Source organism: Apium graveolens, chromosome 10 (genome assembly GCF_009905375.1).
Source record: "Apium graveolens cultivar Ventura chromosome 10, ASM990537v1, whole genome shotgun sequence".
Taxonomy (NCBI): domain Eukaryota; kingdom Viridiplantae; phylum Streptophyta; class Magnoliopsida; order Apiales; family Apiaceae; genus Apium; species Apium graveolens.
In genome coordinates this window covers 117,179,279-117,251,367 of record NC_133656.1, presented here as the reverse complement: position 1 = coordinate 117,251,367, position 72,089 = coordinate 117,179,279, and the positions used below count along the sequence as shown (strand labels likewise).

At 36.1% G+C, this 72,089-nt stretch overlaps 1 protein-coding gene and 2 long non-coding RNA genes across 6 annotated transcripts; 2 read left to right on the top strand and 1 right to left on the bottom strand.

Annotated features, from left to right (window-relative positions):
- Positions 1-12,969: 12,969 nt before the first annotated feature.
- Positions 12,970-21,942, bottom strand: LOC141690038 (serine/threonine-protein kinase GRIK1-like). 4 transcript variants are annotated; one of them, XM_074494612.1, is made up of 13 exons: positions 21,727-21,941; positions 21,403-21,602; positions 20,048-20,467; positions 18,956-19,030; positions 18,833-18,877; positions 18,383-18,457; positions 17,987-18,074; positions 17,641-17,765; positions 16,724-16,819; positions 14,575-14,641; positions 14,369-14,484; positions 14,116-14,194; positions 12,970-13,656 (listed from the first exon to the last, which is right to left on the bottom strand). In XM_074494612.1, exons 3-13 carry the CDS (start codon positions 20,405-20,407, stop codon positions 13,526-13,528), a joined length of 1,257 nt encoding a protein of 418 aa, XP_074350713.1. In that variant the 5' UTR covers positions 20,408-20,467; positions 21,403-21,602; positions 21,727-21,941; the 3' UTR covers positions 12,970-13,525. The 4 variants fall into 4 exon arrangements, with proteins under 4 accessions (XP_074350713.1, XP_074350715.1, XP_074350714.1 ...); XM_074494614.1 differs by having other exon boundaries at positions 20,048-20,382; XM_074494613.1 differs by lacking the exon at positions 21,403-21,602 and having other exon boundaries at positions 21,727-21,942.
- Positions 21,943-42,763: 20,821 nt separating this feature from the next.
- LOC141693872 (uncharacterized) lies at positions 42,764-46,453 on the top strand. The gene is made up of 4 exons (XR_012563296.1): positions 42,764-43,041; positions 43,163-43,240; positions 44,102-44,146; positions 45,898-46,453. It is a non-coding gene; the product is annotated as an uncharacterized LOC141693872 (long non-coding RNA).
- Positions 46,454-52,279: 5,826 nt separating this feature from the next.
- On the top strand, positions 52,280-55,663 carry LOC141693776 (uncharacterized). The gene is made up of 4 exons (XR_012563244.1): positions 52,280-52,557; positions 52,679-52,756; positions 53,618-53,662; positions 55,414-55,663. It is a non-coding gene; the product is annotated as an uncharacterized LOC141693776 (long non-coding RNA).
- The last annotated feature ends 16,426 nt before the right edge of the window (positions 55,664-72,089 follow it).

Sequence of the window (72,089 nt, the reverse complement as noted above, 5' to 3'; positions counted from 1 at the left end):
AAAAATAAAGAATACTCTTAAAATAAATTTTAAAAATATTTTTGAATTTCAAATTTTCGAATGAGTGATAGCCCTTATATTACAATTTCGGAGAAAATGAACAAAAACTTACTTATACTGAAATATGACCTTTTTTATAATTCAAAAACGTAAAAGAAAATATATGTTTCCCATCAGAACAAAAAACACAAGTTAACAATAATCTCCTGTAAGAAGGTACAAGAGATCCATCATTGCACGAACACTTGTGGGCGAAATGCAAGTTTTTCTTGTGTTAAAAAAATGAATTTTTTTGGGAACAAATAAATGTGTTTCTATACAATTTTAACGGTCCAATACCTAGGCTCATTATTATATACACTTATTTTTAAAATTCTATATAAAGACATGTTTATTTTGCATTTATGAGTAATATAAAAGATCATTTTTCCTCTAATATTTTGGATATTTTTTCAAAAAAATTGAGATTGAAAGCAATTTTACAAATATGATCTACACCTACTAAATAAATTTTCGGTTTCTGTTCAAATTAATTTTGAAGTTGATGACTAATAACATGTTTATTAATTCTTAACTTTTCAATATACTAAAATTTTGAACCTTAATAATTATATTGTATAAATTTTAAATTATCTGTTATGGATTAAAACTAATATATATAATTGTTGTATCTAATAATAAGGAACGTGAGTTTCAAGACTCGATTTTGACTGCTCTTGTGTTTCGTGACTCAATCTGCCTTAACAAGATGCCTACGTACCTTGCTGATTGCTAAGGATCAAGTCAAAAAACGTAGTTCTGATCTATGGGGTGAGGCCCATTATATAGATGTGGGAGTCCTTGAATTGGACTTGGTATAGGAGACTTGGTGGTCAAGTCTCTGAATTAGGATAGACTTAGGAGTCCTAGGGAGTAGGAAGCTGATTCCTTATCCCATGAGGTTCCTTGGAGGCCAATCTACAAGGATTTATATCCTCACTAGGATTTATCTTAATAGCTGTTTTTCTCCCTTATTTATTAATTACGAAATTAATAAATAATCAGGGTTTTTGGGCCTTCTTTGTTCCATTAGGCCTGATCTGTTCCATCAGGCCTGATCGACATGTTAACCTTTCTGGTCTGAATGTCATACATCTTCTTATTGGGCCTAGGAGCCCATACCTTGTACAATTAATGCAATTTATACAATAAGGATTTATTTATCCCTATCATTTGCCCCCCAACTTTTGGGAAACATTGATTAGGTTTCGCAGAAGTTAAGTCTATTCATTCCCTTACAGGGTTTCATTTTTGCGTAAAGTGTGGAGCGACCTACACGTTTACAACGATTGTTCCTTTTATTCAGGAATTATCTTAATTTCCAGGAATTTTTCCCTTAATTCTGGGATTTTCCCTTAATTTCTGATTTTTTCCCTAATTTTCTGGGATTTATCCTTAATTTCTGGATTTTTGCCTAATTTTCTGGGATTTATCCTTAATTTTCTGGATTCTTCCCTAATTTTTTGGGATTTATCCTTAATTTTCTGGATTTTTCCCTAATTTTCTGGGATTTATCCTTAATTTTCTGGATTTTTCCCTAATTTTCTGGGATTTATCCTTAATTTTCTGGATTTATTCCTTATTTCTGAAAATATTAGCATTTTTCAGAAAATATTTTAAGGAATTTCCTTATTTTCCTGTAATTTTCCAAGAATTTTTCTTTCTTTTTCCTTTTTTTTAATACAGATTTCGACCAGGAATCCATTCGACCAGGATCCTGGTCGAATTAACCTTCAGTATGCCTTGGTCGACTGGATTTCGAGCAGGGTACATTCGATCAGGAATCCTGGTCGAATTTCGGCCAGGTTTTCCTCCCCCCAACTTTTTTTTTAACTAGGATTTTCTTCCCTTTCGGTCAGGATTCTTGTTTTTTGACCGAATTAACCATCTTTGGTTGTTCAGGTCGACAGGATTTCGATCTTGATGTTTTCGATCAGGAATTCTTTGTGTTTCTTGGTCGAATGGATCTAAATCCTGATCGAATTAAGTCTGTTTTTGAGCCTTGATCGAATTTTATTCGACCTCAAGCATTTCGATCAGGAATTCTTATGATTTCTGGTCGAGCTGGGTCAAGAAGCAGGGTTAAAAACTATTCCGGTATTTTCGACCAAGAATTTTGGTCAGAATTCTTTTCTTGACCGAATTAGCCCCTTTTTCAGCCTTGGTCGAAGGAAATTCGACCTCAATGCATTTGGCTAGGATCTTGGTGCAAGTCCTGATCGAATGTGGTCAAGAGTTCAGAATATTTATTTTGACCTGGGCCCTTAATTTGGGCTGAATTTTCTGGGACCAACCCTTCAATGGGTTTTTAGCTAATCGGGCCCCTCCCTTATTGAGCTAACTTTTATTTTTAACTGGGCTTTTTAAACACTTGGGCCCTTAACTGGGCTTGATTTTTTCAAGGTTTTTCTAGAATTGGGCCTCATTTCTGAGCCCAAATTCCAAACTCTTCTAATATCTTTCTGGATTCTTCCAGAATCTTGAAAAAATCAAGTTTTTCTTTTGATTTTTACTAGAATTTCCTGGATAATTCCAAAACCTTCTTATTTTTGGGCCCAAATGGGCTTTTTAACGCCCATTACCCCCTTCCTTGGCTATATAAAGGTGGGATGAGAGTGTGATTTCCTCACACCTCTCATTTCACCTCTCTACTACTTCCTCAAACTTTCTAACCTTCTCCTCTCTCAAATCCCCTCCTTTAGCTTTCCAACCTCTCCTTCAGGCTTTTTCCAGCTTGCTAATGGCTGATAAGAATTCCGAGAGGGCGGCCAAAATAGCCTCGGCTTCAAAACGAGGTAAGGATATCGAGATCCGTTCTTCGTATATGTCTTTAATCGATATGATTAACACTAGGGGGGATGAATATCCCTCCACTGCACATCTCGATTCTTTTAATCATTGTAATACCTGGCACAACATAGATTTCGATAAACTAAATGCACGTTATAACTTCCTTCCTCCTCTTAGATTAGTTCCAGTCTCTGGTGGTGACCGTACTTGCCACTGGAGACCCGACACTCTCTTTATTTACACTGATGCCCTTAATGCTGGGCTTAGGTTTCCTTTCCACCCTTTTATTCCTCATCTTTTAGCTGATTTACAAATCAACCTGTGTCAGCTTCCTCCAAACGCTTGGAGGAACATTTTATGTTTTATGTTCTGCTGCCTTAGGGAGGGCTTTCCTCTTTCTGTAGCTGTTTTAGGAAGGTCTTTCAGTGTTATAATAGCTCTTCCAGCATTTGTGGTTGGGTCTATGTTAAGCAAAGGCCCAAAAGTAAATATATCTTTAACAGCGCCTCCATTCCTGATAACAATCAAAATTGGAGGAATTGTTTCGTTGGGTTACGTTGGGAGAATGGCGACTGGGGCACACTCTTCCGATCTTCCTTCGGGAAGGTTAGCGATGGTAGCCTCAAATCCATTCACTTAACTCCCGAGGAAACTATTATTTATAATGGGCTTACTCAGGACGATGGCACTACTACCAGCTGGACTCTCTTAGAGGAGTTCTCCCTCATTCACGTGGGACTATCCTCTGTTTCTCAACAGGGTATTTTTCTTCCCTTCTCAACTTTATTTCATTTCATGCATTATTAATACCACTTATTTTGTTTTTTGCTTTGTTTTGCAGCTGCTAAGGAGATCAACGAGGACAATGTACCTCTCGTTGAAGAGACTGCTAGGATGAAAAAAGTTCGCCTTGCAGGCCTGGACACCCGAGGGAAGGCCACGGAGCCTAGCTTCTTGAGAAAATACAAGGAGCCTATGGGGGAGGCTTCAACTGAAGTATCTGAGGGCCACAACGCTCCCATCACTGCTGCTGTTCCTGCTGCTGCTGCTACTACAGGCGCCTTCCAGCCTCTCTGGGGATTTCGCCGAGGGGATACCGTGGTTGGATCCACGAAGCATGCTTGGGATTGGTCCTACCATAGCGTGACTCCCAAGGACTTTACTGATGTGGTGGCCACCCCTGACCTTGAGAGGATTAAGCTCATGGGAGCTCAGTCTCTGGCTTCAGTATGCCTTCTCTCTTTTAAACTTATCTTTCGTTCTTGTAGCATTTTCTTGCCTTATACTTTGTTGATTGATTTGTTTCAGTCTAACGCTTATTTTCAAGGCGCTGTGAGGCAAGCCGAGTCATGGAAGCGGGCTTCTGATAAGGCCGATAATGCCCTTAGGAGGCAACAGAAGAAGTATTATACCCTGGAGAAGAAGCTCAAGCGCAATGAGGGGGAACTCGGAGAGTCTAACGCCGAGCTGGTGGTACTTCGGGCGGAAAAGAATAAAGCTATAGACAACTATCTGGATTTGCCCAATCCATGAGGATTAGGGATGATTCAGTCTTTCCCGGGTTTTTTAAGACTGGTTGGGACACGACCCTTGGGACCGTGAACGAGGCTTGTCCTGATATTAACCCGACGGACTATGTCTGCCCTGATGACGAGGCTTTGCTACAGAGGTTTCGTACCCGAGTAGTTGTCTCGGATCATGTTCCTCAGGATCCACTCCTTCCTCTTCCCGAGTCTTCTTCCAGACCTGCTGAGGATGATAGCTCTTCCTCCTCCTCCGAGACGACAGAGACATTCAGCGAGAGCGGAGAGGACGATGATATGGATGCCGAGGGTACCTCAGCTCCTTAGAGCTTTTTCAGCCCTGCGTGGCTTGTCTTATTTTCGAGACTTTATTTATCGAACTTCTTGTAATATTTATCCGATCTATTTTGTTTATCACCTTTTATGCTTGCATCCATGCATTTGGTTTTTATTTGTTAGGCCACAAACATACTTTGAAGAACTCATGAATTTCATAAAATTGTCTGGGATTCGTCCCTTACACAAGTCTTAATAAACTTCGTAATAAAACTAAAACATATAAATCCTAAGCAAGCAAAGCTTCAAGGTGCTTTTCAACCTACTCGCCATCCTGACGAGTGAGAATCGTATCCAGCTGCCCTACACATAGTAAACCTTCAGGTTTTGTGCATGCCAAGTTCTCGGGACTTCAAAACCATCCATAGTCTCTAGCTTGTAGGTTCCTCTACCTTGAACACTCTTGACTTTGTACGGCCCTTCCCAATTTGGGGCAAGCTTCCCTTTTTGTCCTACACCAGATGCTTCTATCTTCCTCAAGACTAGATCACCTTGTTTGAAAAACCTTTCTTTAACCCTTAGGTTGTAGTAGAATGAAGCCTTTTTCTGATATTCTACTATCTTTGCATGTGCCTTATCTCGCACTTCATCAATTAGATCCAGGGCTAACCTCTGCCCTTCTTCATTTTCTTCTGTATTGAAAGCCTGAATCCTTGGAGAGGAATGTGATATCTCCACTGAAACTACTGCTTCTGCCCCATATGCCAACATGAAGGGAGTCGCTCCTGTCGTGACTCTACAGGTAGTCCTATAGGCCCATAATATGGGAAGTATCTCATCCACCCAATTATTTCTTGACTTCTCGATCCTCTTCTTTAGTCCATCCAGGATTATTCGATTTGCTACTTCCGCTTGCCCATTGGCTTGTGGGTGAGACACAGAGGTGAACCGTAACTCAATTTCATTTTCTTCACAATACTTCTTGAATTCCTCGTTGTTGAATTGTGTTCCATTGTCAGTGACTAGGATACGGGGAATTCCATATCGGCACATAATGTTTTTCCACAGGAATTGTGCAACCTGCTTAGTTGTGATTTTAGCCAAGGGTTTGGCTTCAATCCACTTGGTGAAATAATCAATGGCTACAATCAGAAACTTCCTTTGTGCCGTGGCCATAGGGAAAGGCCCCAGGATATCCATCCCCCACATAGCAAAGGGAATGGGCGAGTTGATAGATGTCAGCATCTCGGGAGGTTGTCTAACAACAGGTGCATGCTTCTGACAGCAGTCACACTTCTTCACATATTCTTTGGCATCAGCCATCATTTCTGGCCAATAAAAGCCTAGACGAGTTATCTTATGAGCCAAGGCCCTGCCCCCCAAGTGTTGTCCATAAATACCTTCATGCACTTCTTCAAGAGCCAAGCGTGCCTCATCGGGCCTGAGACACCTCAAGTAAGGAACCACGAAAGATCTTTTGTAAAGAATCCCATCTATCAAAGAGTACCTTAGTGCTCGAACAGCTAACTTCCGTGCTTCAGTTGCATCGCTTGGCAGCCAACCGGTTTGAATGTGAGCCTTGATGGGATCAATCCATGACGTCCCCAGGCCTATGGGAGCCACAAGCTTAACATCTATGCTTCGTGTCTTCAAAACACGGAAGTATACACTTCCTGAACTTTCTTCTATCTCAGATGAAGCAAACTTTGATAGCACATCTGCCTTAGCATTTTCTTCCCTTGGAATGTGTTCAACATGGCATTCATTAAATTGGGTCATCACAGCCCTTACTAGGCGGACATACTTAGCCATCGTATCATCCCTTGCCTCAAATTCTCCCTTTACTTGGGATATGATCAGCTTCGAGTCTCCACGAACCTTTAAGTTTTTGACTCTAAGTGTCCCAGCTAGACCAAGGCCAGCTATCAGGGCTTCATATTCTGCCTCATTATTTGTGGTTGGGAAGTCTAGCTTCATAGCATACTCAATTAAGAACCCATCAGGGCTTTGCAAAACCAACCCTGCTCCACTGGAATTTGTTTTTGATGCTCCATCAAAATAGAGAACCCAGTATTCTTTCTCCTTATCATCCTTCTCTTTGTCCCTATTATCGACTCCCTTGTCTTGAGGTACGGTATCTTCCTGCCCCCCGACTTCTTGGTTGGGTATGGTACATTCCACCATGAAGTCAGCTAGTGCCTGGGCTTTAATAGCCGTACGTGGCTTATACTTGAGATCGAACTCTCCCAACTTTATTGCCCACTTAATCAATCTCCCACTTGCTTTGGGACTGTGAATGATATTTCTCAGTGGCTGATTCGTTAGCACCTCAATCTGATGAGCCTGAAAGTAAGGACGCAGTTTTCTCGAAGCCATTATCAAGGCTAGAGCAAATTTTTCAATAGTTGAATAATTCAATTCAGCACCATGCAGAATTTTGCTGACATAATACACGAGTTTCTGGACTTTTAGCTCCTTCTTAACCAACACCGCGCTCAAGGCGCTCTCTGAAATAGCCAAGTACAAGAATAAAACTTCATTCAAAGATGGTTTGGCCAACAACGGGGCCTGAGCCATATACTTCTTTAACTCTTTGAATGCCTTCTGGTTTTCCTCATTCCATACAAAGTCTTTGATGTTCTTTAGTGACTTGAAGAATGACAAGCACTTATCTCCTGACTTGGAGATGAATCGTCCTAGCGCAGCGACCCTTCCTGTGAGCTTCTGAACATCCTTGACAGTTTTTGGTGGTTCCATGTCCAGGATTGCCTTTATTTTATCGGGGTTAGCCTCAATTCCTCTCTTTGAGACCATCAATCCCAAGAATTTTCCAGATCCTACTCCGAAAGCACACTTCGTAGGATTCAACATCATCTTGTGGTACCTCAGGACCTCAAAAACTTCCCTCAAATGGGTTATATGATCAGTCTTTACTAGACTCTTGACTAACATGTCATCAACATAGACTTCCATAGTCTTTCCAATAAGGTCCTTAAAAATTTTATTTACCAACCTTTGATAGGTGGCTCCTGCATTCTTAAGACCAAATGCCATAACAAGATAACAATAAACACCAAAGTCAGTGATAAATGATACCTTTGGAATGTCATCCTTGTGCATCTTAATCTGATTATATCCGCTAAATCCATCCATGAAACTCAGCATCTCATGCCCAGCAGTGGCATCAATCAAAGTATCAATCCTTGGCAATGGAAAACAGTCTTTAAGGCTTGCATCATTCATATCAGTGAAGTCTATACACATCCTCCACTTTCCATTAGCCTTCTTCACCATTACAGGGTTTGCTAACCACTCCAGAAATTGAATCTCCTCAATGAAACCAGCCTCTAAGAGTTTTTCTACTTCCTGTTTTATAGCCTCTTGTCTTTCTGGGGCAAAATTTCTTTTCTTTTGTTTCACTGTCTTCCGGCTTGGATCCACGTTTAGCTTGTGAGTAATCAGCTCCGGGTCTATGCCTGACATATCAGCTGCTGACCATGCAAATACATCACTATTTTCTTACAAAAATTTCACCAACTTCCCTCTAAGGGGCTCCTCTAATGTGGCTCCAATGAAAGTCATCCTCTCAGGATTCTCGGGGTCTAAAGGAACCGAAATCAAGTCTTCTGTTGGCTTTCCTCTCTTCTCATCATTTTCTCGGACATCCATATCCTCAATAGGAAGAACCTGCCCCCCGACTCCATCTGCCCTCAAAGAGGCCACATAACAGCTTCTAGCCATTTTTTGATCTCCTCTCTCTTCTCCAATCCCGTTTCGGGTGGGAAACTTCATAACTGAATGGTAGGAAGAGGGGACTGCCTTAAAGGCATGTATCCCTGTTCTCCCCATGATAGCATTATAAGTTGAACTAGCCTTTACTACCACGAAATCCAACATCTGCGTTGCTTGCCTTGATTCCGTACCTATGGTGGTTGGCAATTTGATTATTCCTTCCACAGGACATTCTACTCCAGCAAATTCATATATCGGCATGTCGGTTGGTGTCAACTGGGAGTCGTTATACCCCATCCTTAGAAAGGCGTCGTGGAGCAATATATCCATAGAAGCACCATTATCCACAAGGACCCTCTTAACCGGGCTATTTCCTATTATTGGTGTCATGACCAACGGCTCGTCATGAGGAAACTTTACACCCTCTAGGTCAGAATCATCAAAAGCCAATGTTACTTCTGTCTTGGCCCTCTTCAGGGCTTCTCCAACAATATGCATAACCTCTCTAGTATATGCCTTTCTGGAATTCTTGGACAATCCAGCAGCAGTTGGACCTCCAAAGATCGTGTTTATCACAGGCCCTCGAGGTCGCGGCCCTCCAAAAATTGCATTTATAACCGGCCCTCTAGGTTGGGGATTCCGCCCCTGATCGTCTTGGTCCCTCCTACGATCTTCAAAGTTCTTCCTTCCATTATTATTCCTGTGCCCTCCTTCTCCAGTATACTTGTTCAATCTTCCTTTTCGAATCAAAAACTCAATTGCGTCTTTCAATTGCCTACACTCATCGGTGTCATGACCAACATCTTTGTGGAATCTGCAATACTTGCTCTTATCTAGCTTGGCAGGATCAGCCTTCAAGGGCTTAGGCCAACGAATATCTCGATCCTTCTCGATTTCCATCAAGATTTGGCTTCTAGGAGCATTCAGCTTAGCGTATTCGGTGAACTTTTGCCCAGGTCCTCCCTTCTTGGGGGTTGAATCAGGGTTTTGTTCGGTTCTAGGATACTTGTCCTTAGCGATATACTCCAGATCAGTTTTTCGCTTCTTGCCTCCAGTGGGCTCATTACTTACTACGGTCTTCCTCATGTTTTCTTCAACCTTGATATACTTCTCTGTCCTCTCTTGGAGCTGCAACATGCTTTCAGGGGGACGTTTGGCCAAGGACATCTTGAAAAACTCATACCTAGTTCCTTGTTGCAATGCTATCATGGTTACCTTATCATCAAGGTCTGAGACTTTTAAAGCCTCCTTTGTAAAACGATTCAGGTAATCTCTCAAAGATTCCTTAGCTCCCTGCACAATACTCATAAGAGATGCTGAACTTTTCTCATGGACTCTCCCACTGATGAACTGCTTAATAAAAGCCTGACTTAACTCTCTGAACGATCCAATAGAGTTTGGGGGCAAGCGACTGTACCATCTTTGAGCCATACCCGACAGGGTTTGAGGGAAGGCCCGACACTTTATAGCATCATTCACGGGTTGCAGCAGCAGTGCATTAGAGAATATCCTAACATGATTAGCGGGGTCTCCCGTGCCATCATAGGCTTTGATAGTGGGCATCTTGAATTTCCTTGAGATATGGGCATTCATTATCTCTTCTGTGAAAGGTGGAGTTGGATCATCAGGATCTCCAAGGGGAAGGAGATTGCTTGGATCAGTTCTTGGGACGACAACCCTTCTTCGTACCGGACCATCCAGGTCTATGACAGGAGGAGGATTTCTCCCCCTAGGAGGTATCTGGGGTCTGGTGAGCCTCCAAGTCACGCCTCAGCCTTTGGATCTCAGCCTCATGAACCCTGATCATTTCCTGCACTTCTTGGGGATTCGCCCCTCGGGTGCTTTGAGGGCGTTGTCTTCCATCGGCCATTAGCTCTTTACCACGACGCCTCCTTCTTGGGGCCACTTCATCATCCAAAGATTCAGAGTCTCTCTCAGTGTAAGGACCAGAAAATTCCAGATCCTCGGGGATAGGAGCCAAACCTCTTATATAGGGGGGCGATTGCCCTCGTGCTTCACTTCGTCCAGCATATCCACTTCCTCCAACCTCGGGGGGAAGGGGCATCCCATAAAGGGGGTTAGTAGTAACAACAGTTGAATATTCATATCCGACGGGTCGAAAATTCACAGGTATATGTACTTGTTAAACTTGAGGATTCGTACCTTGAATAGTCGGGGGAGTCGTCCCTTGTGGCTGAGGTTAAGTTGCCCCTATCTGGGTTTCCACCTGAGTAGATGCATAAGTCGAATGGGGGACGTATCTCCACGGTGGACGAAATCATCTGGGTTGTTCCCGATGGTGTTCCTTCCTCCAGAGCACTAGTTGTTCTCCGTGTTCTCGCCATGGTTGTTATTGTGCTTTCCCACAGACGGCGCCAAATGTTATGGATTAAAACTAATATATATAATTGTTGTATCTAATAATAAGGAACGTGAGCTTTAAGGCTCGATTTTGACTGCTCTTGTGTTTCGTGACTCAATCTGCTTTAACAAGATGCCTCCGTACCTTGCTGATTGCTAAGGATCAAGTCAAAAAACGTAGTTCTGATCTGTGTGGTGAGGCCCCTTATATAGATGTGGGAGTCCTTGAATTGGACTTGGTATAGGAGACTTGGTGGTCAAGTCTCTGAATTAGGATAGACTTAGGAGTTCTAGGGAGTAGGAAGCTGATTCCTTATCCCATGAGGTTCCTTGGAGGCCAATCTACAAGGATTTATATCCTCACTAGGATTTATCTTAATAGCTGTTTTTCTCCCTTATTTATTAATTACGAAATTAATAAATAATCAGGGTTTTTGGGCCTTCTTTGTTCCATCAGGCCTGATCTGGTCCATCAGGCCTGATCGACATGTTAACCTTTCTGGTCTGAATGTCATACATCTTCTTATTGGGTTTAGGAGATCATACCTTGTACAATTAATGCAATTTATACAATCAGGATTTATTTATCCCTATCATTATCGTAGAAAGTTTGGCTTTTTGAAGTTTTTTAAAAGCTCGTATTTGTTTAAAAAGTTTTAGATTTTATTGTTTAAATCCGAGTTTTGGAGTTTTAAATAGGATGAGATTTTGATTTTAAAAAAAATCTGTTTAACACCAAATGCCAAGCTTTTCTCCAATAAGGCAATAAATTTTAATTTTTGTTTTTAAAGGGACCATTTTAATTTTTTGGCCTATTTTAAAAAGATTGTTTGTTGTTCAAAACAAAGGATTTTCCTAAAAAAATCTCGTGCGATGCACAGATTTCCATTAATATTTTAAAAAAATATTTATTCCGGCATATTTTAATTTTTAAAATATTTTTGTAAACATATGATAATTATAAATTTATAATGAAAATAATAGTATAATTTTAGTAGAATAAGTAAACTGGTTTAACAATTTAGTATTTTAGCGGATATATAATATTATTTATTTATTTTTTAATAATAGAATACATTGTGGTCGTAGTTTAGTACGATAAGTAGAGTGTATCTAGTGGTTTAACAATTTAGTTGTTTAATGGATATATAATATTATTTATTATTTTTTTTAATAACAAAAATTAGGGAATAACTATTGAACCAAATTATTATAGTATAGATAGTATAGATACTCATCCACTCCCACTCCCTTAGGCCCCGTTTTGTATTGCCGTTGCAGACCGTTACAGCAGTTTTCAGCAGAAAACTGTCAGAAATATATTTGGTAAATTTTAAAAGCTATGCGGAGAAGCGCTTTTCGTCAAAAAGCTGCCCTTGGCAAAAGTATGTCCACCCACCATTCTTGGAAAAAACTGTTTTAAGCTTTTACATGAGTAGCTATCAGTTTCACCATCAAAACTTTTCAAAAACATTATTTTTATATATTATATCTCATAATATGTATAAATTAAAAAAATTATGAAACAGTAATCTAATTTTTCTGACAACATTTTTTGCACCGACAATTTTTCTCACAGCATAACAATTTTCAATAACACTCCCAAACGGAGCCTTAGTCTTTTACAAAACTTGAACACTTTTCACGAAAGAAACACCGTTTAATGAGATTTTTGGTTTAAGAAGTTTAATCTATGTTGTGGGTCTGTTTTCAGGAAACTAGTTTTTTTTTAATGTTATTAGTTATACCATTATTTTTTTTATTTTATGTACTTTGGGTAAATTTGAAAGTACGAGTGAATTTTCTCTTTAAGCAAGTATATATACCCTTTAACTACACTTCATGTGCTTAAAATGATCTTGCAGCCTGACAAAAAAAAGACCTTCACGAGCCAGAGTATTCTTTCAATTACCAGAGCAAAGATATGATGAAAAGACTAAACTATTCCCAAATCACATGAACAGCCTTGGTAAAAAAAATCAATTTCAATCTGTCTAAATTTATAAAAGCAACTCCAATTCCTTCAAAGTGTGTTAATTTTGTCACATTGGCATCTGTCAACAACCCTTTTTTAAATGGCTCTCAGTCATACATCTTGCCCCTCAGCATCTTAAAGTCTAATAAGGATTGCCAAATGCAAGTAAATTATGGACCTAATTACTTTAAACCGATGCCATTTACTATATTTATTAAACATGAAATAATATTGAAATTGATGGGCATGAGGTTAGAAACAAAAACACAGGTATAAGGAGAAGAATGTGTTCAATTGTCATGTAATTCAACCAAATCCAAATTCAAATTCTTTGAAAAATCCAAACATGTGACTAAATCCATCACATGTAGAAGAGAACTATCTCTCCTGCACTACCAGCATACATAATTTTGAATCCAAAAAGAGGCATATTGCTTGAAGTGAAGCTTGTAGCTAACAAAACAAGACCTCTACTTTCCAGCAACAGCACTGTTTCTCCCCATAATACTTCCACAATTTGAACAAGTACATAACAAGAGATTCACAGCAACCCACAAATTGGAGAAAGCTGGTCTAACATGCCAGTTGATCAACTTGATGTACTGAAAGATTTTAAATCATCCAGCCTTGTGTATGCATGGGTTGCGAAAAAGACCACTCAAAGTATATCCAATAGAGGACCATTTAGTACAAGTCTACAAGGTATAGTAAAGAGCATAGTCGGCTGCTACTAATTTCAAGACTCGCCGAAAGGAAAGGGGAAGAGATAAAACCTAGCTGGTACTATACAAACAGATATAACAGGCTTAGACATTCCCGTTGGTACATATCAAAGCTTTTCAGGCCTTTCACCTACTTTGTTACGTTTACAACAACAAATATACTGAGAAATAGGCCCCTGTTCTCCAACTACCCATGGATGGTCTGCAACATTTTCAAGAGACAATCGCTGTTTCGGATCTGCGAGAAACAAATTCAGTGCTTATAATTTTGTAAAAAAATTCTGGATAGGGGGGGTGGAAGGACAGAGGGAGGGAGGGGGGGGGGAGAGGTACTGTTATAGAAGAATATAACTCCTGATCCATTAAGATATAATACAAGGAAAAAACAAAGGGATGTAATCCATGCACACCCAAAAAGGGCAAAGAGGCTAAATTGCCCTTCCACATTCATTTATCACCTAAAACTAGTCACTAACAATTTCAAATTAAGAAGAACTATCAATCTGATTTATTATTTAAAGAATAGCCATCAGACTTTTTTTTTAACTACCGACAATTATTAAGACTGATTAATTTTTGTTTTGGATTTATTTTATTTTGGTGGTCTCATAATAAGCGCGGCAAATCACAAGGATATAAAGGTACCAAGAACGGAAATATTAAACTAGGGCACAAGGAATTTCATTTAAAGACTCACCTTTGCAAAGAAGTCCTTCGATCAAATTCTTGAGCAAAGGGTTCATGTTAGAAGGGAGTGCCAATTCATCATTAACAATCTGTTGGAAAAATAATCAAGAGAAATAAAATATATTGTTTAGTAAAAGTAAAAGAACACAAACATGTTTAGCAAAAAAAAAGAACACAAACATCACAAGAAAAAGATAAAAATGTACTCGATAGATAATAATGGAAATCATGTTTCCGAATAACAATAAAAGAAAATCACTCACCTTGTCGTATGTATCCTGAAGAGTATCTCCAAGAAACGGGTAATTCCCCAGCACCATGCAGTACAAGGTAACTCCAACAGCCCAGGTGTCAGCAGCTCTGCCATGATAAGTTAAGCCTGCAATTAAAAATATATATCTAAATTAAGTTTTGTAAATAATACCAAGGTTCCTTGAAATTGCAAGTACATCAGCTTCCAAAGTCTGACCTAAACAGCACTCAGGTGCAGTAAAAACAGGAGTTCCAGGGGAGCGTCGAAGCTCATCATTGTCATCCTACAGAGAACACTTACACTAAAAGGTCAAAGAATTGCTCCGAACAAAGCCGAGATAAATATACATTAGTGGATTCAAAATGAATTCAGGCAATTCATAGAAACATTACGTTCATAAAACTGGAAAAATCTGATAAGCAAACAGCTCAAAAGAGCATGCCTAGTAAGAAAGTACCCAAACTCCAAAGAGACTGTTTGACAAGTAATTTCTAATGTAAATCTTCAAAGTTGCAGGAAAATAGTACATATAAAAGTAACATGCAATAGGACACTGACATATGCCTTGCATCACATATGATAACAAATGACCGATAGGTAATTTACAATGATAAAAGATTGTTTTTTCCTTATATCTTTGGAATTAATGAACACAGGCATGTAGCACAAGCCTGAAACTGTGTTTAAAAAACATACAAGAATCTTCTAAACGAAGGATCATTTATTCCCTCCTTACTAGTTCTGGGTCGTGAGTTTGTAAGATTTAAATTGGTCCAAGGCTGTGTAAACCTACCAAGGACTCCACCTGACTTGAAATTTTGAAAAAGCTAGAAACAGGATACAACAGACTTGACTGAACATATATAAGATGTATAACATGCTATCCATAGAATGCAAATCACCACACGTGATCTTTGCACAATTACAATTTATCAGCTGTAGTTCCAAGACTGAAAAATAACACTTTGGGTTCACGCCATCAACTTTGTACGAATGGGTGGCTAGCTGTTGACAATTTTCTTTTTTACTAAATAATATTTTTTTTCTTTTTAACTTAGCAGATATAAAATGTAAAAACGAAAGACCTCACATGCTCTCCCAGAGTAGACTTGCTCAACTACAGCCTCTTGTCTAGTTGTGGAGAAAAAGAGCCTAAGAACTCAATCACAAGAGGGTTTAGAAGTTGATCAAATCCTGAGATCTATTCGGTATCCATGGAACCCGCTAATCACTAGGCTCCTGAGATAGATTTTCTTTCAAACTAAATAACCCCAACATCATATTTCTGCATATTCCTTAAAAAATAATTTTATAACAATGTTATTGAGTTCTCTTTCTCAATGCATTAAAGCTTTTAGGTTTTTGACTGCAGCAGGAACTAAATCAGTTGATTGTGGATTTGTTTAGTTCATTTGGAAGATGCTGATATTGATAGCGAACAGAAGTAGAATAGAGGGAAATAGTGTATTTAAATATATGTTTTATATGCAGGGTCAGTGGTTTATTGAATATGTAGGTTATTTATAATAATCCCAATTGTTTTGGGTCTTAGTCCATTACGTAACTTTATTAGGGTTTTTATTCCCCAAATAATTCATGTAAGTGATGTAACCCCCACAGATTATTTTAGACTTGATCATTAAGATAATAAACTGAGTCTCTTTGTTTCTGGGTTATGATCTACCATGTAGTTTGGAAACTCTACGGGTAAAGACTATTACGTAGTTTATTTTCACTCTATTTCTATCATTTCATCATTTTTATATCATATATCATCGTTTTCCTATTCTATCCTGCATCAATTGTCCACAAATTGTTTGGCCATCTGTACATTCTACTAGAGCTCTTATTATACAGTTGGCTTTGTTTGTTCTTAATCCAATTCAAATTCCATTAATCTAAGAAACCACAAGGTCAGAGGTTTCAATATTTTAAGTAAAATTAACTAATAAAATATCTTCTGCCAAGTACAATTAATTGTTCTCCAAGTCAAAGGGTTCGGTTAATTCAACAATAAACATAGGGTAAAATGCTTATGAAATACCATTCCAAGCTTGTTTACATACCAAAAAAATTATTTCCAAACTAGTGCAAGGGAAACCCTCTTCTCTGCACAATTGCTCCAAGTTTTAATTTTCGTTAAGCATAATTTCCCCTATTCAGGTAATTTAATTAACATCTTAAATGTGAATACCTATGATTATGAAATATAAGCATTCTACAAAATTACAAGGAGCCAATGCAACACGATCTACATTATAAGAAGGAGCAATGATATATCTGCAGTTTACTTATAAAGCTACTCGAGGTACCATACTTAGGGATGATTAGGTTGGCCAAATAAAGGGGAAATTCAGTTCATTACCTGGAAAACCTGGCTGACACTGAAATCGCCTATCTTTACCGTACCAGAACCAGTAACCAAAAGATTGTCAGGTTTAATATCACCGTGCACAATATTCTGCAATTTACAGATTATAGATGTGAATATATATAATCTATACATATATATATATGTATATGTATATGTAATCCAAAAAAATTAAGGGCACAAATAACAGGGTTAAACTAAGCTACGTAACCGATTACCGATATAATAAATATAAATTCACTTTTGAAAATCACATGCCCGCAGGATAAATTTAAAATGTATAGTACATTTACACAGCTAGAGCTTTAGATTCAGAGGTTGCCAGCTTTAATATTGTATAACAAGCATATCTATTTCTTTACTTCAATAGAAAATACAAGAAAACACCTAAAAAGCATGGAGAACACCACCTACAACAAAATTAATTGATGCATTTTTTCTCTTGAAGATGCAAGAAAGAAGGGAACAGTCAAAAGGTGAGTTCCGATTAACCCCAAGATCTAAATGCATTGTTGAGTATTGATTTTAACCAAAGATGGGTAGAATGAGACATTTTCACAGACAAAGTTTCTATTTATAAAGATCTTTTGATTTAGCTTTTTTCATTATATATGATTACATATAGTACCAAAAGGTCCAAAACCATGACCCCATAAGATGAATGGTAGAGGGGATGGTGCAATCACGGCATTTTTTCCAGCAACAAGGTGTTAGACACAAGGCTCTGGGACCAATATTGTCTAGATATCAAATACAAAAACTATCCTCCAGAAAGCCATATATTCTAAATTAACCAAACAACGACATTCAAGTATAATATACTGTGATTTTAGAATCATGAGAAACAAGGAGTTCATCTAAATAAAAGTAATTAGTAATTTAACAAAATATATTAAGCGCTCAGATCGTACATGAGCATGGAGATACATCAACCCAGAAACTATATCTCGCAAATACTTCTGTGCTATATTATCTCCTAGACCACCTGGTGGCCCAGAACCCTCGCAGACCCATTTGCCTTCAACATATTCAAGAACTGAACAGCAAGCAAAAAAAGAAAGATATATTAATATTCAAAACAAAGCTCCAGCTTTCAGACTCCTTACAGAGAGAATGCAGTTATAGAAATTTTAGCCCGCATACTGACGTGTATGTAGGTCGGAGCATGAGTGAGTGAGTGAGTGAGTGAGTGAGTGAGTGAGTGAGTGTGTGTGTGTGTGAGAGAGAGAGAGAGGGAGGGAGGGAGGGAGGGAGTACCCATGTAGAAGTAGTCGGTTGTTGGGTCATCAATCACCTCAACGAGATTCACTATATTAGGGTGCTCCACCATTTTCATAATAGAGACCTGTTTCACAACACTAGATGATTAAATTGAATACTAAACACATAAAAATTAGAATGATAAAGTGGTAGTTTCAACTTTCAATTATATCTCTTAACGTAAATCTGGAAACAAATCTAAGATGTGCCATTTACGTAATTACTTTACAATTAGACTTTACTCTAGGAAATAAATAGAGAGCAAGTGATGCATAGCGGCGGATTTTAGCATGAGGTGAAGCCGTAGAGCCCAAGTTAATGTTATACTATCAAGAGATTAAATCTCCGATTTCCCAGCAAATGTTTATAATGTTACAATAAAGTAAATCCTACCTCGCGAAGAACATCACCCATGGCAGTCTCAGATGGTGCTACTCGGAGCTTTAACAAATGAGACTTGTGAAAGGCCTGCGCTCACAAAAACTGACCGTAATTAGTCACATCATGATATATTCATATCTATTAAATTTCCTTTAATAAATAAAAAAGTGTCTCTTCCCGCAAGATGTGAGATTTATATCTGTATGACTGGTTTGTCCTAGGGTTTATCACTCCAGATAACATATTTGCACAGGTTAGATTTTAGAACTTAAGAGAAACTAAGGCTGATATAACCTTCACTGGATAGAAGAAAAAGAATGAAACGTGACCTGATAAACGAAATTATGCAACTACATGAATTTAAATAAGACCTAGCCAAAAAAATACAGGAAAACAAGGTACTATATATCAACTGTATATATATATACAATAGGCATGTATCTTGGAGATGAATAACACTACCTTGATTGCATAATGCTTCCCATCAACACGATTCCTATACAAAACCTGTTTCCTCAGAAGATTAGCTTAATGATATATTCATTACAAGAGCTGATAGAATAAAATAATAACAAAATAGCTTACCACTTTCCCATAGCTACCAGAGCCAATCTTGTACTCACGTGTATACTCGTTAACCGTCTTGATCCCATCCTCATCCTAAGAAAATGATTCGCCCAAAAGAGCAATTAAAAATAATGCTTAACATAACAGTAAGCACCTAGTATATACATGTATGCTCTATGCAACATCATATTCTTGATTTTTAATGAAAAAGAACAATATGAAGAAGAGACATTACCATACATGTAATCAGATGAAATCACATAAAAAACATCAACTGTACATGGTCAGGTCTCTAGAGAAGCTCTCTAAGCTAGGTGAACACCTATTTTAGTTTATTCAAGCTAATATACTTGATAGAATTCCACTAGCTATGACCAATCCCACATATCAAAAATCAAGGCTTAAACTAAACAAATGAAATATAAAGTTCGGGTTCTTGATCAATTACTGAGTAAGATACTCTTTTTGACAATCCAATTTACCATGACATGCAAATGCTCAAAGGTTCTTAAGGACCATAATCATTCATTATAAAAAACAGTTGATCTAACATTCCAACTTAGGATACACGAGTTGCCTTAGAGATACATTGATTAGAACTGAATGATGTTTTCATCACAATAAGTAGGGTAAAGGTATAATGGGACTATCCTCTCATTATCTTCTCAATATTTACAAGTATGTGCAGCAGTAAGCAATACTAAGTAAAGTTTTAACAAAACTTTCTCAAGGTGCAGCTTTGGATGTTTTGTATTAAAAATAATGTTAGAAATATCAGTATGTCCTAAGCAAACATCAATCTAAGATATGATATGTGTATACCCATCTTTAATTAGTTGCCAAACAACAATTTCACCCATGTGGTTACAAGTTACAAAGTTCACATAAACAAAAATGTATCAGATCATTGAATTTAAAAAACAAATTAATCTTTGTTAAACCAAAGATAAAGAGAATGTACATGATAGCTTGTGGTGAATCAAGAATCAGAAACTTGCTGTATAGTAACTTGATGTGATGCTACAATTCAACTACTTTGCAATGTCCAAGATACCAATTAATATTATATTAATGATGACTGTATAACTTCCTATAAATTTCGAATTGTACCTCAGAGCGGATAACAGTCCGAGTCTCCTTGACAGGAAACTCTCTGCAAATTAAACCATTTTGAGTTCTGTACAGGATAATGTCTTCAGATCTCTTTACAGTGACTGGAAACTCGCCATCATCCTCATTTCCAGTATCGGTTACACCACCATCATCATAATTATCAGTAATATCACCATTATATGAACAATCATCATCTTCTTCAACATCTTCATTCAACAACAACTCATGTGACAAGCGATTGCCATAGGGCACCGTAGGCCTTGACATCTTTTTGGACCGTTTTGCCAATGAAAATCCAAAGCAACCACAGCAACCCATTCCTGTTGCTCCTCCTATAAGGTACTTCTTAATAAACATGTGAAATTTTGATCTTTCAAAAAAAAAAAAATACTGCAGTAGTAATGTCTGATCCCCAACCTATTAAAAAAAGAATAAAACATCGATAAATCTTCGGCCTTTAAAAGGAAAACCTAACATATGTTTATTAACTTCCTTTTTTTAATTTCAAACATAGATTCCCAATCTAGAAAAGTAGTACTGTATAATAATATCAAGGAATGAAAAATTCTCTTAGAATTTAAAAACTAAACCTGACTCTCGAAATTACAACACATAAATGAGTAACTCTAAATTTTTCATTTGAGCTGAAAACAAAATCATTGCAAGTTAAAGCATCAAACACAACCTAATACTGATAATAATTACGAGAAATAGAGTACCCCCCGACCTATTAGAAACAGAAACAATAAAATCAGGCCTCCAAACTAACCTTTTTTCTTATTTCAATCCAAAGATTCCCCATTTAATAACATAAATACAGTACCGTAAACATAAACGAAATAGAAACCCTATTAAATACAATACCAAATCAAACTCCTGATTATATAATACAAAAAAGATAAAATTCCAAATTTTCCATTCCAGTTGAAAACACAATCATTCATACAAAGTCAAACCAACAAAAACAAACTGAAAACCCGATATAAATTAAAAGATACGGAGTAAATAATCTACCCTTACCAAAAGATCGCCTATCTAGCAATACAATTATAAATACATTACCATAAACTAACATACAACGCAAAATTAAATCAAAATCCTGATATTACTATACAGAAATATCCAATTCCAAATTTTCCGTGTGAGCTAAAACGCAATCATACAAACTCAAACAAACAAAAGCAACATATGCGAACTAAAAAACTCTATTAAATGCAAAATTAAATAAAACTCCCAATATTACTATACAGAAATATCCAATCCCAAATTTTTCGTGTGAGCTAAAACACAATCATACAAAAGCAACAGAAAAAACGATATAAAATACGAGGAAACGTGGAAAGATAATCTACCCTTATCGAAAGCAGGGAGGGATAGCGAAAGGGAGCTAAAAAGCCCGAATTGAGCTCTGCTATTCCAAAGGATGCCACTCGGAAAAGTGAAAAAAACAGCTAATCAAGTTAATTCCATTTCGGTTCAACCGCAACATTCTCGACAACTCCAGTTCATATAAACATGTATGTAAATCACTGATTCTCACCTCAATTCACCTCTATATAACCATCAAACGCATATATATACACATCAGTAATAAACAAATTGAGAAAAAATTGTAATTGAAAAAAGTAATTGAATTGAAATGATAACAGTAATTATATGTTTGTGTGTGTATATACCTGTTTGATTTGATAGATGGGTAATGGAATGAATAATAATTGTATGTATAGATTGAACAGGGGGATGATGTGGATGTAAGGCAGAGAAGAATGAAAGAGTGGGGATCAATTGGGGGCTAACTTAAATACATACAGACAAGACAGCGAGAACAACGAGGGAGGGAGAGGGAGAGGGAGAGAGAGAGAGAGAGAGAGAGATTTTAAACTATTTTGTTTCTTTTTTTCTTTTCTAATTCTGCTCGTTAGACAATTTAAATTTTGTCAAAAAGTTAAATTAACATATAGTTTTTTTGGATGTGTGTGGCATTTCATTTAAGTAGTAAGTTCATTTCCTATATTAAAAAAAGTAATATTTGACCATTTTTTAATTTTTTACCGATTAATTCAGCCTAATTACTGACCGATTAATCACGATTTTGACAACCTAGACCGTCTTTTACCGATTTTGACCGATTTAATGAAAACCCCTTAATTAATCTCCTAACCCCGCCTCGTGGCGTTTTGTTGATGCTCCTATGCACTATCTACAACACTGCAATGATAATGGAAATGGAGGTAATGGCAACGAAAACGATAATGGAAATGGAAACAACAATGAATACGATAATGGAAATGGAAATAACAACAACAATGGTGGTAATGGAAGCGAAACGGTAACATAATGGCAACTGAAACGGAAATGACAATGACAACGAAAATGGAGGTAATGACAACGAAAATGGTAATGGTAACGGAAATGGAAATTGCGACGAGAATGATGGCAACTACAAGAACAATAATAGCAACAACAATAATACGTCTAACAAATACAACATGAAAAAATAGTTATCAAAGATAAAGTAAGGAACGAGATGTACGCAGAAGCAAATGTTCATGTTACAACACGACCTTGACGTGCCCATCTCAATGTCCTAACAAGAAGCCTAAAAATAAAAGGAATAAGGAATGTTTGAACAATTGCAATACCAAATGTGAAGCAACTTGCAAGAGTAAGTTTATCTATTTCTCTAATGATCACTTCGTAGTTATATTCCTATAAGTTATATCGGGAAAGCTAACAAACTGTAATATTTTATAAATAGAAAACCTGACTTTGTGGATATGGTTCAGTGTGCTACAATCCTCGATTCATTAATAGTGATGGAGTGATGTTCTACTTTCATGGAGCTAAAGGAAGTGACTTTGTTGTCGTCTCATACACCAATATACAAATCAGTGCTCACTTTATTGGAAGTCGACCGACTGGAAGGACGTGTGATCATACATAGGTTCAAACTCTCTCAGTCATGTTAGATAGTTACACTCTAATCCTCACGGTCAAAAGAGTTACAAACTGGGATGACAATATTAAGTCGTTTATCGTGGAGTTGGATGAGGAGGCTGGCAATAACCCTACAGATATGAGAGGCGGAAAGAAGGATCATTAGAAAATAAAGAGAACTGGTAGGTCGCACGCAGAGTCTAGCCACTACTAGACGATTGAGAAAATCGACAATATTAACATCGTAAAATAAACTGTTGATGGACTAGTTGAGATTTTTGTCAAGGTGACTCCAATAATAGAAAAAGAAAACATGGTTCACAACTACCAACTACCATCAGATGATGCTTATGCTCATTTATAGACACAATTTAAGTTTTTTAACTTGTCGGATCGCGTAGAGGGAGTTCTTGGACAGACTTAGAACATCTTCAATGGGAGTACTAAATCAAGGTTGCTAATATTGCCAACTTAATAATATTTATTAATAACATATTATCTTTTTCTTCAATTGTACTTTTGACACCCTTCGTACCAAAATTTACTTCAACAATTAGCATTGAAGCTTGCCAAACTATTTATATACAAGTATAATTAAACATATATATATGAAGGTACATGTCTTTAGTAGAATATATAACATTGTTTCTATTTTGGGGAGGTGTCAAAAGTTAAAAATTTTGATTGGTACCCCTCTCACTCCATTGGAAAACCAACAAGAGTGTCATGTTACATCATATCATGTGGCACTTTGATACTCTTTTTGACACACACATTGGAGATGCTTTATAAGGCATATTATATCATCCCCGTTAGGCGTCCTCATGCCATTGATGGGAGGGGAAGACAAGTACCAAAATTCATCTATCTACTCTCCAATCTACAAAGTTTGCTTGTTTTAGAGACAACGTGTAATATCCGGGATATTGCGTGTAATTATTTTTATCGATAAATGATTATTATATGATTATTATGTGATTTTTGGTGAATTATTTGACGATTGGTGTTGTTATGTGGATGCTTATATGTGGTAAAGTATAAGTATGTTAATTTTATTATGACCAGAATAAAATATAGATAATTATGGTATTTTTCTGGTTATTTTTGGACTGTTATATGATTTTATATTGATTTATGAATTTATTAATTATTTTCTAAATAATTATTTTATAAAGCCGGGAATCGTCCAACTTTAACCGTTTTTACGTTTTTACAACCCGAAACTCTTCCGAAAACTCCTTCCTAACCTAATCTGGTAATTCCGGACATTTTCCGTATTTTGACTTTTTCGATCCGGATTACGGTTTGACCCGTGCGCGGCCCGACGCAAGATTTTCGATACGATAATCATTTCGGTGAATCAACAAAACCCGTATTCTCGAAAGACGGGATATTATTACATTATTTTCGTATAAAGTGTTTAATAAGAAGCCCGGTTTGGATAATTATCCAATACGGGTATCAAATCGGATCATTTTTGCAGTTACTTAGCGGCTAAGTAACTAATTTATCGATCCAAAATGATTCAACACGAACCAATATTCCATAAATATATATAGCTCTTTTATTATTTTATTTTATTCGTATAATCATAATCGGTCAGTAAATCTCGTAAAATACAGAGAAAATGTCGAATTCATGTCGCGTTCTTGATAATCAAACCTGAAAACGATGGCGTTACCGAACTCGGAATCCAGCGTGCTATATACCGAATCGAAACTCTCGAAAAACTCTATCCATCTCCACCATCTATTCAAGTGCAGAAATCAAGTTTTTCTTCTTATTTATTTATTTATTTTAATTCGAATTAATTAAGAATTAAAATAGGAATTTTTGTTCGTGATGCTGTTTGTGTGATTTGATGGCATAATCATGTAGATATTTTCTTCCTGGTCATTTTGGTATATTATATGACTGATTTGGAATTCAATAACATGTTCAAATTAATGTTTGATTCTCGAATTGAAGAACTAGGGTTTATAGCTATGAATATTCTTAATTGGAATTTAGGCGTTTGTGATTCAAGGGTTATTGGCTGAAATTGTTTGCACCCAGTTGTAGATCGTGGGAAGACAAGTCGATTGGTATATTCGTAATAAACAAACGATAAGGGGAAGGGGATGATCGGAAAATTGATGCTAACGGAGGCGTAACTTTCCGGTTGAATTTCCTGCTTACTCGTTGATTCTTTGATCAAACTAATGGCATAATCGTGTTCCGAGAAGCTTGTAGTTTATTCCATGTTAATTTCACGCATTTCTGGGTTGTTTTGGTGGTGGCCGGAAAAGCTCCGAGCGGCGGCCATGGCTGCCGACCGCCGGAGGTGGAAGAAGGAGGAGGGAGATGGTAGAATTACCATTCTACCCCCTAGTTTGTAAAACTTTATAAATTGGTCCCTGTGTTTTTAAAAATTTATGAAATTCAGATTTCTATTTATAAAAATTCCAAACAAAACAGATTTCTGTTTATATAATTAAAAAAATTGTATTTTCTTTTTATATTATTTTCAGAAAATTGTTTTTAATTTCCAAAAATTCCAAAAATGGTTATTTTAATTCCAAAAATTATTTTTAATTCAAAAATAAATTTAAATTATTTATTTAATTAATTTTAGTTAATAATTAATTAATTAATTAATTAATTTAAATATTAATTGATTAATTATTTTAATTATTTATTAATTGATTTTAATTAATTATTTAATTGGATTTAATTATTTAAAATAGATTTAAAAATTCTGAAAAATAGTTTCGAGCTTTAAAATATTATTTAAAATTATTTTCAAGGCTCGATAATTATTATAAAATTATTTTACAGCCAGATTCGGGCATTTAAACCTTATTATTTAATTTAAAATGATTCGAATTCTCGTTTAAATTCCGAAAAATGTTCAAAAATACGTATTAAATACCTGGAAGGTCATTTTAACCCCGAATCATCTTTGAAAAATTATTTTGATCGAATATCTCGCATTCTATGTGCTACGTGCTATCTGATTGATGTGTTATATGCCTATATGGTTACTGTTTGACAGTTTTTGCTGTAACTTTCAATCCGTAAATGAGATTTGGGTAAAACGAAGGGTAGATAAAAGCTTATGACGTCTATGTGACGATTAGAATAATATGAGATTGAATATTGATAGATACTTGTGATGCCTAACAGAGTAATCGAGGAATAGAAACAGAAAGCCAGTGATCAGTAAATAGAACTGAAGCGTAGAAAAAGAAAGGAAGTGATCGGTGAATAGAAGCAAGGCATAGAAAAAGAAGATAAGTGGTTGTTGAGTAGAAACGATAAATGAATGCAAGTAAAGTTGGTAATCATCCGTGATAAGGCAAATACTTCTAAACCTTCTTCAAGATATATTGTAAATATTTTCGAACTATCTCATAACATGTCGCTATTATTCAAAATAACTCCTGTTTTATATTGCAAGCGCTTTAAAATATTTAACCTTGAACTCTGATTCTTATTGATCTTGAGCCATAAGCCTTATTCTTCATAAACCATTGATTATTGAATTCTCAGATACGATCCAAACACATACGATACTATTCCACAAATACATATCTACCACATACTGATTTCTGATATTGAGTTACTTGACATACCAACCCTTATTCATTATTTAACAGAAGACCAATCCTTGTAACCCTTGAACCCTTGGTCTTCTACTTTCTGATTATTTCCTTGATTGAAAGCTAATCTTTTTGAATTCCTTGTTATACCTTCATGGTATTGTTAATCACCCTATGCTTCAAGATAAATGTTGTTTATGATTCAGCTTATTGAATTACATTGGTTATCATACTGAATTGTTTTTGAATTGGATGGTTTTATAAATGTGGGCCACATTCGTGGTTGGACCAGATTCGTGGTTGGACCAGATTCGTGGTCATAATAGGCCAATGTGTGCCTTGGATCCAGTATATAGAGCAAAGCTGGGAGCCTTGCTCGGGGTTAGTGCGTGACTGATCAACAGCCTAACCTTGGTTTTTAAACTGAAGAGTAAATATCCAATTCTAATCATTGTTTATTAAGAAACTTGATTCTTCTGAATCATTTCAATTGGTTATTGTTTAACCTCAGTTATTGCTATTATGACTTGCTGAGCTAGTTAGCTCACTCTTGCAAACCTTCTTATGTTTTTAACAGTTGAAAAGGAAATTGTTGGTAAGGAGGATTCCCAGTCCAGTGTGCAAGCTAGGATTCCAGGTTAAGTTGGATCGAGCTAGCAGGAGCTTTATATTGTAGATGAGTTATGCAAGATTGTAAAAACAATAGTATTATTAGTTGTAAGTTGAACTAGTTGGGATTTGTTGCGATGTAATAAAAGATAAGGTTGTGGCTTATTTTCATACTTGAACCTGTTGCGATCCATGGTTGTGAAAAGAAGGGTCACTGCATATAATATTTTATATACAGGTTTATATATTGTGTGTGTGTGTTGTGAGCCCCAAACTTCTGACTCGGGTTTGGAGGGCGTTACACAACGAGCTGCTTTTTTGTATATTTATTTATTTTAATGTTTATTCATTTTCGAGTTGATCCTGATCAGTAATTTCTGATTTTTTTATAACCAATCATGCAATGTAACAAGATGTCATGCATGTGACATCCGAATAATATAATATTTAAGGGATAAAAACATTCACCCATTTTCTTATTATGTACAAGCCTACAAGTTTACAAGTTTATAACTTTATGTATGGGGCACCTACTTTATTTAAAAGAAATAAATAGGCCCGAATCATTTATTTACGCATAAAAATTCATATTCCTATACTAGCATCCCAGATTATCACTTTTAGAAAAGTCTCTTGATTTGACGATATCCCAGTAATTTATGATTTTATTGTTACCAGTTATGCAATGTAACAAGATGTATTCAGACGTCACATGCATGACATTTGATCAATGCATTTTAAACACAAAATATATAATTTACAAGCCTACATGGTATGTATAAGCATCTTGTTATATAGAAGAAAAAAAATAAAGAGGCCGAATTTGGGTAGGTTGTCAAAAACTAATGAAAAACTTGAGATTGAGATTCAGGAGCTAGAACTGTAGCTTATTGGTCTTGAAGCTGTTAAACAAGAAAATGAGTACCTCAAGAATAAGCTTAAGTGTGCTGGAGAAGTAAAAGCAGTGTTAAGAGAAAGAATTGAGAAAAATAATTTGAAGCTTAAATTATTCAAAAATGCATCTCAATTGATTGGTCAGTATCATGAGAAGAACAAACCATGTGCTAATATAACTATTGGTTTGGACTATGAGGATGTGAATTCTCACAAGAAAATTGAAGCTGACAAAGGGAGGGACAATGTGAACCAAGATGTTCCTTTGATGATTAAAAATGTGAATGCACCCTTGTTCAAAGATTGTGAAGTAAACTTCAGTGAAGTAGAGTTTGTCATCAAGCATGAAATTACAGATGAAGATAAAGAAAAGAATGATGCAAAGTCCACTCTCAACACTGAATGCGAGAAGAAGCCTACAGTGAGTCCAACTGCCAAGATACCAACAAAAAAAGATCAAGAATGATAACACTGGAAAGAAAAAGAAGAACAGAGTTGGGAAGATAAATGTCAACAAAAGTAACAACTATGCCTATATTGTAGATGCTCCAAGAAAGCAGTGTCAAAAATATGGCTCAACAAACCATCTAACTCACCTTTGTAAAAAGGCTATTAGTGAGCCAAAGTATGGAGCCTGTAAATGCAATGATGCACAAACAGATGACCCTTATTCCTTCTGTGACAAGTTTGACTGCATTCCATGCAGCATGAAAGTTATGACAAGTTGTCATAAGTTGAGAAAAGATCTTAAAGAAGTTAACATTAGATATGTGATTAAAGATGAAAATGCTGATCAAACTAAGAATGTTGTTCCTTTTGAATGTTCAAGTTCTACTTCTGCAAATTCTGTGAAAAGGAAGAAAGTGCCCAACATTGTTTGGGTAGCTAAACACACTTGAATCTCATTATGTGCAGGTCAACAAGAATAAAGTAATATGGATCATTGATAGTGGATGTTCCAAATATATGACAGGTGATAAACCTATGTTATCCTAGTTTGAGGAGATGTCTGGCCCTTTGATGGCCTTTAAAGACAACAATAAAGGATTCACAAAGGGATATGGAAAGTTGATTTCTGGAAATGTTGTTATTGAAGATGTAGCACTGGTTGCAGGTCTGAAAGTGAATCTTCTCAGTGTTAGTCAATTCACATACAATGGCTTTACAATTATATTTGACAAATAAAACTGACGAAGTTGCTCTGAAATGAGTAAGGAAGGGAAGCCTGTTTGTTGTAAATTTAAATTCAGCAAACAAGGAAAGAATAAGATGCTTCTATATCAAGGTATCCATTGATCAAAGCAAACTTTGTCAAGAGAAACTTTCTCACTTGAACTACAAAGCAATCAACACATTGGTGAAAAGAGAATTAGTGAGAGATATGTCAGCTTTGGAGTTTGCTCAAATTGAAGTTTGTGAGCCTTGTCAAAAATGGAAAATGAAGAGGTCCAGTCACAAAAGCAAAGCCGTGAATTCCATTAGTGCTCCACTACAGCTTATCCACATGGATTTGTTTGGACCTGTAAATGTCGTGTCTATATCCAGAAAGAAATATGCTTTGTGATGATGGATGACTACTCAAGATACACTTGGGTGGAATTTATGCATTCAAAAGATTAAAATCCACACATCATCATTGAACACATTAAGAAAATTGAGAAACGGGATGAAGATCAAGAATGTGTCAAAAGATTGAGCAGTGACAATGGCACAGAATTCAGGAATACAATTCTAGGTGAATTTTGCAAAGATAAAGGCATTTTTCAAGAGTTCTCAGCTGCAAAAACACCTCACTCAAATGGTGTGGTTGAAAGGAAAAATACAACTCTAGTTGAGGCTGCTAGGACAATGCTGCAAGATGCTAATCTGCCAATAATTTTTTGGGAAGAAGATCTTAACACAACATGTTACACTCATAATATATATCTACTTAACAAAAATATTGGAAAGTCATCCTACTCAATTTTTTCAAAAAGAAAGCCTACTATCAAGCATCTTCATTTGTTTGGAAGTAAGTGATTTATGCTAAAAGACAACTCTGAATATGTTGGAAAATTAGACTCTAAAGTATTTGAAGCTATTTTTCTAGGATATTTATTGAAAAGGACTGCCTACAGAGTCTTTATGCTAGAGCAGAAGAAAATAATGTAAAACACATATGTGAAATTTAATGATGACAAGTATCCAGACTTGGAATGCCTTGATGAAAGTGAAGCTGAAACTTTGAAATTTGAAAATCTCAATATTGACAGTGATTCTGAAGATGAAGTTGAGGTCAACACCAATAATTGAATTAAGGAAGAATCAAGTGAACCAGTGAACTCTGACAATGAGAATTCATCTCAAGAAAGAAACACACCTGAATTTGGTGGCACAAACTCAGGGAGAGAAGGAGATGATGGTTCTGCAAGTCATGCCAATAATGAAGAAAATGAGGGCAATTCTAGTCACCAAAATCATCATACCAGGAAATGAGATAGAAGTCACACTAGAGACACTATAATTGGTGATTCTAGTGCTGGAGTGAGGACTACAAATGTCACTGCAAATGAATGTCTACATGCATGCTTTCTGTCTCATATTAAGCCTAGGAAAACTGAGGAAGCTCTATCAGACCCTGATTGAATAACTGCTATGCAAGAAGAGCTCAATCAGTTTGAAAGAAATAAAGTTTGTGAATTGGTTCCTGCACCAAGAAATAGAAGCATTATTGGAACGAAATGGGTGTACGGGAACAAAATGGATGAAAATGGAATTGTAACAAGGAACAAAGCAAGATTGGTTGCCAAAGGCCACTCACAGGAAGAAGGAATTGATTATGATGAAACTTTTGCTCCAGTTATAAGGCTTGAAGCAATAATAATTTTCCTTACATTTGCTGCACATTCCAATCATAAGGTGTATCAAATGGATTTAAAAAGTGCATTCCTTAATGGTGAATTAGAATCAGAAGTCTATGTGCAACAACCACCTGCCTTTGAATATCCAGAATTTTCAAATTTTCTTTACAAACTTTTGAAGGCTCTGTATGGATTGAAACAAGCACCAAGGGCATGGTATGACACACTATCAGAATTTATACTCAATATGGTTTCACTGAAGGCATAATTGACAAGACTCTATTCTACAAGCAACATGGTGATGACATCATCCTAGTTCAAATCTATGTGGATGATATCATTTTTGGTTCTACTAATAAAATATTATGTCAAAGATTCTCAAAACTCATGCAGATTGAATATGCGATGAGCATGATGAGAGAACTAAGTTACTTTCTTGGCCTTCAAGTTAGCCAAAGAAGTGATGGAATCTTTATCAGTCAAACCAAGGATGTCAAAGATCTTTTGAAGAAATTTATAATGGTGGACTGTTCACCTGCATCAACTCCTATATCTACAGCTACCGAGTGGGATGCAGATAAGAAAGGGAAAAGTGTAGACATATCAAGTTATAGAGGAATGATTGGATCTTTGCTTTACTTAACTGTAAGTAGACCAGAAATTATGTGTGCCACATGTCTGTGTGCTAGATTTCAAGTAAATCCTGAAGAATTACACTTAATGGTTGTCAAGAGGATTTTCAGATATTTGAAGGGAACAATAAACTTGGGTTTTATGGTATCCTAAGGGAACTGGTTTTGAAGCTGTTGTATTCACAGATGCAGATTTTGATTGATGCAGGGTAGACAGAAAAAGTACAAGTGAAAGTTGTCAATTCCTTGGTCAAAAGCTTGTATCTTGGTATAATAAGAAACAACAACTTGTATCAACTTCTAAAGCTGAAGCTGAATATATAGCTGCAAGAAATTGTTGTGCTCAAGTGCTTTGGATTAGAAATCAACTAATGGATTATGTCCTAGTGTTACGAAAGATTCCAATCATGTGTGATAATACTAGTGCAATATAAATTGTTGCTAATCCAGTTAATCATTCTAGAACTAAGCACATTGATGTAAGGTACCATTTTATTAGAGAATATGACGTAAATGGTACTGTTGAGCTTATTTTTGTTCCGACAGAAAAATAGTTAGCTGACATTTTCACTAAACCTTTGGATGGAGCAACTTTCACTAGACTTGTAAGTGAAATTGGTATGCTTAATTTTTCATCCTAAAGGCAATAACTCAGCCAATATGTTGCAGCATATTAATTCTGATAAATCAAAATTAATTTGATTTAATTAGGAATTAACTGAAATATGATCTAAAAATATTTCAGATTTCTCTGTATATTTAATTTTCAAAACAGAATCTCAACTTGAAAATTTTCTAATCCTAAGAAAAACTATCCAAATGTTAGTTCACATAATTAATATGTGAAATTAATATAAAACATATATAAGATAGATCAAAAGTATGTAGAGAACTGTTAGGTCACATACACTGTAGAAGGGGGTTGAATACAGTGTTTACTAATATAAGAACTCAAGTAATAAAACACAGATTTTATTCAACACAATAAACTCTGTTACAAAGAACTGTTCTCTCTCAGTGATGAACAAATTATCACGAGAGCTGCTAGGGTTACAATGAATAATAATCTCGATTAAGATAACACATATAGTGTAAACCCTATGTTTGTGTTTATATACTCCACAGTTACAAGATAATCTTCTAATTGATATCGAATATAATTCTGCTTCCTAATATATATCAATCAATTATCTTTTCTTCCAAGTATTCTATTCCTTATAGAATTCATCTCCATGCATATCTTTTCTTATGTTTGTCTTGATTTTCTTTCCTTTCAATCAACCGCCTTCCTTATCTGAAAGTCTCCTTAGGTCCTGATATTATCTCTTGATAAATATCTCCTGATAACTTAAGTTCTGATATCTTAAGTCCTGACTTCAGTATAAGTACTGATTTCCAGTTAAGTACTGATTTCACCTGTTAAGTAAGATCTGAAAACTAAAAACAAATCATATTAGACATGACATCACAAATATATCTAATAATCTCCCCCAACTTGTAAATTAGCATAATATACAAGTTTAATAGATATCTGATGATGGCAAAAACATTAAGTACAAATGCATGAGAATTTGACTAGATAACTACAACTTACAGTCCTTATAGCTTTACCATCCTCAAGGTCTTATAACAGCTTCAGTCTGTACATCCTTCAGAAGTTAAGCAGTTATAGATCTTTGACTTGGCTTCAATTTCTGATCTCTTTGATATCAGAAGTTGTTCTGAGATAGTTCTTCAACAAATATTTCTCAGCATATTCAAGTTCATTGACCATCCTCCTTTTAGCATTTTTCAATTCAACTGTATCTTCACCAGTTTGAAAGATAGCAGCCCTGAGATCATTTATTTTAGCTTTCCTTATATCCTGATCTAGTCTGATGATATAGGCTTTATCAGACTCTAGATTAAATTCAAGTTCCTTAATACCAGAAAATGTAGTGATGATTTTAGCAGTATTAGGCTTCATTTCAACAATTTCTCCACTGTGAGATCTGTACTTAGGACAATATGGGCTGTCAGACTTTACAGAGTAAAGCTTCTTCTGTCTTTGAATATTTGATTTTAAACACCCTGCAACACCATCTGTTGATCTGTTTTTCACTTGAAGCAAAAATAGAACATGTTCCAGTTCTTCAAAATACTTCAATGAAATTGTATTCTCCCTGATCTGGAATACCCTCCCATCTTCCATAAAGTATAACATGATATCTTCTTTCAAAACAGAATGGTAAACCATTTGTACAGATTCAAGTTGATTCAATCTCTCAGGAGTTGCTCCTACACCTGGTTCACTTAAGAAAGTTGGATCATTGGTAGTATTGTGTACTATCTTCTCTTTAGAACTACCCAATCCTGATTTATCTCTTGATTCCTTTCCTGTAACAACTCTTGCTTCAAAACCACATGATGTAGTCTTCAAAGGTTGTCAGTTGAGCTTTGGTGAATCCTGGTAGTAGAATCTTTGAAGGTTTAACATGAGCAATGTCAGAGGTTTCCTTTTCCTTATCTTCTGATATCAAGCCAACTTGAGCTATGTCAGAGGTTGCTTGCTTCACTGTCATATCAGAACTTACTACATCTTGAATCTGAAGAACTTGAGCCATGTCAGAGGTTGATTGAGAAATCTTTTTTTTCATTAGAGTAAGACTAACATCTTTATCAGATATTTCTTCATCCATTACTGGCACTATACATTTACAGGTTCATCAATTTTTTCTTTGCCCTTAGATCTTGGATCTACCTCCACTTGTGATTTGGCTTTGGATGCCTCAGAATTTGTCTTTTCTTTTATCACAATGCCCTTAGGCTTTGGAAGTTTCTTTTCAACAGTAGAAGCTTTAGACTTGGAGTTGACAATTTCTGCTTTAAGTCTAGCTTCTTCTTCCTTTAGACTTTCAAAGTCCATTCCAGGATTTTCTTTGAGAAATAATCTCTTTGAAATCTCTTTTTCAAGTTCCAGATGTTCAGTAGAACTTATCCTTTTACCAGTATCAAAACTTATTCTTCTCCCAGTATCAGAATTGGTTCTTTGACTTGTAGTTCCAACTTTGCTTGATGAAAAACCTTTGCCTTCACGTGACCTCTACCCATTCCAGAGTTTCGCTGGTCATCATTTCCATCATCCTTACCCTTCAGTGATTGAGTAGATTTGCATTTGGAATTAATTACTTTCTCCCCCTTTTTGGCATCAGCAGGTAAAAGAAGAGAGACAAGCAATTCCATTGAGGATTGGATCTCATTTAGTTGAGTTTGCTGAGAAGCTTGATTCTTTAGAATTTCAGAAATTTGATCTTGTTGCTTCTCTTGAGTTTTTTCAATATACCCAATTCTGTCAAAGGCTGGCTTGAAAAATCTGTTCTTTTCCAATTTTATATTCATATCTTGCTGGATCAAAGATTCATGAATTTTATTCACCTTGTCATGAGTTATTGAGTGTTGACCTTGAAGGTGCCTAGTACTCATTTCAGTAACTCTAAGCCGTGCCTTGAAATCATCATTTATCAGCATTTCATCAGCTTTGGCAAGATGCTCAACAAGAATTTTTTCAGTAGGAACAAAACTAACTGTGTTCCATTCCTTAGTCCACTCCTTTCCTCTAGGAGTTTCACTCCAAGGTACCGGGGCATCCTCTCTAACAAACTTCTTGATTAAATCAGTTTTATTAACTGTTTGTTGAGGTGCATGTCCTGAAGGACCAGCTGCATCAGCATCTAGATTAGTAGCAGCTTCACCAGTAATTTTAGCATTGTCAGCATCAAAACTTACAGATCCTGCAGTATCAGCATCCTCTGATAAAATAATAGTATGTGAGGCTATAGAGGCTTCAACATCATCCTCTAAATTCTGATCTGCAACTAAGTTCTGATCAACATCCAAATGTTGATGCCCACCTAAAATCTGATTTTTATCATCTAGATTCAGAAGTGGTGTTGTTGGAATATCTTCATTGAAATCAGCATCTAGAATTTGTGTTGTTGGTGGAGTGAGTTGAGTTAGTGGACCTTCCAAGTACAGAACCTCAGGCACAATCAAGTTATGAATATCAAATTCAGCACTTGTACCTGGGTCTTCAACATGTACTGGATCAATTACAGGAGACACGGGAGGTGTAGGCACTTTCTCTGGAATATCCTCTTGTTCTTGAATAGGAGACTTGTGAGTTGATTCAGCAGTAGGAAGTAATTCAATGACTATAGGTTCTGTTGGGATCAGAGATTCCTGACCCCCTTCCTTAGCTGCTGCTTTCAGAACTTCTTCAGGGTGGGATGATTCACTTACAGCCAACCTGGCTCTTTGCTTTTTAAGTCTCTTTGCAGAATTAGAGACTCTGGGAGCTTCATCATCAGAATTTAGCTTTCTAAGCCTTTTGAGGGGCCTAGAACTCCCAGTTTCAGTATCTTTCTGAGGAGAGATTTTCTCAGCTTCTACAATAACAGGTTCTGATATTGGAACCTGTTCCTCATTGTCTGACTCATCTCTCAGAACAATTCTCCTTCTCTTCTGTTGAGACTGAGGTACTATCTTAGTCCTCTTGGGTTTTGAAGATGAAGGCTTCACTGGATGTGCTGAAGGTTGAGGTTGAGATGACTGTGTTGGTTTGTAATATGTCCTGATGGAGGGTTGAGTTGTTTGAGGTTGAGAAGTTTGAGGTGTTTGTGTAGTTGTGGTATGTTCTGATGGCTATTGTGTTGGTTGTGATGAGTTGGTGGGTTGGACATCAGGGTAAATAGATGTATATGTTTGTGGATCAGCATTTACCAAAATCTGTTTTACTGACTGAGGAATCTGTAAGGGTCTTTGCACTTGTTTCTTAATGTCAGCATTTAACAAATCATTAAATGCCCTTTTTGCAAGCATAAAGGGTGGAATTAAATCACTGGTAGGTTGGGGTTCATCAGCACAACAGAAAGTATATATAAGCTGACAGAATCTACCAAAGTATACTACATTTATATCCTCTGTCATCCTATCCCCTATGAAACCTAACACAACACTTGCAAAATCAAAATGAGTGTTATGAATAAGGGCATACCCGATTTGCTGACTCGTGATGGGAATAGCATCAAAGTTGGAGCATTTATTGGCGAATGCCTTAGGGATACAATCAAAGAAAAAGCTCCACTCCTTTATGATATTTGCTCTTTTCAGTTGACCCAGCTTTCCCAAACTTTTCTCATAGCCCAAACTGGCCATAAGCTGCTGTAAGACAGGATCCTCCACTGTTGAGAATGTGCAACCTTCAGGTAAGTGGAGAGCTTTACGAACTGCTCCAGGAGTAACCACATGCTCTACATCTCCTGATGTGAAAACAATGCTTGGAGTACCAGTAGCACCACCATCATCAAATAGCCCAGTTCGCCAAAATGTCAGCACTTGTTGACTTGAAATAGTTTGAGGTTGGGTCAAAGCATACCCAATCTCACTATTGGCTAATAAATCTTGCACAAAGTGCAGATCTGATGGAGCTTCAGCCTTATTCAATATTACAGCATAGTTATTTGGTACAAACTTGGCTCCATCAACAATTAAATCCTTGGGCGCCATCTGAATTAAGTGAGAAATTTGTTTGCCTGAAAGGTGTTTGAGAAAATGTCTGTAAAGAAAAATGTCAGAAAATGTGAGAGAGAATAAGAAAAGAGAGAGAGTGAGTAGAATAAAAATGAAAATAAAAGATTTGAAAATCTTTTATCTCTTTTACTTAGACACCCCACGTGATAGCAGTTAATGAGAAGTGGAACAGACCTTTACACCTGTCAGGCATGCAGCAGTTAAGGCAAAAGTTAATGGGCACGGTAAATGAGTATTAATTACATTGCACGTTCAGTTTTAAAAAAAACTGTTTCCACTAAATAAATGATTATTACTGCCTTATCTCACATAAACCAATATTCTGAGAAAATATAACCGTTCAAGTAATGACCAAAAATAAATCAAGTAAATAAATACTGCCACGTCAGCATCAAAACTTAATTATTATCTGAATTTAAAAGTCATCAGAATATGGCTCCTTAACTCGAAAAGTGAATGTTTATTCCTATAATTCTTCACACAAATACTGATATGGGTACATCAGAATTTAATCATCAAAACTTCCACCAGAACTTGTCCTCAAAATTTATGCAACTGACACTTAGACTGTTCATCTGAAACAACATTTATCAGCACAGTAATTTTCATCATTCATATGGATTGTATGTGTGTGCAATAAGCTAAATATCAGATAAAGAGTAAAGTCTGATTCACTTCAGTACATCTTATAAATAAGACATAACTAAGAACTTTGCTTATAAAGTGTCATTAGTCTGAAGCCTACTATAGAATGAGTTCATGCATGAGTCCACCTCAACTATTTTGTGCTCATTTTATACATCTTTTGAAATTCCTTTTTACAGTGGCTTCTCAGTGTAAGTGAGTCACAACTGCTTATCAGAATTTATGCTATTATCAGAGTATTTCTCCAGTAATCAGAGAATGTGAAAAGTCACCAAGAAAATTTTATTTTGTTTTTCTAATGCATATACTTAATACCAACAATGCACTTGGGTCTTCCCTTCCACATATATTTTTCTCTAGATCTCAAAGGAGTACCTGATATTTATTTATTTTATTTTCTTTTTCTTTTGATAAGTGAGGCTTATCAGCACTTAGTACATCCATCAGAGTTACTAACATCAGAATTTAACAGATAAGAAGCACTATTCTAGTTTTTGACTTAGTAATAAGATACACAAAGTAAACTTTAACCAAGCTCAATATCAAAATTTGCTTGTGTTAAAAGATTTCCACATAAACAATTACTTCATACATGGGATCATCAGTATGTTAAAGACTACTAGGTCAGCATTTAGCACAATTATCCTCATTGGATCGAATAGTCACAGAAACATTCATATCACTATCAGAGTTTAGAAATTCACATCAGACAACAATCAGCACTTAGAAAGTTTCAATTGAAGTACAGATTACAGAAGGATAATAATATCTGTAAATACTGATCATAAAGTCTGATGTATCAGAACATAAACTAAGTAGATTTAGAGAAAGAACCTGAAACCATTCCAAGTTCATTTACCAATCTTGTAAAAGTAGCTTCACATAGTGGTTTTGTGAAGATATCTGCTAGTTGTTGATCTATTGGCACAAAATGCAATTCCACTGTACCTTCATCCACATGTTCCCTTATGAAGTGGTACCTAATGCTGATGTGCTTTGTCATTGAGTGCTGAACTGGATTACCTGTCATAGCAATAACACTTTGATTATCACAGTAAATAGGGATTTTAGAATATGTTAACCCATAATCCAGTAACTGATTCCACTTGTGCTTCCACTTGTGCTTTTCCTGTCAATTTTGTATCCTGCAAAATCTGCATCTGAATAACCTATTAGCTTAAAGTCTGATTCCCTAGGATACCACAATCCTAGATCAGCTGTACCCTTAAGGTACTTGAAAATTCTTTTTACAGCTGTTAAGTGAGGTTCTCTTGGATCTGCTTGAAATCTTGCACAAAGACAGGTAGCATACATGATATCAGGTCTACTTATAGTTAGATAGAGTAGTGAGCCAATCATACCTCTGTAATCAGTAATATTTACTGATGTACCAGTATCTTTATCCAATTTTGTTGTAATGGCCATAGGAGTGGATGCACTTGAACAATCTTGCATTCCAAATTTCTTCAACAAATTTCTGGTGTACTTAGATTGACAAATAAAAGTTCCTTCTTCATTCTGCTTGACTTGAAGGCCCAGAAAATAGCTAAGTTCTCCCATCATACTCATTTGATATCTTGACTGCATTAGCTTGGCAAACCTTTTACAAAGTCTGTCATTTGTAGAACCAAAAATGATATCATCAACATATATCTGCACCAAAAGTAAGTCCTTTCTATAGTTGAGATAAAATAATGTTTTCTCAATAGTCACTCTGTTAAATCTACTTTCCAGAAGAAACTGAGCTAATGTCTCATAACATGCTCTTGGAGCTTGCTTAAGGCCATAAAGTGCTTTATCAAGTCTGTAGACATGATGAGGAAATTTTGAATCTACAAAACATGAAGGTTGTTCAACATATACTTCTTCTTCCAATTCTACATTAAGAAAATCAATTTTTACATCCATTTGAAAGATTGTAAACTTTTTGTGAGCAGCATAAGCCAAAAATATCCTTATGGCTTCCAATCTAGCAACTGGTGCAAATGTTTCATCATAATCAATTCCCTCCTGTTGAGAATATCCTTTTGCAACCAGCCTTACTTTATTCTTTGTAATTATGCCATCACTATCAGTTTTATTTCTGAACACCCACTTTGTACCAACAACAGATCTGTTCTTTGGTCTTGGCACTAGGGTCCAGACTTTATTTCTTTCAAATTCATTTAACTCTTCCTGCATTGCTTGCACCCAATCAGCATCTTGAAGAGCTTCTTCCACTTTTGTTGGTTCAGTTTGAGAAAGAAAAGAGTGATAGAGACATTCATTTGATGTTGTTCTAGTTCTTATACCTGCTTCAGGATCTCCAATTATTAAGTCAGGTGTATGTGCTTTAGTCTATTTCCTTGCAGATGGAAGATTATCTCTAAAATTGGATGCCCCCCCATGATCCATGCTGTCTCCATCAACATTTTCTGATGCTCCCTCTGAAACTATGCTCTCTGAGTTGGATCCTTCAGAATTTGAGTTTCCAGAATTATCAGAATTTGGCTCATCAGAACTTGATGAATCAGAATTTGAGTTTCCAGAATTATCAGAACTTGCCCCATCAGAACTTGATGAATCAAAACTTGAAGAGCCTGTTCTAGGTTCTGATGCTTCTTGAGATGTGGTTGGATCTTCAATATGCCCCCCTGCACAGGTGCATTTTCCTTTGGCATAGTCACCACAGTTTCAATAATATCAGAGTTTAACCCATCAGAGTTTGCAGTATCAGGATTTGGACTATCAGGATTTATAGAATCAGAATTTAAAACTTCATTCTCAAATCTCAGTTGATTATGATAATTGAAATCTTCAAGTCCAGCAATCTTCTTAGCATCAAAAGAGACATTGATAGATTCCATGACAACCCTTGTTCTTAAATTGTAGACTCTGAAGGCTTTTGTGGAAAGTGGATATCCAACAAAAATCCCTTCATCAGCTTTTAGATCAAATTTGGATAGCTGTTCAGGATGAGTCTTAAGAACAAAACACTTGCATCCAAATACATGAAAATACTTCAGATTTGGCTTCTTTTTCTTCACCATCTCATATGGTGTCTTTCCATGCTTGTTGATAAGTGTTGCATTCTGAGTAAAACAAGTAGGCTGCACAGCTTCAGCCCAAAAGTAGGTTGGTAACTTTGCTTCATCAAGCATAGTTCGTGTAACTTCAATAAAAGGTCTATTCTTTCTTTCAACAACTCCATTTTGCTGTGGAGTTCCAGGAGCAGAGAATTCCTGCTTGATTCCTTAGTCTTTGCAGAACTCTTCCATAATCAAATTCTTGAACTCAGTGCCATTATCACTTCTTATGATTTTCACAGAATCTTTAACCAATTTATCAAGTTGTATGACATGATCAATCAAGATAGATGCAGTTTCACTTTTTGTGTGCAAGAAATACACCCATATGTATCTTGTGAACTCATCCACTATGACCATATCATATTTCTTCTTTGCAATAGACATGACATTCACTGGACCAAATAGATCAACATGTAGTAGGTGATAAGGCTCAAGAATTGAAGATTCTGTCTTGCTCTTGAATGGAGATTTTCTTTGTTTTGCCTTTTGACAGGAATCACAAAGGCCATCAGAAGTAAATACTGATTTTGACAGTCCTCTCACAAGATCTTTCTTGACTAGTTCATTTATGTTGTTAAAATTTAAATGAGAGAGTTTCTTGTTCCAATTCCAGCTTTCTTCAATTGATGCTATACTCATCAGACAGATTGCAGAACCATCAGAACTTGTTGAAAGCTTGGCTTCATAAATGTTACCATGCCTGTATCCTTTCAGAACAACTTTTCCTGTAGATTTGCTTACAACTTCACAATGTTCTTCAAAGAAATCCACATGATAACCTCTGTCACAGATTTGACTAACACTCAACAAATTGTGTTAAAGTCCTGAGACTAGAGCTACTTTTTCAATGATGACATTCCCAAGATTGATATTGCCATATCCCAGAGTTTTTCCCATGTTGCCATCTCCATAAGAAACACCTGGGCCATCTTTCTCCACAAAGTATGATAGCAGGGCTTTATTTCCAGTCATATGTCCTGAACATCCACTGTCCAGAACTAGGATGTTTTTCCTGTTGCCCTGCAATCACAAATACCACTAATGATTAGTTTTAAGGACCCAAAATTGCTTGGATCCTTTGGCCTTATTAAGTTTGTTAACATTTGTAGCGGATTTAGCATCAGGGTTTATGTTAACAGTTTTCTTATCAGAATTTACAATATCAGACTTTGCATCAGAACTTACACTAGAAGGAATAATGCTAACATTCTTTAAAGAAGGTTTTATTTGATAATAATCATAGTACAAACTATGATATTCCTTACAAGTATAGATGGAATGCCATAAACTACCACAGTGAAAACAAGGATTTTGTGGCCTATATCTAACAGACTGACTTTTAACTCCTGATTTTGAAGATAAGGAGTTTATGTTCTTATTCTTCCTGCAAAAAGAAGCCAGATTGTAAGAACCCTGATTTTTGTAATATTTTAAAACTTCTGTGAATAGTAACTTGAGCTAATTAAGTAATACGTATGGGGATCATCATTAAATGAATAGTGGAATTTTGAGAATCCGAGATCATATTCTTGTTTATCGAGGAAAATAAGTGAATGTAAAAGCCGACGGAATTCGAAGATTCACAATTATACTACGTGTTTTCGTATCCGTAAAGAATGGCGTAGAACCGGGAATACTACGTGAAATAAATAATATATCAAGGTATTTCTATGATCAAGATAAGGAATGGAATTGGTTATAGGATTATAAGCGATAAAAGAAATCGCTACGAAACAAGTCGTTATACGTGGAAACTATCGGAATGGAACGACGATTGCATTTACGATAAATAAACGAATGGGAAATTAAATCCCATGCAAGTTGGCCATGCATAACCAAGTCCTAACTAGTAGTTAGGAGTGTAACTAGATGATTAGAAGCTAACTAGAATAGTTAGTGGAATAGTGTTGAATAGTGATGGGAGACAACAAGTACACAAGCCATACTTCTCCCTTTTCTCACTTCACCACACAATCAAACCAACCCATACCTTTGCCAAATTATTATCAAATCTGCTGCATACATCCCATATATTCATTATACACTCCCACACTTTAGTCACAAAAGAAAACAACCACTTTTCCCTCACTTAAAGCTCTCCCATTTTTCATTCCAGCAGTTCGGATTTTCTGAGCAAGGGAGAAAGAAAAATTCATAACTCAAAATATACTCATTCAAATATCATGAAATTTTTACCATAGATTTTCTATATCATGGGTAAGCTTCGTACCAAATTTCAGCCTCAAATTATTTTTTTTTAATTTTATAAAAATGTTTGAATGAGGTGCTGAAAGGTAACTCCGAAATTTTAACTTGTTTCTTTGTTTTGTTTCTTAAGGATCTAGCCCTTCTAAGTGTTTTCTAAGCAAACCAAGCCTCAATCATCCTAGCACTAACCTTCCTAGTATCCAAGAAGGTATAACTTTCAACCTTTTAAGGTTTTATGGTTGAATTTAAGAGTTATGTTTGTTGTAGTGTTAAGATCCAAAGGATTGTGTTTGTTTGAGTTTGTATTGATTATGTTCTTGCTAAAGACTTGAGATGTTGAGTTGTAATCCATGTATGTGGTACTATATAGAGCATTTAAGGTTCATGTGGGTGGATCTTGAGAAGTACTTGTGTTTATGATGGTTATAGGTAGTGATTGTGTTAAGATCAAGTAGTAGAAATTGAGTTTGGGCATTCTTGCACTTGATCTGTTTTCTGCAGGACATTCGGCCATGAAAATTGTTAAAATTTGAAAACCACTGGCCATGAGCAGATAGATCTTGTTTTTTTGTTTCTATACATGTGTAGATCATCATGAGGAGATTTACGGTTTAGGAGTTATGGTCGTTTTAGTGTAAAACATTTCTGCGATTAGCCAACTGCACTTAAGTCCACTTGCATGGTGATTTTGAAGTAGTTAAAATAATTTCGAGATTCTGGAAAAATTATGAAAAATGGATATGATAGTAGAGAAGACTGTCCAAAAAGAATTTTGAGAAAATATTAATTTTTAGATTTTATAAAAATATTTTGGTAAAGCAAGCGCAAGCGAGAAACGCATAAAAACCTAGTTTTGACGCGCGTTTTCTCACGTTCGAGCTTAAAACTCGAAATGGACTTTCTAAAGCGAACGATCGATTTCAAAACTCGACCATGTTATAAAGTAAGAATATAAGTGTTGAGAATGTGACGATCGGAGATTCGTTATACTTGAGTAGTTGCGAAAGTTGCTTAATAAAAGCGAGACGTTAATCGTGTACTAACTTAGACCGTTGGTTCTTGTTTATAGATCGCCAACCAAACACCAGATACCATACCACTTCGATTACTCGAGGCAAGTTTTCGAAACCCTATCTCATACTATCCATGCTATATATATACTGTTGTGATATTGAAGCCATGATTTACAGTTCAAATATATATATGCTTGTCTATGATATCAATGCATACGAATTATGCGATTGTTTACGAAAACAAATTTCGTTTTACACGAGTATGAGAAGTTGAAACGTATTTCAAATATAATATATGATAATGGGAGTTGAAGATATTTTAATAACGATTTAATTCCGAAGAGAGCCGGACGCGAAAGATTTCTATTTTGATAAACAAAGTACGTTCGCGTAATATATATATCAAGCAAACGATTGAGATTTTGACTTAAACTTCGAGAAATATTGGTTTATTCATTTAAGGGACACCCTTACTTGATTGATTATTTTATAAAGCGATATTTAAGGGATTATTAAATATCCAGAAAGTATTTAAAAATATACTGAATAGTTTATAAATAATTTCACGTTATTTAATAAAGATTTAACTATTCAAAGAGCAATTATAGGATACCAAATCATGTTTTGATTATTTGATTAAGGTGTCTCCATTCGTTGGACCTTATTCACAAAATATTTTGTATTTAAGGTTTTTATTAATTCATTGAACCTTAATTAGAAATACTTTGTACTTAAGATTTTATCAATTCATTAAATCCCTCTTATATAATTATGAGACCTTAGATATTTAATATCTTCGGACTTCTAAAAACTTATTTAAAAATAGACATAATTCCCAAAGGTACTTTCTAAATTATTCAAAACTCTTGAAAGAGATTAATCATTTGAAACGTATCAAAACCTTAGGAAACTTAGTCTTGAAGCATAAGAGTTTTGCTTCCTCGTTCAATAAAGAACAAGTGAGTAATATACGTGTCACCCTACTACAGATAGGGATTTGAAAATGATTTTAAATTCAAAAATCCGACAACTCCCAAAGATCAATTGAGTTAAAAGTGATGAATAAATCATCTTATTTAAAGGTCAACTTTTAACGACCTATTCCTTCGAAAAAGGATTTTGAGCAAAAGATATAATTGTTTTGGGACTGGAATGTGGCCTGCCCGGTACGGAGTGGTATCAGGCAGTGACCAGGCGCGGAGTGGCGCATTATGCAAGCGCGGAGTGGCGCATTGTACGGTTATATGGTCTATGTGACCATTGACTTTCGGACTTGCACGGCAATGGGCAACCACCGTGTAGTGTCTTGATGAGCCCAAAGGCGGCTAGGTTTGTATTCCTTCTACTAGTAGAGAAAATTTCGTATTCGGCTGATCACCGATACGTGGTTTATTCCAGTATAGTCCCTTTCTTCCATTTTGGAAAAATTGTTGTGAAATATACAACAGAGAGCCGATAAGGCTGAGTTTAAAACAAGGATATTGATGAATATATATCAAATCCATTTGAGAAATCTGCCCATAAGGCTGAGTTTTAAATTGGGATGTTGATGAATATATATCACACCCATTTGAGAATCTTGGTTCGAGTAACATCTTAAGATTTTGAAATAAAATGAGTACGAGTATAAAATGATTTTGAGAAAGAGATGGATACAAGTATTCAGTGGATATATTATTGTAGTTGATTTTGAGAATATTATAAATTTGACAAGCATATAAACTTTCAGAACGCTTTGGAGATACAAAGTATAATTATTGGTTTTATTTATTCTTACATACTTAATTATGGGGATTTATACCTTGCTGAGCTATAATGCTCACCCTTGCTTTTATATATCATATCACAACAGACTACCAGCATGGATCAGACCAGGACTGCTGTCCGTAGGCGGGTAAGGGAAGCTCGTGAGTTCTGTAGGCTTTTTGTGCGCTAGCCCCGTCAGGTAGATAAGTGGAGATGATTTATTTGCTACTGTTTCCAAGCGTATAACCTGTGTGTATGTGAGTTTGAATAAAAGGTCGAGTAATATTATGAAAAGAGAATTATTTAATTAATAAGTGATCATAACGACCCGAATTCACAACCTTGGATTTGGGGGTGTTACAGAAATGGTATCAGAGCCAAAGGTTATAAGTCTTGGAAACAGTAAGAGTAAAATGGGTAGACTGAGGATCTAAAAGTTAAAAAGAACTCTCATCGAGTTCGTAGTCGGATTACTATGGAGTAGTCGCGACGGTAGTACCCAAGGGGACCTTAGCCTTAAGAGTTGAGGCATTGGTTGAGTTATTAACAGTCGATTGAAAAGCCAACATTAAGGGAAGAGAATGAGTTGTAGCACTCAGAGAAAAGATTGCTAAGAGTTATATGCGAAAGAGAGTCCATTGGTTGAGCCAATAGAGTTTGTTGATGGACTACCAGGAGTTATGTTGAAGTGTTTATGTGAAGTGTTATACGAAAATTGATGGAATCGTTTAAGATCGACATAATGAGGAAAGGAGAAAATTGTACATGATTTTTTTTATAATGTTGATATAGAAGTGGAGCTAAGTCTCCGGAGAAAGCGGGATGAAGACGATACCCCAATACCATAGGTTGATTGGAAAACCCGAGTCTTGCCACTCATAGCTCTTTATAGTGTCCTTGAGGAGACATATTAGGCAAGAATCAAGATGCTTAATTCTTTTACTATTAAGGTTATTACGTTACCTGAATTGGTTGAAAGTATTATTCCGATAATAAGGGTTCAATACATGACGAACAACGATTCTACCAAGAAGGGTATTCGCTATACCATTGAGGAATCTATGTCCTATAAGGAAGATTTTAGCGTGTCCCAAGATGAGAATGCTATGCGATAATACGAAATCATTTCATCCGTTAAGCCATTATGGTTCGACACGGAAAGCGAGAATTGACAGAATAATTTCTAAAAAGTTTCATGCTCCTGCAATCAACGCAGCAAGCTCCGAACTACTGGAGGAGAAGACCAATAAGTCTGACGCAGAATTCCAAGAGTGGGATGTCACTAGGAGCTACGTGTATATTCTCGGCAGGATGTCGTCTTTTGTTAACGCATCAAATCAGGTGCGTGGGCACAACGTTGCGAGTAACTAAAGAGGAATGAAGAATGTATTTGTGACAAAGTGAGTTATTAAGCGACTTTAACATAATGAGTAGAGACGCGAATAATGTTATATTGGTGATCTTTTATAATAGCATAACGATGCCACCCCGACATATTGGGAAACTAGAGCAAACCCTGCTGAATTGGTAAACCAAAATAACCAAGAACACGAGGAAGTCGAATATAATGAATTCGGCTTAGAGGATTACAATGAAGAAGAAACTATGGATACTAACGAGGGGGAAGGCCAGAGAGGAAACCCCATGGACCAAATTATGAATCTTCTTCGAGAGAATTTAAATTGTCACCCTCAACCCAGGTGGATCATGTTCCAGTTACTAATGTCTTTAAGGCCTTTAAGTGGTTAAAACCCCCAGAAATTTCAAGGGACTGCTAACCTATTAAGTCCAGAGCTTGGCTGAAAGAAATGGAAAAGAGCTTTGAGATAGTGCCCATAGAAGAGACGCAAAAGACTGTGTTCACCAGTTATGTGTTAAAAGAAGAAGCAAATTATTAGTGGGAACCTAAAGGAACCCTGGAGACTGATGTGATTATCACATGGGGAAAAGTATTTCCCAGGTTTATGGAGGCTCAGATGGAGTTGAAGTTTCTAGAGATTAAGTAAGATAAGATGTCAGAGCCGTGTACAAAGCCAAATTTATTGAACTGTCGAGATTCGTGCCGGAGTTTGTGAACACGAAAGAGAAAAAGGCGAGGAGATTTCAGCAAGGGCTGAAACAATGGATTCAGGATCGAGTGTCATTACTTGAGATAACAGACTATGTGCAAAAAGGCCTCGATTGTAGAGGCAGATAGTGAGCAAAGTCAAAAAGAGGAAGAGAGCAAGAAGAGGAGTTCGGAAGCCAAGGCGGCAGAGCGATAAACAGAAGTTTCCGATTAGGACTGAGAGGGGAGTGATGTCCCAACCCGCAGTGGGTACCAGGTTCGCCACTACTGTAGCTGGCGGAAATAGCTTTAGCGAACCGGTAAGAAAGAGTATCACCCAGGGAGGTGGTCAATATAGGACTACGTTTCATAACCAGTTTCGGTCACCCCTACCAGATCATAAGTCATGTGGGGAGAAACATCCCGAGGTATGTAATGTGGGAAAAGAGCTACTGAGGTGCTTTAATTGCAACCAACCAGGACATTATTCTAGCAACTGCCCCAACCCAGCTAGGGCGTGATAGCAGGTAACCTTTTACTCAATTTGGTTACTGCAAATATTCTGTTTAATTCTGAAGCAACTAAGTATTTTATATCGCGAGATTTTTGGCCAAGTTAAAACTTAATGTGATTCCAACGCGAGAATTATTGCGAATAAAAATAGTGAATCGAGAGGTTGTTCCAATTAATGAGATTCATCTAATCTGCAAGTGGGAACTAGGAGGGAAGGACTTTAAGTTGGACTTAATTCCTTTCAGGCTGAGAGAATTTGGTGTGGTCTTAAAAATGGATTGGTTATCGAGCAATGGTGCTCAGATTGATTATAAAGGAAAGAAAGTTAAAATCCGAATGCCGAACGGCAAGGAAATTGTGATTAAGGGTCAGCGTCAGACCCAGAAATTTTTGAATACTGCTAAGCGAAGAAATTATTGAGGAAAGATAGCAAAGAGTATTTAGCATACGTGGCGGGTACCAAGAGAGAAGCCCCGATGTATGTGACATACCAGTTGTTCACGAGTTTGAGGATGTGTTTTCCAAAGACCTTTCAGGATTATCACCTGACCGAGAGATAGAGTTCGCTATCGAATTAGCATCAGGAATGGCATCAGTTTCAAAAAGCCCCATATAGGCTAGCCCCGGTTGAAATGAAAGAATTGACTTCACAGTTGCAAGAACTGTTGAATAAAGGAATGATGAGACCTAATGTGTCACCATGAGGCACACCAATGTTGTTTGTCAAAAAGAAGGACGGTAGTATGCGATTGTGCACATAGTATAGGGAACTGAATAAGCTGACTATTAAGAACAGATACCCTCTCTCTAGAATTGACGATTCGTTTGACCAACTTGAAGGAGTGGTACACTTTTTGAAAATCGATCTAAGAATGGGATATCACTAACTGAAGATTAAAACAGGGGACAAATACCGTATTTCGCACGAGGTATGGACATTATGAGTTCTTGGTGACGTCGTTCGGGCTAAAGAATGCCCCAGTAGCTTTCATGGACTTTGTGAATCGAGTGTTTAAAAAGTATTTGGACGTGTGCGTCATTATTTTTTTATTGATAATATTTTAGTCTATTCTAAAACGGAAGAAGAGCATGCGGAATATCTGAGGATAGTGGTAGAAGCATTGAGAAGAGAAAAGTTGTTTTCCAAATTCTCAAGGTACAAATTCTGGCAAAATGAAGTTCAGATCTTAGGACAATTGATGAGCAGTGAAGGAGTGTTAGTTGACCCTACCAATGTTGAGGCAGTATTCCAATGAGAAAGAATAACCACACCTACGGAAGTAGGAACTTTTTGGGAATTAACCAGTTTTATGAGAGGTTCGTACGGGATTTTGCTAAGATATCAGGACCTTTGATTAGGCCTACTTGCAAAACGGAAAAGGTTGTGTGGAATGAAAAATGTGAGGAAAGTTTTCAGGAATTGAAAAGAAGTTTGGTATCAACCCTCGTGCTGGCATTGCCCGATGGAAAGGGTGATTTTGTGATCTATAGTGATGTGTCACATAAAGGATTATGATGCATGCTCATGTGGCATGGGAAAATGGTTGCTTATGCCTCACGGCAGCTGAAGGAATATGAAGTAAGATACCCTACTCATGAATTAGAATTAGCAGTAATAGTTTTGCTTTGAAAAATTGGAGACAATATCCATACAGAGAAAATTGTGAGATCTACACTGACCATAAGAGCCTTAAGTATATATTTACTCAGAAAGAACTCAACAGGAGACAGAGGAGATGGTTAGAGTTAATGAAAGACTATGTCGGTGAGATTTTATATCACCCAGGGAAGGCTAATGTGGTGGCCGATGCCCTTAGTAGTAAAGAGAGACTCAAGATGTTGACAACGCCGGAGGAACTAGTGAGAGAACTCGAGGAGATGGAGATAGAGGTGAAGTCACTGGTAAAGGGACTGATGGACTAATTGAGATCAAATTAGAACTGGAATTGTTAGAAAAGATGGGACATTATCAGGAAGAGAAGACGAATGAAGAGCGAGAATCTTTGGCTGAGAAGAAGTCAAATATGAGAAAGATGAGAAGGGAATTATGAGGTATGCGAACCGGATTTGGATTCCGAATGTTCGAGAATTAAAAGATGAAATTTTACGCGAAGGACATAATTCTAGATATTCAATTCATCCTGGAGGTACCAAGATGTACCGAGATCCAAAGGAATATTATTGATGACCCAACATGAAAAGAGACGTGGCCAATTGGGTCAGTAAGTGTTTGACCTGTTAAAGAGTGAAGGTGGAACATCAGCGACCGATGGGACTCCTACAACCCTTAGGAATTCCGATGTGAAAGTGGGAACAAATAGCCATGGATTCTGTGGTAGGATTTCCCCGAGCTAAGGCTAACCGTGATGCAATATGAGTAATTATATATCGACTGACCAAGTCAGCATACTTTCTTCCAATCAAGAAAACCTACATGGTGGATAGATTAGCAGAGCTATACATCAAGGAAATTGTGATAAGACATGGAGTCTCTGTAGCTATCGTATCTGACAGAGATCCCCGATTCAACTCCAGATTTTTTTTGAGGAGCTTTCAGGAATGCTTATGAACCAAACTGAATGTGAGTATTGCATACCATCCCCAAACCGATGGACAAAGTGAGTGAATCATTCAGACATTGGAGTACATGTTGAGAAATTTTGTAATTGATTTTTAAGGTTATTGAGATGAACACCTATCTTTGATAGAGTTTGCCTATAATCATAGTTATCATGCGAGTATAGAAATGCCCCGACATGAGGCGCTATATGGTCGGAGGTTCCATTCACCCTTGTATTGGGATGAAGTTGGTGAAAGAAAGTTACTAGGTCCCGACTTGGTGTAAAGAACGAGGGACATAGTTGAGTTGATCAGAGGATGCTTAGCGGCAGCCCAAGACCGACAACGTAAATATGCCGACTTAGCATGAAAAGACAGAGAGTATGAAGTGGATGACCAGGTATTTTTGAAAGTGTCACCATGGGAAGGACTGATGAGATTTGGAAAAAAAGGGAAGTTGAGTTCCCGATATATGGGTCCTTTGAGATTTTGTGACAAATAGAACCGTGGCATACGAATTGGCTTTACCTCTAAACCTTGAACAGGTTCATAGTGTTTTTCATGTGCCAATGTTGAGAAAGTATAATGCGGATACCAAGAATATAGTGAAACATGAGTAAGTACTAGATCTGTCCTATATTGAGCAACCAGTTGAAATCATTGGTTGAAAAGAGCAAGTACTCAGGGACAAGAGTGTCAAGCTATTCAGATTCTTATTGAGACATCCCAAGGTCGAGGAGTCGACTTGGGAATTAGAGAGCCACCTGCGAGAAAGGTACCCCCATCTATTTGTGAGTTGATTCCGGGACGGAATCCTTTTAAGGGGGGGAGACTGTAAGAACCCTGATTTTTGTAATATTTTAAAACTTCTGTGAATAGTAACTTGAGCTAATTAAGTAATACGTATGGGGATCATCATTAAATGAATAGTGGAATTTTGAGAATCCGAGATCATATTCTTGTTTATCGAGGAAAATAAGTGAATGTAAAAGCCGACGGAATTCGAAGATTCACAATTATACTACGTGTTTTCGTATCCGTAAAGAATGGCGTAGAACCGGGAATACTACGTGAAATAAATAATATATCAAGGTATTTCTATGATCAAGATAAGGAATGGAATTGGTTATAGGATTATAAGCGATAAAAGAAATCGCTACGAAACAAGTCGTTATACGTGGAAACTATCGGAATGGAACGACGATTGCATTTACGATAAATAAACGAATGGGAAATTAAATCCCATGCAAGTTGGCCATGCATAACCAAGTCCTAACTAGTAGTTAGGAGTGTAACTAGATGATTAGAAGCTAACTAGAATAGTTAGTGGAATAGTGTTGAATAGTGATGGGAGACAACAAGTACACAAGCCATACTTCTCCCTTTTCTCACTTCACCACACAATCAAACCAACCCATACCTTTGCCAAATTATTATCAAATCTGCTGCATACATCCCATATATTCATTATACACTCCCACACTTTAGTCACAAAAGAAAACAACCACTTTTCCCTCACTTAAAGCTCTCCCATTTTTCATTCCAGCAGTTCGGATTTTCTGAGCAAGGGAGAAAGAAAAATTCATAACTCAAAATATACTCATTCAAATATCATGAAATTTTTACCATAGATTTTCTATATCATGGGTAAGCTTCGTACCAAATTTCAGCCTCAAATTATTTTTTTTTAATTTTATAAAAATGTTTGAATGAGGTGCTGAAAGGTAACTCCGAAATTTTAACTTGTTTCTTTGTTTTGTTTCTTAAGGATCTAGCCCTTCTAAGTGTTTTCTAAGCAAACCAAGCCTCAATCATCCTAGCACTAACCTTCCTAGTATCCAAGAAGGTATAACTTTCAACCTTTTAAGGTTTTATGGTTGAATTTAAGAGTTATGTTTGTTGTAGTGTTAAGATCCAAAGGATTGTGTTTGTTTGAGTTTGTATTGATTATGTTCTTGCTAAAGACTTGAGATGTTGAGTTGTAATCCATGTATGTGGTACTATATAGAGCATTTAAGGTTCATGTGGGTGGATCTTGAGAAGTACTTGTGTTTATGATGGTTATAGGTAGTGATTGTGTTAAGATCAAGTAGTAGAAATTGAGTTTGGGCATTCTTGCACTTGATCTGTTTTCTGCAGGACATTCGGCCATGAAAATTGTTAAAATTTGAAAACCACTGGCCATGAGCAGATAGATCTTGTTTTTTTGTTTCTATACATGTGTAGATCATCATGAGGAGATTTACGGTTTAGGAGTTATGGTCGTTTTAGTGTAAAACATTTCTGCGATTAGCCAACTGCACTTAAGTCCACTTGCATGGTGATTTTGAAGTAGTTAAAATAATTTCGAGATTCTGGAAAAATTATGAAAAATGGATATGATAGTAGAGAAGACTGTCCAAAAAGAATTTTGAGAAAATATTAATTTTTAGATTTTATAAAAATATTTTGGTAAAGCAAGCGCAAGCGAGAAACGCATAAAAACCTAGTTTTGACGCGCGTTTTCTCACGTTCGAGCTTAAAACTCGAAATGGACTTTCTAAAGCGAACGATCGATTTCAAAACTCGACCATGTTATAAAGTAAGAATATAAGTGTTGAGAATGTGACGATCGGAGATTCGTTATACTTGAGTAGTTGCGAAAGTTGCTTAATAAAAGCGAGACGTTAATCGTGTACTAACTTAGACCGTTGGTTCTTGTTTATAGATCGCCAACCAAACACCAGATACCATACCACTTCGATTACTCGAGGCAAGTTTTCGAAACCCTATCTCATACTATCCATGCTATATATATACTGTTGTGATATTGAAGCCATGATTTACAGTTCAAATATATATATGCTTGTCTATGATATCAATGCATACGAATTATGCGATTGTTTACGAAAACAAATTTCGTTTTACACGAGTATGAGAAGTTGAAACGTATTTCAAATATAATATATGATAATGGGAGTTGAAGATATTTTAATAACGATTTAATTCCGAAGAGAGCCGGACGCGAAAGATTTCTATTTTGATAAACAAAGTACGTTCGCGTAATATATATATCAAGCAAACGATTGAGATTTTGACTTAAACTTCGAGAAATATTGGTTTATTCATTTAAGGGACACCCTTACTTGATTGATTATTTTATAAAGCGATATTTAAGGGATTATTAAATATCCAGAAAGTATTTAAAAATATACTGAATAGTTTATAAATAATTTCACGTTATTTAATAAAGATTTAACTATTCAAAGAGCAATTATAGGATACCAAATCATGTTTTGATTATTTGATTAAGGTGTCTCCATTCGTTGGACCTTATTCACAAAATATTTTGTATTTAAGGTTTTTATTAATTCATTGAACCTTAATTAGAAATACTTTGTACTTAAGATTTTATCAATTCATTAAATCCCTCTTATATAATTATGAGACCTTAGATATTTAATATCTTCGGACTTCTAAAAACTTATTTAAAAATAGACATAATTCCCAAAGGTACTTTCTAAATTATTCAAAACTCTTGAAAGAGATTAATCATTTGAAACGTATCAAAACCTTAGGAAACTTAGTCTTGAAGCATAAGAGTTTTGCTTCCTCGTTCAATAAAGAACAAGTGAGTAATATACGTGTCACCCTACTACAGATAGGGATTTGAAAATGATTTTAAATTCAAAAATCCGACAACTCCCAAAGATCAATTGAGTTAAAAGTGATGAATAAATCATCTTATTTAAAGGTCAACTTTTAACGACCTATTCCTTCGAAAAAGGATTTTGAGCAAAAGATATAATTGTTTTGGGACTGGAATGTGGCCTGCCCGGTACGGAGTGGTATCAGGCAGTGACCAGGCGCGGAGTGGCGCATTATGCAAGCGCGGAGTGGCGCATTGTACGGTTATATGGTCTATGTGACCATTGACTTTCGGACTTGCACGGCAATGGGCAACCACCGTGTAGTGTCTTGATGAGCCCAAAGGCGGCTAGGTTTGTATTCCTTCTACTAGTAGAGAAAATTTCGTATTCGGCTGATCACCGATACGTGGTTTATTCCAGTATAGTCCCTTTCTTCCATTTTGGAAAAATTGTTGTGAAATATACAACAGAGAGCCGATAAGGCTGAGTTTAAAACAAGGATATTGATGAATATATATCAAATCCATTTGAGAAATCTGCCCATAAGGCTGAGTTTTAAATTGGGATGTTGATGAATATATATCACACCCATTTGAGAATCTTGGTTCGAGTAACATCTTAAGATTTTGAAATAAAATGAGTACGAGTATAAAATGATTTTGAGAAAGAGATGGATACAAGTATTCAGTGGATATATTATTGTAGTTGATTTTGAGAATATTATAAATTTGACAAGCATATAAACTTTCAGAACGCTTTGGAGATACAAAGTATAATTATTGGTTTTATTTATTCTTACATACTTAATTATGGGGATTTATACCTTGCTGAGCTATAATGCTCACCCTTGCTTTTATATATCATATCACAACAGACTACCAGCATGGATCAGACCAGGACTGCTGTCCGTAGGCGGGTAAGGGAAGCTCGTGAGTTCTGTAGGCTTTTTGTGCGCTAGCCCCGTCAGGTAGATAAGTGGAGATGATTTATTTGCTACTGTTTCCAAGCGTATAACCTGTGTGTATGTGAGTTTGAATAAAAGGTCGAGTAATATTATGAAAAGAGAATTATTTAATTAATAAGTGATCGTAACGACCCGAATTCACAACCTTGGATTTGGGGGTGTTACACAGATGGTTAGAATTTCCACAGTTATAACATTTCTTTCTAGGAGCATTAGGAACAGGCTTATAATCATTGCTTTTATTCATACCTACCTTTCCATTCCTATTTTTCCTAGGTGGCTTTACCTTGTTTACATTCTTAACATCTTTCAGCTTATGCTTAATCTGCTTCTTTTTCATTAAGCCTATGTTAACTTCAGTTGGCTTATCATATTTTGGTTTGTCAGAAGTTAATTTCTCTTTAACTTCTGATTTATCAATATCAGACTTTACAGCTACAAACTTAACAGGATTTACCTTTGGCTTTTGTTTAACAACTATAGGCTCAATTTCTACAGTTCCTTTATTATTCTTATCATCTCCATAACCTAAGCTCTCTTTCCAGTTTCCACTATTTAACAAATTCTGAGTTGTTCTGCCAGAGTTAGTCCAAGTCCTGATAATCTCTCTTTTCTTTTCTAACTCAGTTTTTAGAGATTCATTCATTTTAAGCACTTCATCTCTAACATAGAAAGCATCATCTCTATCTTTCTGAGTTTGATGGAACATAACTAACTCTTTTTCTAAATAATCATTCCTCTTTTTATAAGCAAGATATTCAGAAGTTAATCTTTCACATGTTAAAGTTTGATCTCTATAACTAATGAACATGGTTTTAAGATATCTTCTCAACTCAGTAATATCATCAGTATGAAAATCATAAGTTGTTTGAGGTACCTTTAACTCAGCAGCACAGAACTGCTATCAGCATTTGCCATCAAAGCATAGTTCACCTCACTTTCAGAATCTGAAGTATCTGTCCAGCTTTTCTTCTTTGTGACAAGAGCCTTGCTTTTGTCACTCTTCACTTTCTTGCAATCAGGAGATATGTGGCCTTTCTCACCACATTTATCTTTTCTTCCAAGTATTCTATTCTTCATAGAATTCTTCTCCATGCATATATCCCCTTGTTTCAGTCTCGATCTTCTTTTCTTTCAATCAGCCGCCTTCCTTATCTGAACGTCTCCTTAAGTCCTGATATTATCTCCTGATAAATATCTCCTAATAACTTAAGTTCTGATATCTTAAATCCTGACTTCAGTATAAGTACTGATTTCCAGTTAAGTACTGATTTGTCCTTTTAAGTAAGATCTGAAAACTAAACACAAATCATATTAGACATGACATCACAAATATATCTAACAACAACTGAGTTCTCGATAAGTCTAAATGACTTGTCGATAAGTCATTTTGTGACTTCTCGATAAGTCTCTTTTATGAATTCTCGATGGACATCTCGATAAGTCATTTTATGAATTCCCGACTGAAACCGTAGAGATCTCGATATACTTATCGATATGGAGTTCTCTACAAGTTCAAATTTAGAATTAACAATAACTCAAAACTGAAACAATTTAACTCAATAAATTATTTCAGTAAAATACTTTTGTTATAAAATTGATTCTAGATTTATGGTGATTTCTTGAACATAAATTAGAATATTTTAGTCCATTAAGGACAAACTGAGTATTTGTACAACATCTCGACAAGTCACTATCTAGTTCTCGATAAGAGTTAAAAAAGTGACATCTCGACATGGGTTCTCTATAGTTCATGTGACTTCTCTACAGGTAAATACCAACTGTTCATTTTTATCCTGTCGATAAGTCACATCTTTACCCTTTAAATACCCAGACATCTCGATATAACCCCTCTTTACGCTTTCGAGATCTCAGTTGACCTAGTTTTTGCAAATTTTCACCATTTTCATCTATTTCAAGTGTTTTCTCTCTCAAAATCTTTACCCACTCAAATTCATAAATCTCTCTAATGGCATCCAACACAAACGCTGTCAAGGTAACCATCCCCAAGGAGGGTACAAACTTTCTAGCTTTCATTGATCCAACACAGGCACCTGACAACTTCAAGTGCTTTGTGAAATTTATGGATGATTCTTATCTTGCAGGGGCACTAACAACAATCCCTGTGTTATACTTGGATATTTTGAATGAGTTTTGGAACAATCCTGTAATTTTCTCTCATGAAGATGACAATCAAGTGATGACACTGGTGGTAAACTGCACAATTAAAGGGGTTACAATGGAATTTAATGTTGTTGATCTAAACAAAGCACTGGGCATCCCTACAGAGAAGATGGGTATAGCTCCTAGCTTCGAAGAAATCTCAGAATTTATCGACTTCATTCACTATGTAGACAAGATTGATTTAGTCAGGCTCAACAAGAAACATTTGAGAAAAGAATATTCATTTATATTTGGCACAGTGATTAGAGCCTTCACATGGAAAAAGACAGGCTTTGAAAACATTTCAAATATGATGCTTGTCTACTCCATGTGTGACGACTAAGAAGTTTGCGACAAAATTAAGTCAATAAAGTATGATTTATGTGATGTGATTATAAAATATGTGATCAAGTGATGATTTATTTGTCTTTATTGTATATTAGTATCGAGGAGCGTAAATAGAAGCGTTCCAATTTAAAGAGTTAGCTTAGGAGTTAAGCTGTGTTGTCGAGCCGTCAGGTAGAACAGAACCTGTCCTAAAAAGGGATTAAAGTATAAAAAATGTGTGAAATATGTATGATTATATGAAATGAATGTTTAAATAAAGTATTGCGTCCTAGTGATGTGTCGGTCGATAATGATAATGAGAAGTGTAATTGAAACGCTGAGCGTCGGGCCGTCAGGCAGAACGTGACCCGGAACGCGTAAAAAGGAATAATATTAACGACGGACAATTTCTATGATCAGACAAGAGTTGTGATGTGTTCGTATGTGTGCTTGCTTGTATGTATGCATGATTACGTGATTTGTTATTATTTTATGGATTTAAGGAAATTATCTGATTTAAATAAAGGTTTATTTAACCTTCACACATTTTTATAAAATTATCTGAGTAAGAATCAAACACTTTGACATAATGATGAAAAAGTTAGAAGAGTTAACAAATAGCAACAAAGAAAAGTACTTGCAATTATGTGAAATATGTAACAATTGATCAATAACAATTGTCCGATACAATTGTGATGTGATGTGGTAGTGCAACATGCAAAAAAATTTATACAGAAAAAATATGTACATTCAGCAGCTCGACTAGTCGATTGCTTAGTCGACTAGCGACCGATTAGTCGCCCAGGCGATCGAAATACCGACATTCAGCTAGTCGGCATGTTGAGTCTACATCCAGTCACCGCTTAGTCGACTAGTCGCTGACTAGTCGCGACTAGTCGACCGACATGACAATCATATTTAAACCTTATCACTTGATTTTTGGTACTTTGTTTTTCCATCAAAATTTTAAACGAACATCAAGTTCACAATTTTTATCCTTTGTAATAACATCCTAACTTCGATGACATTAATTCGAAAATACCAAACCACTTGATAACAAAGTTGACAATAATTACATAAATGTATATTTCCATATTTGATTACACATACTGAACTAATTAATTGAAGTTAAAATACCCAGTTTTTCTACTATTTTTAATATATATATATATAAATATATGTTAAAAAATTAAAAAATGATTTAAAAATATTATTGAACAAAAGAACAACCAATACATGAAAATACGAAATACTATTAAGCCCGTCCGTGCTTAGCATGAGTTATAAGCTAGTTCAGATAAAAGTTTAATATTATATAATTGGGTTTGTCTAAGTCAGAAATAGTATACAATTGAATTGCATTTAGTCATCTTTTCTAATACACAATATCTATGTTATATAGAAGTTTACATGACTTGTAGATTAGGATAACTATTCCTAACCTGATAACACTTATACTAACTTGATAACACTTAGCTAATATAAACAACATGATATTACGATAACTGACACCATATAATAGGAGTCATAGTTTATCTCCCGACACCTCCCCACAAGCTGATGGTGAAAATTGTTGCAACCGAAGCTTGGAAACAACTTGTTGAAAAGCAGATTTTGAGATTGGTTTAGTCAGGACATCTGCTAGTTGATCTTTGGATGAAATTGGTCGAATCAGCAACTCCTTGCGCATAACCTGATCAAGTATAAAATGAAAGTCCACTTCTATATGACGTGTACGAGCATGAAACACAGGGTTTGAAGATAAGAATACAGCTCCTACATTATCACAATAAACCAAAGGTTAATTTTGCAGTTGGATACCTAATTCAAGAAACAACTACGCAACCACTAAAGCTCAACAGGAACATTTACGATTTCCCTAAATTCTGACTCTGTAGACAATCTAGCAACCGTTTGTTATTTCTTTGAATTCCATGTAATTAAATTTGACCAAAATAAATTAAATAACCACCTGTACTCCGTCGATTATCGGGACAACCTGCCCAGTCAGAATCAGTAAAAGCCATTAAAATGTCGAATCTTTTTTTCTTGAGTAAAAGTCCTTTGTTAAATGAACCCTTTAAGTATCGTAGCACCCGTTTGCGTGCCTGATAATTAATATCTGTCATATTGTACATGAACTGACATAATTTATTAACTGTAAATGACAGATCTGGACGAGTAATAGTTGCATATTATAGGCTTTCACAAAATTGTCGATATATCTTTGCTTCTTGCTGTGACAAACTTGTCCTTGTAAATTTTGATAAACTAGAACCAGGTGTGGAAGGAGTACTACACGACTTGTAATTAGACATATCAGCTACTTTAATAATGTCACCAATATAGTAGGCTTGAGATAAGATTAATCCAGCAAAACACTTTATTGCTTCAATGCCCAAAAAGTAACGCAAGTCACCAAGATCACAGAGTGAAAATTCAATATTTAGTTTTGATCATGATTTTGATTATATGGACATTGTTTCCTGTCATAATAACATCATCAATATATACAAGTAAAAAACAAGTTTATGGACCATCATGATAGATGAAAAGTGACGAATCAGCATGTGAACACTTAAATCCAAGATGAACCAGGAAAGTACTTAATCGTTGATGCCACGTTCGTGATGCTTGTTTAAGCCCATATATAGATTTGCGTAATAAACAACCATAATCAGGATAATTCTTATTGATAAATCCTTGAGACTGCCGCATCGAGTTGCTTAATTGGCCAACCATTTGAAACAACAATAGAGAGAATCGTACGGACAATTGTTGGTTTGACAACTAGACTAAATGTCTTATTGTAATCAACTCCATACTCTCGCGTGTAACCCTTCACCACAAGGCGTGCTTTAAACCATTCTATTGAGCCATCTGCATGCCTTTTTATTTTAAAGACCCACCGATTTCCGACAATATTAACACCAGGTGGAGCTGGTACGAGTTCCCATGTTTGTGTCTTATGTAAAGCAACGATTTTATTTTGCATGGTATCACACCAGTGCTAAGACTTCATAGCTTGTGTGAAACTTGTTGATCTACAACATTAGTATTGGAATCTTAAGAAATATCAGTGAGATAAGCAAAATATTTTTTGGTGTACTTTAAAGGTCGTAAGGTCATTATGTGGGTTCTGTTTGGTGCAGGATTCAGGGGAGATTGGGAAAGAACGAGACTCATGGTGATTAGAGAAGTGGCAGCACGTTTGGGAATAGGACACTGATTATCATTGGCGGTAATTTGGTGGGTGTTGGATAACGTTGCAGGTTGCAAGCTATTTGATGGAAATGGATGTACTATGTGCAACCAAGGATCAGGACTAGGACTACCAAACAACTATTGGGAGGAAACTCGTTGAGGTGTACATATTTACACTTGATTAAATAGGAATATGTTTTCATCAAATTCGACATGTCTAGAGATATGAAGTCGACTTGTGCTTCATCTAAGCAGTGATATCCAGAATGGTGTGGTGAATAACCAAGAAACACACATTATTTACTATGAAATGAAAATTTATGTATTTGATAAGGACGAAGAAGAGGATGTACAACACATCCAAAGACCCTTAAAAAATAATCTGGATTTTTTTAGACAAAGTGATAAAAGGAATTTTGTTAGTCAATGAGGAACAAGGCATTCGATTAATTAAAAATACTGCAGTTCCGAATGCAAACTGCCAATATTTAAATGGAGAGCTCGGATGTCCTAACAATGAAAGTCCTATATCTACAATATGCCTAATCTTTCTCTCTGCGGTACCATTTTGTTCATGTGTGTGAGGGCAAGCAAGACGATGAATTATGCCATGATCTTTAAAATATTGGTGCAAAGGGAGATATTCACCTCCCCAATCTGAATTGACAGATTTGATTGAACAATCAAATTATTTTTCTACCATTAATTGAAACTGACGAAAGATGGTAGGAACATCACTTTTGTTTTTAATGGAATATATCCAAGTGAAAAGGGAATAATCATTAATAAATAAAATAAAATACTTTTCACCGGTAGATGAACATAACGGGGCAGGTCCCCAAACATCAGTATGAATCAAATCTAAAGGATGTACTTCTATTGTTTGTCAAATACAAAGACATACAATAAAGTTTGCCTATACAACAAGCTTGACATTTATTCGAAGAAAACCCAAAACCAGAACAAGGTAAATGAAATTGACGAACTAAACGATGAATAGTTTGATAATGTGGATGTCCCAATCATGCATGCCACTCTTCCAAGGTTGTTAAATTGGCAACAGTAGTTGGTTCGTTGATGATATTTTAGAGTTTGTAGAGTCCCAGTTCAGTTGTTCCTTGGAGGAATGGTTTCTTGGTTACCTGATCTTTCACAAAATAATGATCAACATAAAATTCAAAGAAGCAATTATTGTCTTGACAAAATTTTTGAACACATAATAATGGTTTAGTGATTTTGGGAACATGTAAAATATTTTGAAGTTTTAATGGTTTAACAGAATTTGATATGATACTATTTCCAACATGAGCTATATCAAGACCAGTACCATTACCAACTGTTAATTTATTCGTACCTTTGTAGTCATCAGCAATCGATAAAGACGACAAATCTGGAGTGACGTGGTGACTTGCACCAGCATTTGGATACCAATTAAAAGAATTTGAGGAAGATGCATAATTTGTATTACCTCCAAAGTAGTTACAATACGAGATATTAGCTTGCAGATGTCCATGAAACATTCTCGAACCATTTGATGATCTGGATCCAAAATTAGAATCAAACCTTCTTCTGCAGTCAATAGCCAAGTGGTTGTTGTACCCACAAATCTGACATGAAGTGCGCCCAAATAAATTTCGACCTCTCCCACAACCACCTTATCTTCTTTGAAGGTTAAAGGAACTAAAATGTGAAAACTGATTTGGACTTGAATGAACTGTCCTGCTGTTGTTAGTCTCTTGCGTTAAACTGCTCTTTTGTGCAACATTGGCCGTATGAATTTGTGGTTGTTGAGACTGTAGAAAAAGCTCATATATAACAAGTTGGCCATGTGACTCATGAAAATTTGCAGCTTCAGGTCTTTGATGTAACGCTCCAATAACACCATTGAAATCAACACCCAATTTTCTAAACACTATTGTGTTAAACTCAGCTCCACAAATTGGTTATTAAGTGAGAGCCAGTTGATCAGCTATGGCTTTGGCTTGATATAGATATTGTGACACAAATTTGTCATCTTTGGGTTGGTTGTGTAGCTCAATATGTAATTGAGTCCTTTATGCTTGACTAACAACTCCATACGCAGAAGCTAATGTTGCCCAGACTTCCGAGGATGAATTTAGACCAATAAGGTGTGAATAAACATCTTCCGTGATTGATGAAAGAAGCCATGAAAATAATAGTTGATCTTTATTGAACCATTCCACATAGGCTGGGTTGAGTTCGTTCTTATTTGTAGATGAATTGAAAATTTTCTTTTCCGGGGCTGATTCGGTACCATTTAGGATACCATGAAGATTGTAAAAATTTAATAAAGGAGTAAATTGTAATTTCTATGGTATGTAATTTTTTAGGTAAGCTTAATAAAGAAAGTTTGATGAATATGGGTAGGAGATGAGAATGAGGTTGCAGAAGAAGAAAAAAGAGTTGGATTATGAAGAATATGATGAAGAAGAACCAGAGTTTGGACTTGTAGCGGTCATTTTGGCTCTGATACCAAGTCAGAAACAGTATATGAATGAATTGCATTCAGTCATCTTTTCTGATACACAATATCTATGTTATATAAAAGTTTACATGTCTTGTAGATGAGGATAACTATTCTTAGTCTGAAAACACTTATACTAACTTGATAACACTTAGCTATATAAACAACCTGATATTACGATAACTGATACAACGCAATAGGAATCATAGTTTATCTCCTGATAGTCTAGTATGTGCCAATATGCACAATCTAACAATGATTTTTTGATGAGTTAGTAGATTTCTATTGATAACTCCTGGTGGTGGGCCGCTCCTTCGACGCCGTGCCTGGAACCTTCACCGCTGCGGAGGTGTAACTGTGGTGGGGCTCCTACAAAACACCGGAAGGGGGGTTTGGGTCCCGCGGCACCTCCGGTGTGAGAGTAAGAACTCGCTTTTGGGGAAGATGAAGATAAATATGAATGTAAGGTGGTTGTGTGTGTATATGAGTGTGAGAGAGTGATTAACCCCAAAACCTTATTTTCTTAGGCTATTTATAGCGCAAGGATAAGGTTTTGGGGTTGGTACCTTTGAATCGTAGTTGTTGGTTTTAGGAGCGAAGGACACCTGGACGGGGTAGATGCCTTACATGTGTCAGGACGAGAGTGGTTGAGGAATGTTCTAAGGGTCACGTGGCACTTTCCCTGATTGTGCTTATGATTGATGAATGACATTTATCCCTATCACGCGCTTGGGCATGTGCCTCACGTGCTGGGACTTCCTAAGGTCGGGCTTCCAGGATTAGATTTGTCTGGACTAGTTGTGTGCGGGACTGGATGGAGCTGGGAGTCCGGACCTGGTTCTTCTAAAAGCTATATGTACTATCAGGACTAGATTAGTCGGGACTAGTTGTGTGCGAGACTGGATGGAGCTGGGAGTCCGGACCTGGTTCTTCTAGGAGCTATATGTACTATCATGTACTCCTAGCTCCATCCAGTTCCACACACAACTAGTCCCGACTAATCTAGTCCTGATAGTACATATAGCTTCTAGAAGAACCAGGTCCGGACTCCCAGCTCCATCCAGTCCCGCACACAACTAGTCCAGACTAATCTAGTCCTGGAAGCCCAACCTTGGGAAGTCCCAGCACGTGAGGCACATGCCCAAGCACGTGATAGGGACAAATGTCATTCATCAATCATAAGCACAATCAGGGAAAGTGCCAGGAGACCCTTAGAACATTCCTCAACCACTCCCATCCTGACACGTGTAAGGCATCTACCCCGTTCAGGTGTCCTCCGCTCCTAGAACCAACGACTACGATTCAAAGGTACCAACCCTAAAACCTTATCCTTGCACTATAAATAGCCCAAGAAAATAAGGTTTTGGGGTTAATCACTCTCTCACACTCATATACACACACAACCACCTTGCATTCATATTTATCTTCATCTTCCCCAAAAGCGAGTTCTTACTCTCACACCAGAGGCACCGCGGGACCCAAACCCCCATCCGGTGTTGTTTTATAGGAGCCTCACCACAGTTACACCTCTACAGCGGTGAAGGTTCCAGGCACGGCGTCGAAGGAGCGGCCCCGCCACCAGGAGTTATCATTTGGCGCTAGAAGGAGGGGCTCTCCATCCTTGGGTCTCGGTGCCCCTGGATTCACCTTCATCAGCAAGCTCTTGAAAGAGTCCATTTATTTAACTTGTAAGAACCCAAGCAACCAAACGTTTCCACAAACATGAATATTATTTATTTAAGCCACATTTGTGTGTGCTCGTTGTTTTAGGCCACATTTGTGTGAGCCCTATTTTGTTGATTTAAGCCACGTTTGTGTGTGCTATTGTTAGTTTTGATCGTTTTAGAACCCCGATTTTACTCTAGTTTGAAAATTGCCTGTAACGCCCCCAAATTCGGGGTCAGAGGATTTGGTCGTCACTATAAAACCTCAATCCAAAATTAACCTGTTAAATCAAAATGCAAATGCCAGCGGAAGATATTTAGCATCTATGATGTGACGCCCTCAATCTCGGGGTTAGGAAATGAGGACCCACACACCTTTAATCTAATAATTAAATAAACATAAACCCCGATTAACTACTAACATGATCAAACAGGATAAAGTATGAGATAAGATTACAACTACCAATCATAAAATATAACTTACAACCCCAAAATAATATTAAATAAACATAATCGATTCCGGCTTGGAACCGACAGATAACCCATTGTATCTTTACAACTCTCTGGCTAAGCGCTTGCTCACTCAAAAACACCACTACCTGCTCTGGCAACCGGAAGCCCTCAACACGATAGGGACCACCAGGTACGCTCTTACGAGCAGTGCACCTAAGCCTGGCCATCTTCTTGCTTAACTTCCATGGTTAGATTAAAAAAAACATATGAGTATAAAACTCAGCAAGTAACTATAGAGCAGTTCTACAATATAAAATCCATAATATACTTTACCAATCTTTGGGCATTCTATTTTATCTGTTCTAGGTGGCAAATTTCTTTCTTTCGGGTTAAGAAAAGGGGTATGAAGGGAAAATTATAACACCCCCAAATCCGGGGTCGGGGATTCGAGTTGTCACGAGTTACATTTCCCTTATCAATACTTAATCTTAACAGTCACCCAACTACTGCGTACTGTGACCCCACAATATACACACACACACCACAAGTTATAGTCTCAGAGATGAATACCAAAAATAACGCAAGTCATTTTATTCCACAATTATAAACCATTTCACCTTAAAAAGGGTTTCTGAATAATTTACATATTCCTTGCCATTATTACAATTCATAAATATACATAAGTCTGGTACATCAAAAGTTGAAAGCCTAGCCTATTGGTAGATCCTACCTCAGCTACAACGGCATCAACGCCTACAAGAAACTGCGGAACGTTTCCTATCCGCTCGCGAATTGGGAGCTTGATCCTGTTCATCTTGTCTATCTGTTATTGTATGATGAAAGAAGAAAACAAGGGTGAGCAACAAGCCCATCGAAATAATATGTATAATAATTAACAATATTTGAGCATTTTCATAGTACTCATGAAAGTCTTGGTCAAGAAGAAATGAACCAAGTTTAATATCTTAACGCGACCAAGTCGCAAAATATTCAGTATATAAGTATATATACTTTTCAAAATCTTTGAAATCCTCTGCCATGCATAATATACATAGAGTTCCAGTTTATAACTGTATAAAAATATCGTTGCAAGGTGATCTCATATATCTAACCTTGTCTCAACGTTTTTTTTGAAAATCTTTGTCATGCATAAGATAATCATTTACTAGATATAAGTTGAAAATGTGAAGTTACGAGATACTCCAATATACTTATATCTTTTCTGAATACTACTTGAACTACCACCGTTCAAGGTATAATCCGTTTCAAAAGTTCATCACATAGATGAGATTACAAGATAAGATTTGAATATATTCAATCTTTGAAATATCGTTATAAATAATGAAGTTACGAGATACTTCATTAAGTCCCGATATATATACACCTATATATATATACATTTCATACACTCCTTGAAAACCTCTGTTATGAAAATTATAAACAGAGTTGTAATATCCAATGAATTTGGAAAGGAGAAAACCTTGGCATAAATCTGGTATCTTGCTGATCAGGCAAAGATACCATTAAGTAACCTTTTCTACTAGTAGATGGACGAATTCCCCACTGGTCATCACCCTGGCCGTAATAGGACCTTATGCTGGACTGCCACTCAGACACTTACGCATTTGATGGACTCCCACTGAGCCACTTACACTTTCATGGACGCCCGCTGAGCCCAAGTTGCTTATGCCGACTCAAATAGATGAACTTACTTCCCGAACGATGGGCAAGTAATCAAGATGTCTTCTCAAAACAGCAACCTCGTTGCGAATGTAAAATACACCACTGAGCCGGATCCCTCAGGTTTTGAGCGAGTATTTAAATCCCCTTCGAAAGGAAGATCTTAAATATAAAAATGAGTTTTGGGATTCGCTCTAACTTTTAAAAATCATTTTGAAGACTCGAAAACATTTTTAAGAACGTTTGGAGTAATGCTGATTTAATGAAATAAATCAGTCCCGATATATTAGAAAATATCTTAATATTATTATTTAAATAATATTCCCAAAAGGATAATCCTTATAAAAATAATTGAAGTAGAAGTTTTAAAACTTATACTTGAAATAAATAATAAATAACCAAAGATATACGATCTTTATTTAAATAATCAAAAATAAGTTTGATTATCGAAATATTATTCTTTAATAAAATAAGAATATTATTTAATAAAATAAGCGGAGTCATAAGTCCTCGAATGAATATTCAAACTAATATTCATTAATTAAAATAAAGTTATCGAATAAACCTTATTCGATTAATGGTTTTGAAAACTATTCATATATATATATAAATATATATATATATATATATATATATATATATATTATACTCGGGAACATCGACTTCCGGTTTAGAAAAATGTTTACCTTTGGGTCCCCTATACTAAGGGTATACGCAACTACTGCTTATCTCTAGCATAGGTATTATGCAACTTATAAGCAATTGACTCAACAATTAGATATCAAGATTATGAAATAGACATGCATATATACCATATCAGCATGCTCCAATATATCACAAAATTTTCTAATAACAATCATGCACTTATCACAAGATAATGCATATACATATATTTACATCACAACAACAGTATAACGGGTAGAAAACTTATCTGAGTGTTCCCGGATAGACTTAAGCTTATAGTGGGTCTGATAACCTATGAACAACAACATAAGTCGGAATTAAACCCCGGACGCTTAAGAAACTAGACTTTAACCAATTGAACCCTAACATTCGCTTATGGTCACTTCTACGCTTAACGAATCACATAAGTCATTCGAGTACCCTCGGCTCCACCATTTTTAATAAATTAACCATTAAGAATTTTAAGGCGATTCTTTCACGAGTACCCTACCAACTGCCTAATCCACTTTACATAATTGTTTCATACTCCAAGTAGTCATTTAAGGGCTTTAACCAAGGTTTCAAAGTAAAGCGAGGGGTAATGGTTCGTTCGCGAAACGCCGTAACTTAAAACGGTCGTTTCTCCTAAACCGTGCATCGGATTCGAGCAAACCACATATCAAAACGAAGCTCATAACATGAAATATCTAAAAATAGCAAAGGTTAGAATCTTTCAGTGAGTTCACAGATCCTAAAGTTAAGAACAAAACAGTTAAGGAAAATCGGGCATTATGATGTTTATGTTTACGCGATTTCTAATTTAATTAACACTCTAAATTATCATCAATTCACTCACAACCACCAATACAACCATATTCAACCATCATACTACAAACTCAGTCCCAACTCCAAGTTTTACCAATTTATCCAACCAATCAAAGACCCAATATTCAAAACCAATACAAATCCACCAAAACTACTTATAATCAAAGATCAAGACTTAATACTAACAATGCTTCAATAAAACTTAATGGAATCATAAAATCAAAGCTGGGGTTTGAAGTTGATACCTTCCTTGGTAGGTGTTAAGTTTATAGGAAGCCTTAGGGAGCCTTAATCTAACCTCCTACAAGCTTGATCTTTCCAAAGAAATCAAGAACACAAAGTTAGGTTTTGAAGTTTCTAAAAGTCCGATTTAAAGAACTGTAAAAATGAGGGTCTTACCATGCTTATTTGGACGAGACTTGTGAACAAGAGTTGTAGGCCATCTCAATACCTTTCCAAAGAGCTATAGAACATACTATTTGAGTGAGTATGGAAGGAGATATGGTAGTTTGAAGTTGCTGCTCTGGTTTTGGCCGATAGCTTTTGTTCTTGGAAAGCAAAAGTCAACTTCTAATTTGTGTTATGATTTTCCTTGGCTTGGTTGTTACTCTTTTGTTGTTAATTGATTTTTTACCATGGTGAAAAATGCATGGCTCACAATCAACCAACCATCCTTTCCACTTGTCATGCTTATGTCACCATGCTTAGGTCATCTTGTTACACTTGTCTTCTTCTTGTTGGTGTGATGACATCATCATCCACTAACCTCTTTGATTAACTCTTAGTTACTTGGCTAATGATCGCTTATCTGTTATACGGTTCGCTTAACTTTCGTTCGCGTTTATCGTTTGAGGGATCATACCCGGGATCTTATTACTTGGGTTCCCCTAAACCTTTCTCAATATTTTATATTCCTTTTATGATCCTCTCTTATAATCCTTGAATTAAAATCCTTTTAATCATGTTACCTTATACTCAATTCTTTCTGTATCTGGTGGATTTTCAGGAAAAATCAAAGTGTTCGAATTCTGATTCTGACGATCTTTACATACACTTATATACCATATAGAGTACTAATAAGATCTCATAATATCAATAAAAGAATCCCTACAAGGTGTGACATGAAAAGTTTTCTTATTCAGCATAATCAGTAAAATCACTATTCATAATGGTTTCAAAAATTCCAAAAATTGGGGATATTACAAAAATTTTGGGGCTTTCAAGGAACAAGGCTCAAAGCAAGGTGAAAGCCGACATTCATCGCAAATCATTATCGGGATCATAAATGATCTTTCAAGTGGAAAGCGATAACCTTTTTATTATAAGGAATCAGTTAAATGATTTATGGAATTAAGAATCAGGGTTCACGAGCTACAAGCTTCACAATATCACAATCAACTCTTTTCAAAGCAATATAAACCATTTTCATGTTTCAAAAAATCCATTACTGAGTAGGAAGTTTCAATTCCTTTTTAAAATCAATATAGAACCCTTGATTGGACCACTTTATCTTTCATTTCATTATAATACGGGTGATCAGCCCGTACCAAAGGCATGATTTCAGCCTCAAACTGGACTAGCCCCGCTAGCCTCTTACCATGACTGGACTAGTCCCACTAGCCTCTTACGTCTAATCCAATCCATCAGGAATTCGTTTAGAAAACCTTGAGTTGGAAAAAGAGTAGGTTTTCTAAATTCTATTTTATCATTACCAAGAATATGAAATCATTCGGACTCTTTCAAGTCGAAACTCATTCTTAGATTCAATTTCAAGAAATCAAAGTGAAGGAAACAAATCAAGGATAAGCAAGATGAAATTCTAGGGGTTTGAATTAATGATAACAAGGTACTTAAGTTAAAAGAATCAGGCTGTTCCAAGGATCAATAGGGGATATGGTGATCAAAGAATATGGCATCATTACAAGGGATTCGTAAAGGTAATTATAGGGTTTATAACAGTTCATGGCATACCAAATAATTTGAACAGAAAAGATAGGTTACCAAAGGGTTGAATCAATAAGCTTATCAATAACAGTTTTACAAGATCAAATACAAGGTATCTCAAATCAATAACAGGGGTTTATTATTTTAACAGTTCAATACTCTATATGGTATGAACAATATTCTCTCTATAACCATTTACACAAGTAATTAGAGTTACTTTCCTGAATTTGTTTTCCTGTTTCACGAAGGTTGAACTACTGCCACCTAGTATACCTTTCCCTTTCCCAGCCTGAATGCCCTCACATTCTGAATCTACAATCAAAACCAAAACCTCAATTAGTTTTTCAACTCTCGTTCCCGGAACGTTCACTCAATACGATAGCTCGATTATACTTCAGACTCGAACTATACGAGTATAGCTTATATACACACATGCACATAGCACATAACACATTCTTTTCTCATAGCCTTTATATCTCTATATATATATACTCAATCATCAACTTATACTTGCTAAATCTTGACTATTCCTCAAATCAAACATTTATAACTCATACGAGCACACAATTTCATTCATAGCTAATTACTTACGACCATAACTATCACTTATAGCTTTTAAAATCAATCAACTTAATTCCCTTTTTCTTTTATCCTTAATTCGAACCAAAACAACAATCCAACAAGCAAATCCAAAGATTTTCATATATAAACACTCAATCATTCTTTCAATTACCCAAAAAAATTAAGTCTTGGCCTTTATTTCCTATGGCCTATTCGGCCTTAACACTTATCACAATCAAGAATCAAACATGCAAAACCCTTATTTGACATGCATCAAGTATATCATCCCAAACTAGTTCAATTTCATTCTTACAACTCACTTAAACTCATAATTTAAATGTAATTATGGATGATCACTCATTTTAACACTTAACACAACTTAATCAAGTAGGGACATTCGAAATTTCCAAGAATCAAAACATGCATGCCTCAATTTGGACTTTTAACCATAACTCATTCTAATTACTCTACAATTTATAAAACAATTATCAATAGATCATTTGCACCAACAAATCAACATGATTTTTCCCAAAAAAAACAAGAACCATTCGACCTCTTCTTCTTTTATCAAAGAACCTCACATGCAAACTTAATTTCATACCCTTACATCTTTAATC

Excerpts from the sequence above, each read along its gene's own strand:
- LOC141690038 (XM_074494613.1), bottom strand. The coding sequence starts at position 20,407 with ATGTTTATTAAGAAGTACCTTATAGGAGGAGCAACAGGAATGGGTTGC. Across the intron at positions 17,766-17,986 it reads AACCGACTACTTCTACATGG|TTCTTGAATATGTTGAAGGC; the intron begins GTACTCCCTCCC and ends CTTGCTGTTCAG. Across the intron at positions 13,657-14,115 it reads CGAAGGACTTCTTTGCAAAG|ATCCGAAACAGCGATTGTCT; the intron begins GTGAGTCTTTAA and ends TGTTTCTCGCAG.